The sequence below is a fragment of the Helianthus annuus genome, chromosome 14 (assembly GCF_002127325.2).
Source record: "Helianthus annuus cultivar XRQ/B chromosome 14, HanXRQr2.0-SUNRISE, whole genome shotgun sequence".
Taxonomy (NCBI): domain Eukaryota; kingdom Viridiplantae; phylum Streptophyta; class Magnoliopsida; order Asterales; family Asteraceae; genus Helianthus; species Helianthus annuus.
The window spans coordinates 8,435,153-8,507,241 of NC_035446.2; the positions used below are offsets into that span (position 1 = coordinate 8,435,153).

Here is a 72,089-nt window from a genome sequence, read left to right on the forward strand (position 1 = left end):
TCATGGTTTGGATTATGGGTTAAAGAAAGATTGCCATTAGATCTTGACACGAAGGAACTTCACGTAAATTGGTTTGATGAGCTATGGTTGAAAGCAAAGGTAGTTTTTTTTTTTTTTTTTTTTTTTTTTTTTTTTTTTGCAGATTAAGAAAAATATGAGATACTTGCTAATTATTTATTTTGTTTAACTTATAGTTTTGTACACTCTAGTTACTATGGAATATTACTGATGAAAAATATGAGTCGGAAGAAGTTAGAAAAGTTATGAGGGAGAAAGCTATCAGCATTCGAACAAATTTCAAAAGTAGGATTTTTAATGCATATCAAAATGAAGGTAAGGATCCTACTGTCACACATACATATCTAGATTCTAAGCAATGGAAAATTTTCTTAAAAGGAGTACCGAGAAAGCTTAGAAAAGAAGTAAACGAGCAAAAAAATGTGCAGCCAAAACACATGCTCGACCCACCTAGGACGAACTGGATGGGCGGGTTTTGAAGATAAAGTTGACCGAATATGGTCTTCACTTGAAGCAACCAACAAATCCCTTCAAGGCGTAAAAAAATCCTTTCACTAAAAAATTTTTATCGGGTCGAGCAAAAAAAACACATTAACAAACTCGTATGAACATCCACCGAATGCAATTGAAGAATCCAAAAAAGGTAATGCCTATATATATATACACACACACATTTATAATTTATAAATTGATATAGTTTGTGTGTGTTTATATATACATAGAAATTGATTTAGTTTCAATATTGAGTTTATAGGTGTAACAAAGCTTCAGAAGAAGAAGAAGAAGAGAAGAAAACTGATAGAAAACAGGGAAAGAATAACTCGGGTGTTGATGTGAACCATGATAAAGTCCCATCACCACGGGTGGACACGAGTCTTGGTGGACCGTTTATCGACTATCCACCTATCCAGGTAATATATAATTATAGTTTGTTCAATAAAATGTTATATATTTATATATATTAAAAAATAGTTATGGTTTTGCAGAACCCGACCAAATGTGAGTTGTTATATCCCTATCACGCTCGCGAGGAAGTGACGGTGGCTAAAGGTATGGCATGGCCAACCCTCCAAATATGATTATGAATGGGACTTGTATCAAAATTCAGGTTCATTCTGTTGTTGATGAACATTTGGGATTATGTGTCCCGGATGAAACACGCACTGAAGTTTTCATATCCGTGGGAGATATGCTTCATAGTTACGTTTAGTGGCCTAGACAACATGTAAAGGTATATTTTTGTTTTATAATTTACATTATATTTTAGCGTATAAATATTTACTTTTAATATTTATGGTTAAATTGCTGCTTCTGAACGGAAATGCACCAAGCAAATCATGTACCTCGAGAATGTCATTGAGTCATGGATCACCTTGTCATAAAAGTTCCTCGTCGCAAACACAAGACAATGACACCACGAAGACTTCAGATTATTGTCCACATGTAGTTTATATTAATTTAGATTTATTTGTGCATTTTATAACACCTTTTTTGTTATTTTAGCTTAAAGTAGACCCATTTCTACAAATCCAACTTCCGGATATGTGACGCAACCTCAAGGCAGTTATATGAGTTTGGTAACTAATTAAAGATTTATTTCTATAAGAATCCAATATATATATATATATATATATGTGTGTGCGTGTGTATATATATTTGAGTACTAATGTTTTTTATAATTGTTTTAGTTAATGAATGTGAACAACCTACAAACTGCTTCACAAAATTCATTTGAGTTGTATGATTTCAATCTTGAGCTAAATCCTAATCCCCTCCCCGAGCCGGAGCCGGCGCCCGAATTCGAGCCCGAGCCCAAGCCCAAGCCCGAGCCTGCATTTAGTGATCCTGATGTATGCCTGGCCTTGGAAAGGATAAAGCTTAAGCCTCCATGAATTCCAGAATTAGTTGATCAATTACAAATTGGCATTGGTAAGAACCAATACATTCGGGTCAATTCACCTGACGGGATGTATCCCCGGCCGGTTTATGAGAACATCTTGTATTCCGATTTGTTAAACATGCTCTTGGAGGGTTGGCTTGATGTCACAAAATTACATTGGTTTGCCATGTAAGTTGTTATTATTGTTATTATATGGTACCATAAAATGTTTAGATAGAATTGAATTTACTAACTTTGTCACATTTTTTTAGGCATTTCTTTGAGTCGCCCAATTCTAGGTGTGCTTTTTTCAATCCACAAAAATCACTGTATCATGGTGTAAAACACTTCTTGAAGACATTAAAAAACACGTAAAAGAAATACATGAGCTTCATTCTAAAAAAAGTGTTCTATCTTGCACCATACTTAGCCCGGTAATATAAATTCCTCACCATACATACACATACGCATACAATACGTACTTAATATGTTCTATAATTTTTATTTTTGTAGTAAACATTGGTCGCTTATAATTATTTACCCGGACATCAAATTCGGCTATATTGTTGATTCTATAAATGAAGGAAAGACCCATAAAAAATACAAGCTCGTCAAGATCATTGAAGAAGTTTTTGGGATTAATTTTAAGTGGCACATGGTACAGGTATGTGAATACTTTATTTGTTTAAAATAGTCTAGTCAAAGTAATTCATTGCGAATATGATGCAATGCAAACAACAGAAAGGCGGTTTGGAATGTGGGTATATATATGGTAATGAAACATATGAAAGAGTTTATCGACTCTATACAACATGATTTGGTTAACCGAGTAAGTTTTCGTAAATATTCATAAACTTTGTTTATTGCATTAAATTATATATGTTTGAAATCTAACTTTTGTATTTATTTGTTTTTAGCTTTGGAATGAAGAAGGGTATTTTGAAAAATCTCAAATTGAGAATTTAGTGGTAGATTTAATGTCGGGATTTATAAAAAGACGTTTTGATCTTGTAAGCATTAGTTTGTGTTTCATACTTTTGTAATTCCGTATACTTGAACGGGTTGTTGGGTTGTTTAATAATAGTTAACTTTTGTCGTGAGCATAGCATGTGCATTTGTGTGTAATTGGAATTATGTTGGGAAATATTACTAAAAATTCTGAAATTTTGTAATAATATTAAAAATTTATATTTTTTTCTTGTCTTATTTTATGGTGCTATGGAGATTTGTTTTCTGGTGCTATGTAGATTTGTTATTATTTGACACGTGTTAGTTCTGTGTTAATTTCTTGGTGGTGTGTTTAAAGATTTAATGGTATAGTGACTTGTTTTTTTTGGTGGTGTGTCTGAAGATTTAATGGTGGTGGGACTTGTGTTTTATCATTGATTTTTTGGTGGTGTATTTGAAGATTTAATGGTGCTCTTATTGAACAGCACCAACAAATCCTTGGTGGTATATTTGTTGGTGCTCTATGGTACAACATAAAATACAGCACCAAAAAAGTTATTTTGTACTAGTGTTAAAACAAGCCCCGTAGTAGTAAAAGCCTAGTGACGTGTCAAAAATACCTAAAATCTCTTCTAAAAACATTTATTGTGAATCTGGTTCGATTTAAATTTTGTTAAACCCTACAGATAACCAACATTCGTTATATATGTGGCTCATCTGTTTATAAATCACCAAAATCTAACAAATGATTGTCTAAGATTTGTTTAGTTTTTTTAATAAACATTTTTTACACCTAATACAATCTAACCTTGCATTTGTAACGATTTAAACACACACAACTTTGGTGCGGGCAAACACTATACCTCTAGACCACTAGATCATGGGTGTAACTTTTGTTTAATGATTCGAAAGTCATAGGTGTTACGAAGCCTTTGTTCCAATTCTTGCATTTTAAAAACGATTTCTGAACATTAGGTTCCGAAAACAAATTCGACGTGTTCCATACTTTAAACCTGCTCGTGTTGGAGTTGTACTAACAATGTGGTTTTTCACGAATTACTAGGAGCCTTCTAGTCTCAGTGAAAAATAACACATTCATACTTAAGAATAGTCAAGTGTAGGGATGGCAATAAAATCCAGACCTGATCGGTAAACCTGAAACATTTGGGATGAGTATGAGATCAGGTAATCGGGTATGGGACCAGATATGAGTATGGTATTTGGGACATGTATTGGATTTGGTAGTGTACCCATTAACCTGACACGTATACTCGATGATATGTTTACATATGTGCATGTATATTTATAAGTATACGCGTAGATGTATAAGCATGGTTGTTAAAATCTTGACTAGTCTCCGATTAGTTGCCGATTAATCACCAATCGAAGGTTCACCAATTTTTTTTTCATTTTTCGTGTCACAATAAAACTTTATTTTTCGGCGTATAAGATTTGTTTGGCGTTTATTTATATTCAATTAATATCTGGCGTTTTAAAGCCAATACAGGGTTAAATCATCGTTCAACCGAAGAGGAGCTATAATAGTTCGTGTTTTCTTTTGGTTTGAACCGCCGTTCAAAGTCCATGTTAAATTTTTGAATCGTTTTTCAACAGAAAAAGATATATTCTACCAGTTTTGATTTGAATTATTGTTCAAACTAAAGTAGATGAAAAGAGAGCAGCTTGTTGGTGCTTTTGCTCTTGCGTTGCAAAGGAGAAAAAGAGAAGAGGAATCAACATGTTTTCTTTGTTGAAGGAAAAGAGATAAAGGGTGGTCAAAGGGATAACACGTTCAAAAAGCAGTTTGTGAAGATTAGAAAAAAAAATACAATAGACCAGTGTCATTAATCAGGTTCTATTTTTTTCAGTTTGTTTCGGTTATGGTTTGTTTATTCGATTAAGTTTCGTTTTAGGTGTGTTATTGTGTTTATCATGGCAGAAGACGGGAAGGTGCAGATTGAAAAGTTTAAAGGTGTGAAGTTTAGTTGGTAGAAGATGCAAGTTAAAGCACTTGTTTGTCAGAAAGACTTAGATGTAGTGCTCGAGGATGAAAAGCCAGGAAAAACGTCACATGCAGATTGGGATAGGTTGGATAAGAAAGCCAAAGCAGTGATAACACTTTCTCTATGGGAGATTGTTGCATTTAATATCCAAAAGGATACCTCGGCTAGAGGAATGCTGACAACATTATCGAACATGTATGAGAAGCCTTCTGCAACAAATAAGGTTTATCTTATTGTAGGTCCGTTACGATACAAACTGAGCGAGAGATAAACATAACACAAAGATTCAACGTTTAACGGTTGTGAATTGAATATGAACGAGTTTTGATACAAGATAATATCATAAGAAGTACAATAAAACTCTTTGATATACACTCTGTTTTCTCTCTAGTCTATTCAGACTCACGACATTTGCCTTCTATTCTACTGCTTATATATGCTACAGGTCGACGAACATCCTGCAGCGACGAAGTATAGCGACGAACAATCTAAGTCGACGAAGACCAGGAGGCTCGTCACTAACACTTTGACGAAAAATCATTGTGACGAAGAGTCCAATCTCCGTCATGTGTATTATGCATGGGTTCTTCGTGGTAACAGTATGATTGGTCCAAGACATATAGATATCCACTAAACACTTTCAGCCCAACAAATAACAGTTCACATACATTATAAGCAAATTCATGTTCATCCATGTGCATGGTTGTTTCTTTAACACTTCATAATTGCATGCATGGCTAAAGACATGACATAATCATGACATCATCATGGTGATGTCATGGTGATGTGTTGGCGGGAAACGGTTCGCGGCTATTCGTTCTTCGCGTGTCGATCTCTGGGGCGCACAACTGAGGAATGTCGCGACGTCGGTCTTGAGCCGAACCTAACCGAGTCGAAACGAACCGAGTCGAACCGAACCGAGTCGCGTCCACATAAAGTGTACCAACAAACTCCCCCTTGGAGGCTGCTCGTGATGGTTCGTTCTTCACATTGTCGGATCTTTAAAAGGTCTTCACATGTCACAATCAGGGAGTGTATCAACAAACTCCCCCTTGAATGATGCTCGCGAATCTTTTGATCTTCAATACTTCAGATCCTTTCGGTGTTGATGAGTAGTCGGCTACAACTTAATCATCTTGATCCTTTGAGTTCATCCATGTCGTGTCTTCACTTTACGGCTTGCCGGCTTGCCATCTGACACGTTCTCTTCGCTTTTAGCTAGTTCGAATGCAACATCTGCACACGCAACAGATCTACACACGTAATGAGAACAACCGCTTGGAATATAGTCAATTTTAAACAAACGACAAACATGAGACCAGCTCTCAATAAAACATCTACCGACAATAGTTTGAAAGTATAAAAATGTTCAGTTTTAACCCTTTAACTTTCAAAACTTGTCAACTTCGACCTATATGAAGGTGCTACTGTTTTCCGGCTTACAATCAGGATTTTGGGTAGGATAGACTCGAGTCCCAACATCAGTCAATCAAAAATAAGATAGAAGCAAAATATTTTTAGTTTTTATAAAATTTAGATTAAAACACACCTAAAATCTTTTTGGAATTTTGAATATTTCAAAAGTAAAGACGGAAAGCAATAAATAAATATATACAGCGATGCAGAAACTAAGAAATGTAAATAAATATTTACAAACAATCTTTTTGCGAGTTTCGAGGGTAAGAGAATCATATTAGTGTATGGTCACGCCAAAACACTCTTGTTGTTCATTTTGTTAACAATTAGATAAACATCCTGTAACGATTATCGGTATTGTTATCCACATAAGCTCAACTTATCAGATGTAATCATGGCGAGGGATACATTAAGGTATGATTTATACTTATCGACCGGTGTTCATCCACACACACGACACATTCCCGTATCAAGGTATGCACGAGGATTCATCTTACCGGTGAGTATACCATTTATCATCCGTTTGACCGTATAAAAGATGTGAGAAACTCACTTATTTTTCATTGAAAACAAGCCCTATGTGATAAAATCACTTATTGATGAGGAACTTGATTTTCAGATGCATGAGGGCACAAGAGAAAGTCCGTGAACAGGTTAGTACCAATGTACAGACAAAGAGACGAACTTGACTCCCGCATGAAAGCTGTGATATATTATCATTTATTTTGTTTGGACATGTGATTGTTGATCACTTATGAAGGTCGTATGCAATATGTGCATGTATGTATAGTATCATGGAAGATCTAGACTTCGTCTCCGTTTGTTTTTCGGTAAAAGAAACAACCATGATACCTAGATGATAAACAACATAAAGACCACATATCTTAGAACCTCGGCAATCTCTCAAATGAAATTTCGGTACTACGACCATATGCCAATGTGCGGCTCCCACCTGGTCTTCAATCGATTTAAGATTTATATCACCCTGCACACTTTAAAATGGTTGTGAGCCTACTGATACATCTTATATAGAGCTGCTTAACATATTTTTCATTTTAAGTCTAGTTTAAAGAGGTTTAGACAGACCACCGATGTACTATCATTTTCTCTTTTTCTCGCCAGGAAACTCATTTTTTTTCCAACATTTTTGCGTTTTTGACATTTTTCGATGTTTTTGAATTTTCAAACTTTTTCAAATTTGGATTTACTCCCCCTAAGATCAACAAACTATTTTAAATTTTAAAAACACAAAGGTATTTACAAAAAGGATTTCCCGATGTTGGTTAACTCATGTTTTACCTCAATGCCATTTACCAAAATTAAGTTAATCAGAAATAGTTTATCAAATTTTGGAAAAATGAGTTGGCACGCTGGTAATCGGTGTGGACCATGACAACATTGACGAGTTTTATAGTGAAACAATCACGTGTGAGGTGATATTCGAGTTCAACGTGTCAGGTCAAAGAGTGTTGTACGAGAGGATAATAATTCATAAAGCAGCTTAAATATCGACAAGTATAGGAGAGATTAGAAATTCAAAACCGTATCCTACAACAGCTTCATGCATTGCTAGGAATCTGAGTTCTTTCTTAAACTGGATATCCACCAGGTGTGGATTTCAAAGTCGATTTTGTAGCTACTGATAAATCTCTTCACAGCAACAAGATCATAGACCTCTGGTCCAGCTAGTCTTCAGCATTGTACCAGCGAATGTCTTTGTCTTTCTCTTAGAGAAGTAGGGTGCGGTTGTTCAACCCATGCCAAGGCATCCGCACACCCGGTTGGTTTGTTCAACAAAACATATTTTCTTCAATCACACCGTGGAGAAATGTACACTGCACGTTCATCTAGTAGAGTTTTGAACTTCAGACGTGCTACAGGTGCATACATTTTGATTGAATCTATCCCGGGGACCCGACTAAAGCCTTTAACAATAAACTTTGGAATGATTTTCATTTTGTCGAAGCTTTCAATTTCTTTCATCAGACATTTTTGTCTTCTTCTCTTTTTCTTCTCTCCATCAAAGGCAACAACTCCTAGATGTAATGATGTTTCGGGGCCTTATGTCGCCGAACTTGTGCATGGACGCCCCACTATCAACAATCCTAAGACTATCAATAGTTCCTCCTGGAACATCCTGCACACTCGGTTAGAGATTAGTTGGAGAGGGGGACCCAAGCCTTCATAGACTTGGGTCGTCCGTCATCATCGAGGACTGTGACATCCATTTCCCGATGATTCTGAATTGATGGAGCTCCCCCGAAACAGTTACCGGTTTTGGTTTACAAATTTGTTTCTGTTTCTCATTTTTAACATCCGATTTAACAGATTTTGTTTGAAAAACCTTTGGTTTTAAAACCTTTTCAACTTCTTTTCTTTGTTTCTTTTTCTGTTTAGCTTATCGTTATTTAACAAGAGGAGGGTCTTATTTTGGTGGAAGAGATCTTTTATGGTAACTGTTACCACGTGGGGCATCAACTTTTGCCTTTCCCTTAGTGAGATATGGACAGTTCTTGACAATGTGTCCATACTCACAACATTCAAAGCATGATCTCCACTCAACAAACCTCGGAGTATCATAACTGTAAGAGCTTGATGATGAACTTCGTGATCTTGAGGTACTTGGTCCTACATTATAACCATTTGTGTATTGTGTGTAGTTATTTTGATTGTTCCTTTTCAAAATTTTAACTTGTTTAACAAAATCCGTGTTGGATTTGTTTTCGAAAGTTTCAATTTTATCAGTCCCTCGGGATTTCACGAAGTTCACTGTCTGAAACTTCTTCTTGTTTTGGCTTTGTTTGCCTTTTCCTTGAGTAGCGTGATTTTGCTTTCGCTGATTGTTTTGTGGTTGCAATTTTTGATTCCCGTATTTCTTTCTAACTTCAGATTTTTGGATAGGAGTGCACTGAGTTATTACAATTCTTGGGCTCGACTTTCCCAAAAACTTACCTGTAGAATCCTCGAAAACTTTATCAATCAATGATTGATTGACATTTTTGATTGGGAAATCTTTATCTGAATATATTTTATGAGAACCAATTAACGTGTAAAGCAATTTCATGCTTTCACAAGTTTCACCACAAGCTTCGGTATGCTTGATAGGAGCAGTCACACACCGTTTTGCTGTAGGATCACAAAGGATGTGTTTCTCTAGAGGTATGTTTGCTACTTCTGTCACCGTATTTGACCGCCTATCTTCGTCCTCATTTGACTCATCATCCGAACTATCACAATCCTCAACAGCTGGAGGACTTTTTTCTGAAACAAATGACGACTTTTCTGTCCTTTCAGATCCCTCCAAGGAATTGTCCGGTTTGAACCCTAATCCTGTAGTGATCTCCTCATAATCAAGAGGTACACTTGGTTCAAACCGAGGCATTTCCTCCTCATCGGGCATTTTGGTATAATTGTGTCTCAACGGTGGTGGACACGAATTATAACCAACGCCTTTCACATTCCCTTTTAGCTTTTGAACGTCTATGATGTGATCAAGCACATATCGGGAGTTTGAGTAACTCTCCAATTTGAGCTTGATCGCATCATGCTCATACTTTGCCAGGGTTAGCTCCTTCTTTGTTTCCTCAATGATATTAATGTAGTTATTAATAACAGTTTGTTTGTTAAAAACAATTTTTGTTAATTCGGAAACGTTGTTCTTTAAAGTTTCAATTACTGATTTGGAATCTTTTTCATTACGAGCTAAGGCCATGTTTGCCTCTTTGCATTTTGACAGTTCAATAACTAAACTCTAATTGTGACTATGAATCATTTCAGATTCATGTTTCAATTTAGCACAACTATCACACCTATCAGATTTTGGTTCATCGACACATACCTGACTGGATTCACCCTCAGATATTGATCCATCTGCTTCAGAATCAACAACCTCCCATGATGGATATTTGGTTCTATCCTTGCTTGATGGATATTCGGCTCCATCCTCGCTTGAACTTGTAATATTTTCATCTAAACTACCGCTGTATCCCGAACTGTCATCATTTCCCGAAGACTCACCATCGCTGACATTCTTGATAAAATTCGGCATAAAACATAGTTCTTGTTTGATCGGCGTTTCCCAATTGTGGTTTAGGAAAATAGGCACTTGGATCGAATTGGGGTTGAGGAGTAGCAAACCATGGTTTAGGAAAATAGGCACTTGGATCGAATTGGGGTTGAGGAGGAGGGGTAACAACTTGTATTTGAGGCAGCCAAGCGCTAGGATCAAAAACCTCACCATGCGGATTTTGAACCCTTGAGGAGGGTTGTTCTCGTACAAAACCGAAGGGATTTACATTTGTCACTTGAGGAAAAATGTTTGAATTCGACATTGGATTGTTGGTTACGAATAATCACTTGAAAAATCAAAATAAAAAATTTGCATGATTTGAAAACCTTCTGTGACAATTTTAAATGTGAAACCCATGAAGAATTGGTCTCCACGAAGAACTATAGTCAGACGAAGAACTAGATATTTCCTTTGTGAAAAATGAATTTTGTAAGAAACACAAAAAGGCAAACAACTTTGTTTGTTTTTGACTCAACAAATTTCTAGTTTGACCAATGTAGTTCTTCGTAGAATGAAATGTATTCTCAAATTGAATAAGACAAATATGCCTAACAAGAGAAAATCAATTTCTTCACCAACTTGAAAATTGAAATTTGAAACCACAATGACGAAGAACTAGGTAGTTTTTCGTGAAGAACTAAAATGACGAAGGACTAGTTCTTCGTCCAAAACAATCTTGGCGAAGAACGGTGGTTCGTCTAAGGGGTTCTTCGTTGACAAAGGTGACACAGCTGGTTTTTAAGATATATTCCAAAAAGAAAATCTTATCCCTTGTCCCTGACGCAAGTTGGTGGCACCTTTTTCAAATTAACAACTTGCTGTGACAGAACCAATCCATCATCATTTTACCAATTTGTCAAACAAATATATTTTAATGGCAGACCAATAAATCAAACAAATAATGCAAACACAAATAATGCAAACCAACTGTGTTAAGATATTTTGAAAAGCAAATCAAATCTTCTCTGCCAAAGACTATTTTCAAACCACCCCTTACCGTAACAGACTGTTCAACAACTCACCATCATGACTTTTGTACACAATTTTCAAACAAATAATATCTTAATTAAAACACTTCAATAATTCACACAAATAAGATCAAACACAGAAATTTTATGAAGATCAACAAGAACATATAAGAACACTGATGAACTAGATAAGTTTTCCGGTGCCGAAAAATTGTCGAACACAATTTTGCACGAAGAAACTCAAAACAACTTGTACCTATGATAATCTCCAAGCTTTTAAACAAGTTTTTAAGCAAAACAACGCCAAATAACATCAGATTTTTGAGCTTTAAAAACAAAATTTTTCAAGAAACACAACTGGGTTTTAGATTTTTAACCAAGGAAAATTTAAAAACCCACTCAAAAATCATACCGGTAACTTGGTTTTCAACAAGAAATCGAGCCTTACGCTCTGATAACACTTGTAGGTCCGTTTTTTCGGATCGTCGGACAACTATGAGATCTTGTTTAGAATACCGTAACGAGTGCGGAATCCACGTTATGATACAAATCGAGCGAGAGATAAACACAACACAAATATTCAACGTTTAACAGTTGTATATTGAATATCAACGAGTTTCGATACAAGATAATATCATAAGAATTACAATAAAACTCTCTGATATAAACTCTGTTTTCTCTCTAGTCTATTCAGACTCACGACATTTGCCTTCTGTTCTGCTGCTTATATATGCTACAGGTCGACGAACATCCTGCAGCGACGAAGTATAGCGACGAACAATCTAAGTCGACGAAGACCAGGAGGTTCGTCACTAACACTTTGACAAACAATCATTGTGACAAAGAGTCCAATCTTCGTCATGTGTATTATGCATGGGTTCTTCGTGGTAACAGTATGATTGGTCCAAGACAAATAGATATCCACTAAACACTTTCAGCCCAATAAATAACAGTTCACGTTCATTATATGCAAATTCATGTTCATCCATGTGCATGGCTGTTTCTTTAACACTTCATAATTGCATGCATGGCTAAAGACATGACATCATCATGACATCATCATGGTGATGTCATGGTGATGTGTCGGTGGGAACGGTTCGCGGCTATTCGTGCTTCGCGTGTCGATTTCTGGGGCGCACGACGGAGGAATGTCGCGACGTCGGTCTTGAGCCGAACCTAACCAAGTCGAAACGAACCGAGTCGAACCGAACCGAACCGAGTCTCGTCCACATAAAGTGTACCAACACTTATTCGAGAGCTTGTGAATACTAGGATGAGGGAAGGTGATTCAGTAACAACGCACATTAACCTAAACTCGGTCTTGTCTCGTTTGGTGTCTATGAATATCAAATTTAATGATGATGTCCAAGGCCTACTTGTTATTGTCCTCATAACCCAATAGTTCTTCTGGGACCGTACCCGCTGATACGAGATCTTCAGATACGAGTAAGTTGTAGGTCCCTGAAAGGATCCAAGAACAAGGTGATTTCAAGTTATCAAACGTATAAAAACAGGTGTGGAATCCCTGATTTATACACAACCAAGCAAGAGCACAAATAATCAAGATGTTGGTGCATACATCTGTCGACTTCGTCTTGTATCGAGTCTTAGACTATGTTGTATAGATCAGGGCACGTTATTCGAGAAAATAGGAAGGTTTAGAGTGTTAGAAGCTGATTTCGCTCCTAGCTACACATGTAGGTGATTCCGCCCGGAATCACTATATTCTAATTCCGCTCCATCAGTTATTGTATCATTTCAGGCGGAATCAGACCACTATATATAGGTCATTATGAGCGAAATCAGAAAACGAAGTCTTGTATTCCATACGGAAGTGCTGCCGGTGTGAAGACTGATTGTATTTGTGTTCAAATCAATATAATCAGTAGTTAAAGTGAAGAATTAGCTGTTTCTACCTTTGTTTCTTGTTTTCAGCACCTGAAACAAAGTAAAACTCCTCTGAACGACTCGTTCGGGTCGAAACCCGATCCTACAAGTGGTATCAGAGCTCAGGAGGAGGAGTTCTGCAGAAATTAGCTGGATTTCATCGAGATTTCTTGTTTCTACATCTTCTTTCTTCATCAGAACGAGATTTAACAGTCAAAACCTGTTCAAATTTTCACAGACTGTTTAAAAGGACATATAGACAAACCCTTGAAAGTTACACACCTAAAATCGGACTAAAAATGACTGAAATGGACTCCCGAACTGATTCCGCTCGAACGGATAATTTCTAATTCCGCTCCAGGGCTACACCTAATGTCTGATTCCGCTCCAAACCTTGCTGTTGATTCCGCTCCAGGCTGCTAAACTTGAGATTCCGCTCCAAAACTTGCTTTTGATTCCGCTCCAGGTTGCCAAACTAGAGATTCCGCTCCAAAGTACATTGTGATTTCGCTCCAAACTTCATTTAGTAAATCCGCTCCAGAGATTGTTTTGTTATTTCGCTCGAGATTGCATCTGGGTTAATTCCGCTCGAAAGCTACTGTTTTGAAATACGTGCTTTTAAAAATGGATAACGATTTCTACAACGCGTTCGCTACATCTTCAATGACTCCGGCTTCGATTGCTCAGAATATGAACCTAGAAAACGAAACGGGAACTACTCAAAAACCCCCTAAGCTAATGAGCATTGAGGAGTATTGATGTAGTGCGTGGTACGATAAATGAAGATCAAACACGTTGATTCGACGAATACCCATGTAGTTCTTCCCCAACCCCCAAATTGCAACCCAAAGGGCACAGAATTTGAAGTGAAAAATTGAGTAGTTTCAAAATTCAAGTCTGATCATTCATATTACTAGAGGAACATATAAATAGAAACCGAAATTCGAAATGGACCTAAAAAAGATAACGGGCCAAACACACGGCCAAAAACAAAAAGCCCAAAATAGTTCAAAAAACATAAAAATGCAAATAAGTAATAGAAATAAGCGTTTTTTGGCCCGGACGATGACCCAAACCGCCGAGTAATAGGTGCGTTTGATAAACCAAATGGCATCACCAACCACTCATACAATCCTTCACGAGTCTTGAAGGCAGTCTTCCACTCGTCACCCGGTCTAAGACGAATCTGGTAATAACCACTCTTCAAATCTAACTTCGTAAAAATAGTAGCACCACTAAGTTGATCAAGCAAATCATCAAGTCGAGGAATAGGAAACCTGTACCTCACAGTAATCTTGTTGATTGCTCGACTATCAACACACATACGCCAAGTGCCATCTTTTTTTGGAGTCAATAAAGCCGGAACAGCACAAGGGCTCATACTTTCACGAACGTGACCCTTAGCATTCAACTCCTCAACCTGTCTTCGCAACTCTTCTAGCTCAGCAGGGCTCATCCTGCAATGTGGTCTATTGGGTAACTGTGACCCAAGCTCCAAATCAATATGATATTGGATGTCACGCAAAGGTGGTAATCCATCAGGCAACTCAACAGGAGACACATCAGAAAATTCCTCAAGCAAAGGAACCATAGCATCAGGAATTTCGACTTCCTCGGGCACTGCCTTCCCTATCAAAACAAAAACACTGTCTGTGTCCTCCAATTCATCTTGAAACTAGCTGATGGTCAACAAATTACCCGACTGGTGTAGTGCGTGGTACGATAAATGAAGATCAACCACGTTCATTCGACGAATACCCGTGTAGTTCTTCCCCAACCCCCAAATTGCAACCCAAAGGGCACAGAATTTGAAGTGAAAAATTGAGTAGTTTAAAAATTCAAGTCTGATCATTCATATTACTAGAGGAACATATAAATAGAAACCGAAATTCGAAATGGGCCTAAAAAAGATAACGGGCCAAACACACGGCCTAAAACAAAAAGCCCAAAATAGTTCAAAAAACATAAAAATGCAAATAAGTAATAGAAATAAGCGTTTTTTGGCCCGGACGATGACCCAAACCGCCGTAGGCTGTTTGCATCAAGATGGAGCTCGTTCTCACGTTCGATTCGCCTGGTCGCATGTCCAAAACGGACCCCCGTAGCCCAAGTTAGAGCCATTTTAGTGAAGCCCCTTTTGTTACGCGGTCTTGGACCTCCAAATACAAAATAGCCCGTTCCTCCACACTTGGGCCCGCATCATTCCCCCCTGGATAGACAAAATTCGCCCTCGAATTACCAACAGGTTCATCATCAGAAGAATCTCCATAATAAGGAAACAGATGCTTCACGTTAAACACATCAGAACAACGAATGTGACTAGGCAGCTTTAGACGATATGCATTCGGATTGATCTTTTCCACGATTTCAACTGGGCCAATCTTCTTTGCGGATAACTTGTTGTGTTCCCCAATTGTAAAACGATCTTTAGTCAAAACAGCCCAAACAAAATCACCTTCCTCGAACTCAACATGCCTACGCTTCTGATCAGCAGCTTGCTTATACTTCAGATTAGCTCGGGTCAAATGATCATACACAACATTATGAACTTCATGTAAACCCTCCATAAAATCCTGAACATTCTTTGGAACAGATCCAGAAACAGGAAGAGACATCAAACAAGTGGTCCCCGAGGCTGGGATGAATAAACTACCTGAAATGGGCTATATCCAGTACTCCTATTAACAGCATGATTATGAGCAAACTTAGCTTGGCACAATTTTTGATCCCATGCCTTCACATGATCACCAACCAAACACCTTAGCAAATTCCCAAGTGACCGATTAACAACTTCAGTTTGCCCATCAGTTTGTGGGTGATAAGCACTACTGAAGTTGAGTTGAGTATTCACCATCTTCCACAAGCTACGCTAAAAATGACTCAGAAATCGGGTATCCCGATCAGACACAATTGAAGAAGGTAGCCCATGCAAACGGTACACATCACGAAAAAATAGTTGGGCTACATTAACAGCATCAGTCGTCTTCTTGCAGGGAATAAAATGTACCATCTTAGAAAACCGATCCACCACAACAAAGATGGAATCATTACCTCTCTGAGTACGAGGTAACCCCAACACGAAATCCATACTAATATCAACCCATGGCTGTGAGGGAATTGGCAAAGGCATATAGAGACCCGCATTGGTAGCCTTGCCCTTGGAAACCTGACAAATACGGCACCTCTTCACATAATGATCCACCTCTTTCCTCATAGTAGGCCAATAAAAAGAAACTTGAACCAATTGTAAAGTACGATCACGAACAACATGCCCTTCACCATGTAACTCCTTAATAATCTTTAAGCGAAGACTAGAATCGGGAATACATAGCTGATTCCCCTTGAACAGAAAACCATCATGCAAAAGAAAGTCTGACTTTTATCCAGTTTCCACATCCTGCAAAATAGCTGAGAAATAAGGGTCAATGGCTAACTGCTCACGAATGACCTCCAAACCCGGCACATCAACCCTCATAGATATAAGCAGAGTACTCCTCCTGCTCAAGGCATCAGCAACCCTATTTGAAACACCAGTCTTGTGTTTGACCACAAAAGTAAACTTCTCAAGAAAGGCCAACCATCGCCCATGCTTGTGAGATACCTTGTCTTGAGTACGAATATGCCTTAGGGAATCATGATCAGTGAATAAAACAAACTCTTTTTGAAACAAGTAATGACACCAATGCTTTACAGCTTGGACCACTGCATAAAACTCTAGGTCATAAGTACTGTACCTCAACTTAGTCCCAGTTAACTTCTCACTAAAATAAGCAACAGGTCGACCACCCTGACTAAGAACCCCACCAATCCCAACCTTTGAGACATCGGTATGAAGTTCAAAAACTTGAGAAAAATCAGGCAATACCAGAATTGGTGCTGTAGTGAGCTTCTCTTTCACAACTTGAAAAGCCAACTCTGCCTCATCTGTCCATACAAACGTCTTCCCCTTCATACAATCTGTCACTGGGGCCATAATAGAACTGAAGTGTGGAATAAACCGTCTGTAAAAAGAAGCAAGCCCATGGAAACTACGAACTTCAGTAATGGTAGTAGGAGTTGGCCAATTTTGAATAGCCGCCACTTTGGATTCATCAACCTGTATCCCATCACCAGAAATAACATACCCCAAGAATAACACTTTAGGGGTCATGAACACACACTTCTTGGTGGCTGCATAAAAACAGTCCCTGCGAAGTAAGGCCAAAACCTGCCTCACATGCACAACATGGTCGCTGAAAGAAGCACTATAAATGAGAATGTCATCAAAATACACAACCACGAACTTCCCAATAGAAGGTCTAAGCAACTGATTCATCACACGCATAAAAGTACTAGGTGCGTTTGATAAACCAAATGGCATCACCAACCACTCATACAATCCTTCACGAGTCTTGAAGGCAGTCTTCCACTCGTCACCCGGTCTAAGACGAATCTGGTAATAACCACTCTTCAAATCTAACTTTGTAAAAATAGTAGCACCACTAAGTTGATCAAGCAAATCATCAAGTCGAGGAATAGGAAACCTATACCTCACAATAATCTTGTTGATTGCTCGACTATCAACACACATACGCCAAGTGCCATCTTTTTTTGGAGTCAATAAAGCCGGAACAGCACAAGGGCTCATACTTTCATGAACGTGACCCTTAGAAATCAACTCCTCAACCTGTCTTTGCAACTCTTTATGCTCAGCAGGGCTCATCCTGTAATGTGGTCTATTGGGTAACTGTGACCCAGGCTCCAAATCAATATGATGTTGGATGTCACGCAAGGGTGGTAATCCATCAGGCAACTCAACAGGAAACACATCAGAAAATTCCTCAAGCTAAGGAACCATAGCATCAGGAATTTTGACTTCCTCGGGCACTGCCTTCCCTATCAAAACAAAAACACTATCTGTGTCCTCCAATTTATCTTGAAACTGGCTGATGGTCAACAAATTACCCGACTGATGTAGTGCGTGGTACGATATATGAAGATCAAACACGTTGATTCGACGAATACCCGTGTAGTTCTTCCCCAACCCCCAAATTGCAACCCAAAGGGCACAGAATTTGAAGTGAAAAATTGAGTAGTTTCAAAATTCAAGTCTGATCATTCATATTGCTAGAGGAACATATAAATAGAAACCGAAATTCGAAATGGGCCTAAAAAAGATAACGGGCCAAACATACGGCCTAAAAAAAGCCCAAAATAGTTCAAAAAACATAAAAATGCAAATAAGTAATAGAAATAAGCGTTTTTTGGCCCGGACGATGACCCAAACCGCCGTAGGCTGTTTGCAGCAAGATGGAGCTCGTTCTCACGTTCGATTCGCCAGGTCGCACGTCCAAAACGGACCCCCGTAGCCCAAGTTAGAGCCATTTTAGTGAAGCCCCTTTTGTTGCGCAGTCTTGGGCCTCCAAATACAAAATAGCCCGTTCCTCCACACTTGGGCCCGCATCAAGTATTACGGGTGGAAAGACAGATTCGAAAACTGGGTTCAGGCAAACCATCTTAGATCATGGGAATGTATTCTGAAAAAATATGTCTTACCACGTACTGATATGCAAGTTATCAAACAAATCTCAGAATTTAATGATAAAGAACGGGAAATGTATCGAGCCGGAAAGATGATGATAAGTTTGCTTCAACAAGCCATCAACGAAGACATCTTTGTATTACTACAAAACGACAAAACTTCAAAGTCAATATGGGATGCTCTACGTGTTAAGTTTGAGGGCAGTGAGAACATGATTAAGAGCAAGAAGGCATTGCTCAAGAAAGAGTTTGATCTGTTCAGTAGTTTACCGGGAGAAGATACGAAGAAGCTGATTGAACGATACTGCCACTTAGTGCGAACAATGTCTATGCTTAGTATAGAAAAGGATCAAGAAGAGTGGGTCGACAAGTTAGCCGATGCCTTACCGCAAAAGGAGTGGGGTACATATTTGATGATCTTGAAGAATACGGGTGTTTATGATGGATTAACGATTTCTCAGTTTGTTGAAAAGATTGAAAGTCAGGATCTGGAACAGCAAAAGATCGCGAGGATGAACAGTCCAAGTGGTCAACAGGATGTAAAGATGTACTACAAAGGCAGTGTTCCGGAAGCTGAGAGAAGTCCGAAAATCCAGACTGCGTTTAGTGCTGGGGATTCAACAGAAAAAGCTGATCAGAGTTCAAACAAAAGTAGTGGATTATCTTCATTTCCGAGTGTTCATCCGAAAGAGTCAACTACAAGTTTTCACTCTCAAAGCACAAAGACAGGAAATGGTTATGTGATTCAGTGTAACATCACTTTGAATCTTCCAGACGGCCAAAGTTTTTCTGAAGAAGTTGCAAAAGATCATATGGCTCTACTTGGTTCTGTATTGTTATCTTATGAAGGATTGGTTGCTGGTCGGATCGGGAATCCTATGCTCACAAAGGAGGATTACGATCAGATAGACGCCAAAGAAATGGAGTTAATGGATATCAAATGGTGTCTAGCAAGTGTTCTTAGGCGTGCTGAAAAGTTCAAGATGATTACTGGGAGAAATGACTTTCTTGATGCACATGTTTCTACTTTAGGTTTTGATAAATCTAAAGTTACTGGTTTTAAATGCAGGGAGAAAGGCCATTTCAAACGGGAATGCAAGAACCGAGACTCTAGTAATGCTCAGAATCCGTTCGGAAAAGAGGACTACTACCGGAAAGCCATTTATCAACAGGTTGGTCAACAACAACAAGAACCGCAGGTGGCTCATGGTAAAAGAATCGAGGATTCAAAGAGAGCATGTTTGGTGGATTTTAACTGGAATGACTACATATCACCTGAAAGCAAAGTCTGCTTAGTCAATCAGGATGATGAAAGACTACCTGAAGGCTTTAGCTGGGATATGTTTGTTGATGAAAAAGGAGAATTCAAAGCGTTTATTGCTAAGATTGTTAAAGAACCAGATATGTTTGCCACATGGATGAAGTCTATTGGTGAGACTGTGAAGAATGTGGAGAAAGAGTCTGTTGCATCTGATGATAGCTCAGAAAGTGCTGATGAAATCTCACAGAGTTCAGATAAGAGTGTACAAAGTGATGATAGTTCAGAAAAAGAAATTGTTTTTGATCAAACTCCATCTGATTCTGGTTCATCGGATGATAATTCTGAAAAATCTGTATAGTTTGATCAGTCTCCAACTGATGACAGCAGTGACGATGAAGAAGAAATACATATTAATGTTACTAAATCTCATCTTTCTCCTGAAAGTTTTCATTTCTATTTTGCAGATCGCTTGGAGAAACTAAAGGAGAAACGAGCTGCCAAAGAACAACAAGAAATGAAGACTGAAAGTGTTGTTCAAAATGAGAAAGTTGAAAGTGTTGCTGATGAGATTATTGAGACTGAGCAAGTGTGTAAAGCAGAGAAAGTAGTTGAAATTGAAAAGATTGTAGAGGTTATCAAGCCTTGTACTAATTGTCTTGAACCTTGCAAAGAATGTGCAACCAAAGATGAGAAGTTGGCAGAGTATGAAAAGATGAAGGAGCAGTCATTGTTCAATCTCAATTATGTAAAAGAATCTTATGATGTCTTGAACAGAACGGTAACTGGTCTTCAAAAGACAAACTCTGAGTGAGAGGATGCTTTGACGATGATGAATGCTGTGATGATGTCGAAGTAGAAAGCTATCAACTTCTACATCGAAGAAAGTGCTAAATGGAAGCAAGAGTTGGAAACAGAAAAGATTGAGAATGAGAGAATCAGACGTTTATTACAAAGTTATTCTAGTTCTAATTATCTTATTGATAGAATTTATCCAACTGTTGCAGGTTTCGAAGATTTCCAAGAGGACAAGCCAAAGAAGAAAGATAGTGGTAAGAAACCGACTGTTAGTTATAACAAGTGTCCGCCTCCAATCTGGGAAGGGTATTCTCCTAGAAAACCAAACAAGGAGCAACTTGAAAAAGCAGTCAATATAAAGCTAAAAACCGACACAACTGATGAATTACCAGAAAACATTGACGTTACTTACACATCGTCTGACACTGATCATGAGTCTGAGTTAATCAAAAAGGTGGTCGATCCGGTGTTGGATACTGATGAGGAGTCCGAGTCAAATTCTGAGTCTGGAGGGTCAAATTCGTCAGTCAACAGTCCAAAGTTGTCGGTTAAACGGTCTTATAGTAAAGAATTTTTGTTATCAAAGAAAAATTTGAATGATGAAACATTTGAAGTTGCATACACTTTAAATGATTCTGACAAATTATACTCTGACAAAGAGTTTCCAGTAGGAAGTGTTCGTTTTGATATGATCAAAAAGGTTTTCAAAATGACAGAAATTAATATTTCTGAAATAAAAGATTTAAATCTTACTGGAAAACCTAAAAAATACACTTCAAGAGTTCAACAACGATTAAACAAGAAAAAGGGTTACAATTCTGGTTCTGGTTTTCAAAAGAAACCAAACCATAATCGTAGCTACAAAAAGAAAGGCTTAGGTTTTATTCCACCAGAAAATGATAAAAATGAGAAAAATTCTAAAACAAAAACAGAATTTGTTTCAGGTGGAAGTGCTGAGGAAGAACAGAAGAAACCTTTCTGGAAACAATCAAACCAGGAGTTTCTTGCTGAGAAGAAAAGGAATGGAACTGGAGTGTTTCATCCAAGAGAGACTCGAACCTGTTACAAATGCAATGAAGTTGGTCACATTGCATGGAATTGTCCGAAAAATGCCAAGACAAAACAGGGAGTTTCTGAGAAATTGAAAGAAAAAGTTGTTGATGTTGAACCACCAACCGAAAAATTTAAAATTTTTGAAAACTCAACTTATGAGGTTGGTGAGTGTTCTAAAAAGAATGATTATAAAAAGAAAGCAAAGGACAACCAAGTATGGGTTGTTAAGAAGGTTGATGAGAAAGTCGGCGATGAAACTGGTTCCACAAAGCCAAAAGAGCCACAGGTTGAGAAAAAGAAAGGAAAATCTGTGTATTCAGTGAATGATGATGAATTTCCATCACTGGAATTTGAGAAAGTTAAACAAAAAATTGGTAAAGTTGAGATCTCGGATCAGTTCTACTCTGAGAAGAATGAGTTTGATGTCGAGAAAGTTTTCAATGGTAGTGGTAAGAAAATTTTCGGGAAAATGCTTAATGGGAAAGCAAAAGGGGTTAAAGATTTTTATGCAACTAAAAAGGCAATATACAACCCTACTGAGCAAGAATTGAAAACACTTAAGTCTGAAAAGACTTGGGTGGAAATTCTTTTCCATTGAAGTCTTAGGACTACGCCGGAGATCCCAAGTTTGTAATCATGGATCAGGAATCGGCATCATTCTAGTTTTTGAGTAGATTGTTTGAAAGATTTTTGAATGAGTTGAAATGTTACAGGTTGAAGGACTACGCCGGAGCTTCCAGGTTGGTAAGTGAGAAGCAGGAATCAGCATCTTGGTTGGTAAAATGATCTAGTGTAGACGTTTTGTTCCTACACTGGACAAAGGTGATTGTTTATACAATTGGTACAGAGGATGCATACTTGCATATGGTAAATCAGGGACATTAATTTGTACTTGATCTACTACAAGTGATTGATGAACAATATGATGAACCATACCCCTAACTTACAAGTGAATCTACAAGTGGTTATACCAAACTTATTTTCCGGAAAAATCATTTTGATTAAAACAAACTTAAGTGTTTTGAAATCCTAATTAGAAAATAGTTTGTTGAAAGGGGGAGTTCTGATTGTTTATGCCAAGTGAATGACGAATTGATGCGATTCGATGTCAGTTATCAAGTTTCTGTATAGTTTGTTTTAAATTTTGTGCTTACAATTGGGTTAAGAGCTTAGATAGTTTTCAAATTTTCTTTTAAATGTGTTTGCATTTTAGGGGGAGTAGAAAATTCAGAAAATCCAAAAATATTAGAAAATTAGAAAAAGCCAAAAACATTATAAAATGTAAAAAGAGTTTTGTTGTATAAAAGAGGAAATGATAGTATATGAGTGGACTGTCACAACATGCTAAAGAATTGGAATGTACAAATGTGATAAACAATCTTACTGGGGATATGTCAGTAGGTTTTTGCACATTTAGTAGATTGTGATGAGATATAAACCTAAAAATTCAAACTTGCTTATTTTGTGGGTAACAACTTCTTGGATATATGGGTAACCCCCGAAATCTTGTTTGAAAGGTCCCTCTTTCTGAGATACTAGGTCTTTATACTCAGTGATATCTGGGGTATTATCCCGGGACTTCTGCTGAATGGAAATTCTGACTGAGTCCCCGCATAATACTTTCCGCAAATGCTTGAAAAAGCGCAGCCCTCAGCAAATTGATGAAACAATAAAATTAATAGTCATTGCTGTTGTAACAAAAGATCCTCTAAAGGGGACACACCAAAAGTCGAAGCCGTCATTTCTCTGCGTATACGGAAGTATCGACCTGAGCTCTTACGGCCCTCGCACCTAACCCCTTACAGATATCATTTGTGGTATACTCACCTGTAAGACTGAATATTGGGATCTGGATACGGGAGTATATTCAAGTAGTGGGACACGCAAATAAGTTCAAGTTCTTAACACATTAATATCGTATCTCGGGTCAGTTGAACTTTGTGTGAAAATTTAAGTGGACAAATATACTGACAATCTAGGTGAATTGTTTAGAACTTAAAATGAAATCAAGCTTAACGGTGTTGGTGATTTGTCTCAAAAACTGATATGATCCTCTTACACAAACTCGCAAAAATATTGTCTGTAAATATTACTTTACTGCATTTCTTTACATTTCAAAATCCAAAAAGATTTTAGTGTGTTTTAGCATAAATTTTTGAAAATTCAGAAAGATTTTTGACAACTGGTATTGAAAAGCTGATTTTCAAAATTCCGAGTGCTAAACATGATGAGCAGAATTTGAGGGGGAGTTTTGTTCTTAATTGATTGTGTTTTAATCAAATCTTCAAGTAGTTCATCAGAAATTTTGTTTGATCTGAGGGAGAGTCGGTATTTGTTGGTGCACGTCTCTATATTTGAAATGTTTAAATGTGTGAATTTACTTTGAGGTAGAGATTATGCAGGTTAAGTATGAGCTTGATTTAAAGACCCTGAGCTGGAAGAGAGTCGGGTGACGATCTTGGAATCAAAGCTGTGTAAACGTTAGCCAGGTTGATCGATCCTGAAAAGCTTATGTGTTAAAGAGCCAGGTTTCCGACACCTGAGGACTCTATGGATAGAGCTTGAGTCAGGATTTGATTCTATGGACAAAGTGTGAAAGCCAGGCAACGATCCTAAAGCAGATGATGCTGAAGAACTAAAGGAATGCCAGCACATTGGTAAGGGGAGTCTGTTGATGCTGTTAGTGAAAGAGTGAAGCCCAGAGGCTGATCAAGACTGAAGATGCGAAGATATGTGTCACACCCCCAAAATCCACCATGCGGAGTACCACCGCTTGGAGGCGTGACGTGACCAGGATCGAGCCACCAATCATACTGAACAACGTATTTAAGTAAATAAAGCCAACCACAATACGATTGGTGACCAAAAGCTAGTTAACCAAGTTTTAAATTAAACAGCGGAAGCATAAACGTGAAGTCCAAAACATAAGTCCATAGTTTATAAGTTAAATTCAAAACGCAAGTTTAATAAGTTCATAAGGGTTTAAATATTAAGCATGGAACATAACGGTCCGTACACCACGACGACTCCTTCCTCGTGCAAGCTCCAAGCATTTAGCGACCTGTAAGGCATGTAACAACGAGTCAACAACAAAGTTGAGTGAGTTCACGGTTGGTTGATTAGTTTTAAGTTGTTTCTGAAAACGTGGTTTGTCTTTCGTTGGCGTAATTGCCGTGGGGGTTACCCCGTAGTTGAAAGAAAATTTAACCAGTTCATTCTTTATTACCCATACCCTGTCCATGATTTAGTGGGGGCTTCCCCATGTGAACTACTAGACCGTATGATATCGACTACTACGCAAGTAAGTTGTGCCCTACATCAGTGTCTATCATCACTGATGGTTTGCCATAGTTCATTAGTACACGCCCGTCCGACTGGCACGGTGTGAGGTTTGTTAAACCTAATAGCGCTATTAACTAATGACCCGCTCGCCATTGGCCTCGGCGATTAAGTCGATATAAAAATGAGGGACTTATGATAGAGTTTTGTCTAGTAAGTTTTAAGGTTGTTGTCCTACCTAAGAAGGACGAACGTACGTAGTTCTACCCAAGGAGAATACGCAGGAATAATATTGGCATCCTACCCAAGGAGGATGGTCGTACATATCCTACCCAAGGAGGATATGTAGATTCAGTTTTAAATTCTTTAACCCATTCCCAAACCACCGGGAATCCCATGCCTTAGAAAGTGTGTGAACTCACCTCGGGTTGCTCGGTTAGATTCTCACATATAGCTAATAGTCAAAGTCGGTCAATCACGTCCTAGTAGGATTACCACTTAGTTTATTAGTGACTTCAAATAGGCACAAAATTCCTACACGCATCTAACACATAACATGCATCACTTTAACAACTTATGCCCATATAAACTCCCCACCTATTCCCGTTCACAAATAAACATACGACATTGCACATAACACTCTTATTCACACATAACATGTTAGATCATTCACAGATAACATATTTGACAGTTAGACACGCAAATCACTACTTATGTCGTTTCAACTTAATTATCCGAAACTGGGCTGTTTTCGAGCATTTTAATAAAATAGTTATCTTATTTCAAAAATTCCCAACTTTTTACAGAAGATGCTAAACAGCCCAAATATTATTGTGTAAAAATATCGGGATCTAATTCATCACCAATATTTTAATAAAAATCATTTTCCGGACTGTAATCAGATTCATTATTTTCTGACTGTAGTCCATGGAATAATTCGTTAAAAATTCATTGTAAGTCGGATTGACGAAATTCCAGTGGGACAATTACTACGACATCAGTGTCCATCTACTGTACAGATTTCATGGGCTGATTCGACACAGAACTCAAGTTACGACAAAAAACAGAACATATATTTTTAGCAGAAAAATGCAGCTCTAGCTGCTGTTACGGAATGACACTTTAAAAATAGTAAACGAAGTCCAAAAATTACGATTCCAGTGCGATTAGAACCGTATTTCATAGTACATAAATCTAGACTTCAGAAAATACATTTTTTGTTAAGTTATGGTTCTGTTACAGCCAGTTAAAGGTGGCTGGAACTGCAGATCAGCAAGCTGTTTTCAGTCTTTTAACATTATGAAGTGTGTTCGATTGATTCCGTTAACATGTTTAGCGATCACATATTACAACAGATTATCACTTATATATGTCAGATTTATCATGCATTAACATATTTCATCATCATTTTTAACACTACTTTACCATATGTTAGATGATGTTCAAGACTTGTTTAAGTTCTTTAGAGTTTTTATGTGTTTGATCTTTAAGCATCATTAACCACTTAAATAACAAGTAAAATACAAGGATCTAAGTGCTTACCACTAGCACAAGGCTAGGGGAGTTCGATGTAGAAAAGGGTGGATAAAAGAAAACGAGAGCGGTCCTTCAACTTCCGAACGCACCGAGCTTCGTTGTTCACCTTCTTGCACCTTTGTATGGATGGAAAATGGCTAGAAAGTGACTTGATGGTGGGTGTATGGTGGATGGTTGTGGCTGCCGAAATGAAGAAGAGAGGAGGAGAGAATTGTTGTTGGTTGTTGTGTGTTTTGAAGTGAGAAGGTGGAGGTCTAGAGGTTATTTATAAAGACCAAGTCCACCACTTAACCAACATGTAATGTGTCTAATATCTTGCCTACATATCAAATAAAATATGAAAAGAAATCAAGGGGTGTGTACCCCCTTGTCTAGAACCGGTTGGGGGGGGGGGGTGCTTCTAGTTGGGTTGTAAAGGTTAGTTACCAATCTAATTAGGAACCAAGTGTGTAGTTAGTGTAATTAAGTGTGTTATATAATATAAGGGGTGTTAGGTTATTCGGGGACCCTAATTGGCTCAGAAAAGTATAAACAATGTTATTGGCAATATTTTTATGTTCCGGGTAAAGTCCGGTTGTTCGGTTTGATACTGTTCCGTTAAAGTGCTTAATTAATCCGTAAAGTGTCATACATATATATTTTTGTAACGTTTTTTATTTTCAATACTCAGGAAAGCATAACGGACTATTTAATGATTTTTCTGCATACTACTAGTATGTTAACAAGCACATGTAAGCATAACACAGATATCAGAAAGCAGTTAAGTAATTCCACTTTAATTATCAATAATAAATTGTACGGAATACATGGAATTTTGAGGGTTGTCACAATATGTCACAGTCAGACTCGACACTGAAGACTCGTCAACATCTGAGGGGGAGTATGTTGGTGCATACATCTGTCGACTTCATCTTGTATCGAGTCTTAGACTATATTGTATAGATCAGGGCACGTTATTCGAGAAAATAGGAAGGTTTAGAGTGTTAGAAGCTGATTTCGCTCCTAGCTACACATGTAGGTGATTCCGCCCGGAATCACTATATTCTAATTCCGCTGCAACAGTTATTGTATCATTTCGGGCGGAATCAGACCACTATATATATAGGTCATTATGAGCAAAATCAGAAAACGAAGTCTTGTATTCCATACCGAAGTGCTGCCGGTGTGAAGACTGATTGTGTTTGTGTTCAAATCAATATAATCAGTAGTTAAAGTGAAGAATTAGCTGTTTCTACCTTTGTTTCTTGTTTTCCGCACCTGAAACAAAGTAAAACTCCTCTGAACGACTCGTTCGGGTCAAAACCCGATCCTACACAAGAACAACCAAATCATTAAAAAGTTTCTCAATTGATTTTGATAGAGTATCAGTACATAAAATCCAAAATAAGCTCCAAAACTCTCTCAAAATGCACTCTTTCAGATGGAATCCTAACCTTCTTGATATGTTCAAAATACAACATATAAATTACATCAAATGAGACTTAAAATCAACCCTTTTTTAGTACTAATGTTGGAAAAAGCTTGTGTTTTTGTTCCTTTTGAGTAAACAGGGTTAAAAGAGCTTAAAAGAACAAAAGTAGCAAAAAGACAGCAAAAACCAACATAAAATGCTATAAAGAAGGATTGACCAACATGACGAACCCCCATCCACATCCAAACCCAAGAAATAACAAAGGCAGAAGCTTTAGCATGGGGCCATGCTCATTTAGCACTGGTCGTGCACGGTGGGAATTCACTGCAGCAGAAAGAGACAACAAAAGTCAAATTTCAAGCTCAACACGGGGCTGTGCTAAAGCAACACGGGGTGTGGTCAACTCTTGGATTTCTAGTATCTAAAGAAGTACAGCAAGTACATTGGCCACGGGGTCGTATCGTTGATACACGGGCCGTGTTAGTACAAGTCTGACACTGCAGTTAATGTAGAAGAGAAAGAGACTGATGGACACGAGGTCGTGCCAGGCGGGCACGGGTCATGGTGGATGCTCTATTTTTAGCTATAAATAGGGATACTTGGTTTCACTTCAACTCATCCCTTGGCAAACCACTCTCTCTCACTTGCCACCACTCCACCACCACTACAACGCCATCATCCACCACCATCATCCATTTTTCCATCTTTAGAGTGTGTGTGTAGTCTCGGGATCCAAGATTGATCGTAAGAATCTTTGTCAAACAAAGGCCATGCTTGGCTAAATTCTTACATCACTTAGTGAAGACACATCTGTTATGTATTTCTTTTATGATTTCCAATCTTTGGCTACTTTTTAATTGTATCAATGACTTTAATAATTAGTTTTTTATATTGAAGGCGAATTTATTCACCCATTCTTCATATGTTCGTTTACTCAACATATTCATGTATTTACGGTCTATATAAAGCATGTTAATTGTCTGTAAGGGGGTTAGAATGGTGGCCTGGGTAATTCTTTGTCTCGTTCAGTGTATAGATCCTGCGAGAACCTGGTGCAAGTTTAGTACTACTCCATGGATTGGCCGGGAATGACTGGCCCGACTAAGAGTAAGAAAACTCTTGCACCCCTCATTCATAAACTACTATTAAAACTTTAAAACCAACCCTACGAGGATTGTATCCCTGCTGACTCAGACCAACGGGTTGAGGGTGATCGCCGCCTCATAAGGTGGGTCCACCACATTTTGCATTAATAACTTACTTAATTATCTTTCAATATTTCGACCTAGTGGGATTGTATCCTTACTGACTCAAACCACTAGGTTAAGGGTAACATCGCCTCCAAAACAGGGGCCTACTATTATAACTAAGATAATCTCTTAAAATGCCCAAAGTGCAGAAATCATCAAAAGGGTACATGAAAGATATGTCGGATCCAAGTGATTCTTTCTTGTCTATCATTTTTATTTTATTTTTATTTTCTGTTTTTATCTTTTTTTATTAGTTTAAAAATATTTTCTAAAAGTTTGGTTCGATTAGACGTTGACGATAAGCCGGTACTAAAATGTCTTGTGTCCTTGGACGACCTTGGTATCTTGCCATCACTATACTACGTCCGCGATCGGTGCACTTGCCTAGCATGTGTGTAAAGTGATAGTAGAATATCTTGTTTTATAAATTCAAAACTTTAAATCAGCGAGTAAAAAAGCTAAAAATATAACTAAAAATACACTCACACCGACACACGTCACTTCTGTATTTATAGGCGATACAACAGGGGAACACACAAAACTAAAACACATTACACGAAACTGCACCAAACATATAACCACAAGATGAAGCACATGCTTCGTGTCAAACGAAATAAAAAGACTCCATCCGAATCACAAGTGTTTCATGCCATCATTTGTTTCACATGAAATATATGATATGAAACACATATATTTCGTGTGCACTTATATAATTCATACAAAAAGCCATGCTTTGTGTGTACATATTGAAATCTATAAAGCATGACATCATCATCCTGATGCCATGATGATGTCATCATGACATCGTGATGACGTCATTCTCGTGTCGTAACGTATCGTCGTCACTTGCATCTCGTATGCCGAGTCGAACCGAAGGAGGAACGTCGTCGACTCCGGTCATGACATGAACGGTCTCGAATGTCACTAGCAGCATTCACACTAAATGCATCAACATAAGTTCACGTTTGCGAAGATGCAGGGTCTTATTCTAGGCAAAGACGTTAGCCGAAGAAATTCATGTGGGTTATCGGGTAAATTAATGCATGTTGGCAGAGGAAGGAAGAATAACAAAAGTAGTGGCAGTTAGAACAGAAAAAGGATTTAGTCTAGGGCTCAAAATTATGTAACCTGTTGGAAGTATAAAAGAAGTTGGACATTTCAGGAATCAATGTCCAAATGAAAGGAAAGGAAAGGAAAGAAGTTAAAGCTACAACAGACCACTTAGATAATGAAGCTTTGATTTGTAGTGTGGGGAGTGGTGTGGATTCATTGGTTATGGATTCGGGTGCTTCATTTCACGCTACTCACAGTAGCGAAGCACTACGGAGTCTTAACGTTGGGGATTTTGGTAAGGCACAACTAGCAAATGATGAAGTCTTATATGTCACATGCATGGGTGATATTGACCTAGTTACTTTAGTTGGATCTACTTAGACATTGAGAGAAGTGAGAGTTATTCAAGGCTTGAAGCAAATGCTTATTTTAGTCAGGCAGCTGGATGACAGGATCACGAGATTAAGTTCGGTAATGGACAGTGGAAGGTAATTGAGGGAAATCTAATGGTTGCACATGGCAAGTAGAGGGGTTTATTGTACATGGTCAGTGTACTGCCTGAGGGAGAGGTTATCCCAGTTATAAGAAGATCAAAAGTCCGGTTCACATATTCTAGTGGGAAGAAGAAGGTTTGTTTTGTAGGAGATAAACCTAAAGTCACATGTCAGATTCAGGTTGAACGTGTTAGGAAAGGTTCTGAGAGACCAGCAGGGGTTTTCGAGGCAGTGGCAGTACGGGTTGTGCTTTAGTCAAAACTCCTAGACGACGGTTGGTTAAAAGAACTCGTATTCCAGCGGTGAAAGTCCATCAGTGAATTGAATTACCTGCTTATCATGGAGAGTGTCAGCTCTCCGGTTTTCTCAGGGTCCGACAGTTCATTTAAGTGAGAGCCGGAAGGGACAGGGAACGAGTCACGGGTAATGACTTATGAGTTGAAGCTCAGTGCGAGCATCAACGAGCCTTCATGTGAATTGATGAGAAGGCTGGTGGCAACTAGAGGTGGAGCTTAGGGTTTCCTTTGACAGATTACAGAAGTACAGTGGAGCGCAGTTGATCGTATCTTTGAAGCCTCCAAGTAGGAGATTATTGGTTTGTAGACTTCTCGACACTAGTAGGTGTGGCACAATAGTAAGGGTAGTCGGCCCAAGTCGTGGCCCATGGGCTTATTCTTTAATTATGGGCTTTAACCGTAATTGTGTAGTCTATATATAAAAATAATATCATGTATTTGTAATGTTGAACACCTGAATAAATCCCTAAATCCCTGTGTTCATTTATTACTTTTGCGAGTCATGTTATTCGTGTGTGTGCTCGGTCCTAACAAACATCATATAATCTTTTAACATAGCTACGTTTAATTCCTACTAATTACAACATTACAAGTTGTGACCCTAAACATATTTATACTAAAAACACATAGACCCTTTACGTTTGGCTTAAATCCATTAATACCATCTAGTTGAGCTTTATTAAAACTCAATCAATAATATAAGAACGTGGTTGAAACAATATCATGGACACCCTTGGAACGCCCTATCACACTTGGTTTTTGATATTTCCTGTTTCAATCATCATCAATGAATGCTTGTGTAAGCAGAGAAACTTATTGGTACTATTTTAGGCATTAGTAATCTTTTATTGAAGGCTCCAAAAGAGAATACATATAGTTCTTATCATATTCATCTCAAACACAGAAAACCTTTCATTTGTTGTCTCTTTCAGTTAAGATTCTGGTTGAAATATGTAGATTTTATCATATTCATCTCAGACGTTTACATGGACACATCCTAGGCATGTTCATTCAAGTATAATAATGAAGTATTTCAAAGAAAAAGCCACAACAATCAAATTGTCACATAATTCCGAAGAATCGAAACTAAAAAAAAACATATACAAACACTCAACTTCATGTGAGGGACTGATCGTCTTCGTTCTTTTATCAAACAAAATGATATTAGAATGTTATGGTAGATGGAAATGGCTTCCCTTTCTCCAATAAACCAGTTTCTTCATAATTCTTGATGTTGTCAACTATTGTCTCTTCCAATGGCCTGTAATTCCATCCAAGTTTCAACAACTTCTCTGAGTTGAGTGGAGGATAAGCACTCTGCCCTGTAAAGCTGCATGGCATGTTAAAAGGATTTAGAGTTTAAGGCTCGCAACATAAATCTATAAGTTATTAGCTGAAATATAGGTGGCAAAATGGCGAGGGCGAGAAAATAAGGTAACGGGTCCAGACTGGTAACTTGTGTGCGATTCGGGTACAACCAAAAAAATTATCTCCATTATTTTAGAAACAGTGTGTTTAAATATTTTGTTATGCCTATAATTAAATGTTTTAACGGTTTTATGTATTACAAAATATTTGTGACGACTTTTGACCTCGGTTTATTTGACCTTGGTTTACAGTTTAGCAAAATTTTTAATTTTACCCATGGAGATAAAAGATAACCGGAATCAGCCACTCTTAACTAAACAGGTCGAAATTACTACCTAGTTGAACTTACATTTTGGGATAATTGTAGCCTGGGGACAAGCTCTCCATTTTTGCAACAAATTCCTTTGTCGTAAGTGAGTATGCAGAACAAATATATCTTCCATTGGATTCAGGATTTTCATACAAAAGTAAAATCGCATCGCACAAGTCACGAACATCTACATAAGGACGTTTAATGTCCTCCATCGAGTCCCCTCCCGATCTACCTTCTTCTGAAAAACAAAATGAAAATGATAGGCATACATTAAAATTTAAAAAAGAAAAAAATACATATTGCTAAAATTTGTGTATATGTTGAAGTCAGCTTAGTCCACTTAAACAAAATAAATTTTTTGAGAATGTACAAAATTCAATATTTGGTAATCAGTAATTGTATATCAGTAACTGAAATTGACTTAAGAATTGAAATATTAGGACACGGGTATATAGGAATGAGCTCTACATAATCCTACAGGTTTGGTATTAGGGTATACATGCCCGTTACCTGCGACCACAATGGCTTAGTAATGTATATAGGACACGGTTTTATAATCGAGAATGTGACGGGTTATCAAGACCCGACACATTGTCATCACTAATTATTACTGACCTTTCATGTAGCTCAAAAGTAGTAAGCTAGTAGCATTAATGATGGACTGCAACATTGGGCCGATGACTATGGATGGACAAATTGTTACCACTTTCACATCATGTCGTTTTGCAAAATTTAAAGCTTCCATTTCTGCTATTGTCTTGGATACAGCATACCAATTCTAAAATCCACATTACAAGAATGTTTTCATATATTCTATAATGATGATAAAGAGAAATGTATTTTGATGTATACGGTTTTGAGATACCTGGGTTGAATTGGCGTATTCTATATCTGTCCAGAAGCTTTCATCCAGTTCCATGTCTGAGGGCAGCTCTGGATTCACCATAACTGCAGCACCGGAAGAGACAACCACAACCTTTTCGACTTTGGCCTTCAAAGACGCGTTTAATACGTTTTGTGTTCCTAACATAGCAGGATCCAGCAGTTCCACCTGTTCAGTTTAAGCTCATAAGCAAATTATATATACTGTATTATGTGTCTAGAGGTAGCTGTTTCGACCCATTTATTAACAAAGGAAATGATTGGGTTTCTACTTTTATCTTTCACAGGCGGGTTAATGAATGTAATTTTTATAGTAACTAGTATAAAGACCCGCGCGCATTGCGTCGCGGGGCTTTTTGAGTTGTACACATAATATTAATGCTAAAGAATCATAGCAAAAAGCAAACACATATTTATAAGTTTCAGTTCGTGCAAACTGTAATCAAGTGCAGGTCAATGAAATGGGCTAGATCAAAAAATATTAATGTTACAAATGTTAGTTAATCTTGACGGTTCAAAGCGGGTTTTAATTCGGGTTTTCAGGTATCGAAAATGGAGCTACGGGATAGGAAACGGATCAATAGAAAAGTTGGTATTTAGTCACATGTTTTATGTGTTTGAATGAGTCTAGGTAGTGGAGTCCAAAGTTTTAGGATTAGTTAGTTTGTAGTGGGTCAAAACATGGGTGTATTTCCTTCATTTACGTTGCATGAGTTTGTATATATATGAAACTTTCAGAATGAATAAAGTGTGGATATTGAAGCAGTAAACAAAAGTCTTGTTACGTACAAATAATAGAAGGGCCATTTATGTCATTGTTAGAAATAAAAGGACTTAATATGTCATAGTGGTTGTTAAGGGTTAGTTAGAATTAGTTACAGTATTGTTAGTTAAATAGACAGTTGTAACAGTTAGTTGATCATCTTGGTAATGAATTGAAGTTTCCCTCTTTTACGATTTTCTCTCAATTCCTTATCGTAACAGTGGTATCAGAGCTACCGATCCTCATCGGAGCTCCGTTCACATTAGTCCGGCTGTAAGCGATCATTCAAGATTCGAATTTGATCATCGATTCGGTCAAATTCCTTCTTTTCTTCGTGCATTTCTTTTCTAATTCATTGAAATTGATTGTTCCAATTTCAATTCTGTAACAAAATTCAGTCGGATTGATTGATTCCGTTGACCTGATTCGGTAAATTTTCCCCAAATTGTTGTGCAATGGCAACCAGACAACAAGAAATGGAACGAATTGAAAAATTAGGGCAAGAAAACAAGAGTATGATCGAAGCTCAACAGATGGTGTTGGATCAAAACTCAGAAGCAATCCAATTGCTCCAACTAAGCATGACAAAATTGGTTTCACAAATGTCAGAAATCAATGAGAAATTAAGCGATGGAAGGTATGGTCAGCATCACGCTGATCAGCGGTTGGTTCGTACGGGGAGATTAGACTTCCCAAAGTTTAATTAATGGGACGGAAGTTGAAGGATGGATCATCAAATGTAATCATTTCTTTGCTGTGGATAGAACACCAGATGATTCAAAAGTGTATTACGCGGTAATCAATTTAGAAGGACCCGCATTGGAATGGCATCAAGGGTATGTGAATAGCCAAGACAGAGACATCACAGACATTCCTTGGGAAGAATATTCAAGATCCGCAATCAGCAGATTCTCAGAAAGATTATGTGAGGATGCAATGGAAGAATTGAAGAATCTCAATCAAACAGGTCAATTAAACGATTACACTAAAGAGTTTGATACATTGTTAAATAGGGTTAAACTGTCTGATGATTATGCTGCTAGTCTGTATGTTGGGGGTTTAAAACCTGAGATTAGGTGTTTGGTTAAGATTTTTAAGCCTAAAACTATGAGGGATGCTATAGCTATGGCTAAGCAACAAACTGCAGTATACTCCACTTTGTTTGGGGATAAAGAAGTTAGAAAGAATGTTAGTTCTTATGCTACATCTACTTCTAGTGCTAAGTTGAACAACACATCAGCCCCTAAGAATGTAGTTAACCCCACTGCATCAATGGCCTTATTACCTACACCTGCACCCAATAAGATGTTAAAAAATGTTAAGAAAGTCCCTGCTAAGATAGCTGAGGAAAAAAGGGCAAAGGGGGAATGTTTTTGGTGCAATGAAAAGTATTCACCAACCCACAATTGTAAATTCAAACATCTTTACAATATTGAACTTTTGGGGGAAGAGGATGGTGATGATAGTGAGTTTAAAGGAATGGAACAGGATGTTGCAGAAGTGCAAACTGAAGGAGAAGCTCAGCTATCTGTCTATGCTATGACAGGGGTGACTTCTTTTTCGACCATGAGAGTAGTGGGTACTATAGGTACAAGACAAATACATATACTCATTGACTCCGGTTCAACCCATAATTTTGTTAATTCCAAATTAGCAGCCAGATTGAACTGTCACACTAAAGAAGTTCCCTTAATGAAAGTAGTGGTAGCAAATGGTAAAGAATTGAATTGTCATCAGCTGTGTCAAGACTTTCAGTGGTTAATGCAGGGTGTTTGGTTTAAAACTGATGTGTTATTGTTGCCTTTAGACAATTATGATATGGTTCTAGGGATACAATGGTTACAGTCTTTGAATGACATCATGTGGAACTTTAAGAAACTCACAATGCAATTTAAGGTGGATTCTAAGGTGATTGAACTGAAGGGGATAGATAAGAGTGGCATATCTCTCTGTACTATAGAGAAACTGTCACAATTATTGGGACAAGATGGTTCGATGGCTAGTATGCAACTGTTTAGTATTCAAGAAGGGGTTCATGGCACTTTTCAACATCAAGCCAAGGTGATGGTTGAAAATAGTAATTCTGATATCAGCAACTTGTTGGAAAAGTTTCAGGATGTCTTTGACATTCCTACTAGTTTACCACCAAGTAGGCCATGTGATCATAAGATTCACCTCAAAGATGAATCTATCACTATCAACCAAAGGGCTTATAGATATCCGGTTGGCCAAAAGGATATTATTGAAAAGATGGTCAAAGAAATGCTTGACATGGGCATCATTAGACCAAGTATCAGCTCATTTGCATCTCCTGTTGTTTTAGTCAAAAAGAAAGATGGAAGCTGGAGGTTGTGTGTTGATTACAGAAAGCTGAATGATCAAACAATTAAGAACAGATTTCCCATCCCCTTAATTGAAGAATTGTTAGAAGAATTGGGAGGAGCAGCTGTGTTTTCAAAACTGGACTTGAGATCTGGTTATCATCAAGTTAGGATGAGTAGTGCAGACATTCATAAAACTGCATTCCGAACTCATCAGGGACTGTTTGAATTCCTGGTCCTTCCCTTTGGGCTGACTAATGCCCCAGCCACGTTTCAAAGTTTGATGAATTCTGTGTTTCAAAGTCTGCTCAGAAAATCTGTGTTAATATTTTTTGATGATGTGCTAGTTTATAGCAAAAGCATGGAGCAGCATGTTGAAGATTTAAAGGCAGTATTGCAGCTATTCAGGGATAATCAATTATTTGCAAAGAAGTCAAAGTGTAGTTTTGCAGGCTCTCAAGTTGAATACTTGGGTCATATAATATCAAAAGAGGGAGTTTCTACTGATCCAACCAAAATTGAAGCAGTAAAACAATGGCCAGTCCCTACTACAGTCAAACAATTGAAAGGTTTTCTGGGCTTAACAGGTTATTATAGAAGATTTGTTTCTTCATATGGTACCATTGCCAAACCATTGACCAATCTTCTTCAAAAAGATGCTTTTCATTGGTCACAAGAGGCTCAACTTGCTTTTGAAGCATTAAAGACAGCAATGACCCAAGCTCCTGTTTTGATGCTACCTGACTGGTCTAAGGAGTTTGTGGTGGAAACTGATGCAAGTTCTAAGGGCCTAGGAGCTGTATTAATGCAAGACAAGCACCCAATTGCCTTTGTCAGCAAAGCTTTATCACCAAGACAATGTGTTTTGTCTGTTTATGAAAAAGAGCTACTGGCCATTTTGCTAGCAGTTAAGCATTGGCACCAGTATCTCATTTTGAAACACTTTACTATCAGAACCGATCAAAAGAGTCTGAAATATTTGTTGGAACAGAAAGTTACTACTCCTCTTCAACATACATGGCTTAGTAAATTGATGGGATATGATTATGATATTGTATACAAGAAAGGAGCAGAAAATTCAGTAGCTGATGCTTTATCTAGAGTCCACAGTTCAACTTTAATGGCTCTGGCAGTTTCTTCTTTTGAACCAGTCTTGCTGCAACAAATCAAAGATCATTGGGCAAAAGATGAGCAAGCTCAAATCTTTATTCAGAAACTTACAGCAGGTGAAGAGGTCAAACACATGGCCTGGGATGGTAACTTTCTAACGAGGAAGTCTAAATTGTGGATTGGGAAGGATGCAGCATTAAGGAATGCTATACTGCTGTCTTGCCATTCATCCACTGTTGGTGGCCATTCTGGTATTACACCTACCCTTCAAAGATTTAAAAGCTTATTTTTTTGGAAAGGGGCATCTAAAGACATCAAGTCTTTGGTCAAAAAGTGTGATGTATGTCTTAGAGCTAAATATGAAACAATGGCTTCACCTGGATTGTTAAATCCTCTACCTATTCCGCAATCTATTTTCACTGACATTTCCATGGACTTTATTAGTGGTCTTCCTAAGTCTGGCAGTAAAGACACTATCCTAGTGGTTGTTGATAGGTTGACAAAATATGGGCACTTTATGGCTATTAAACACCCTTTTTCAGCAGCTCAAATTGCCCAAATTATGTTGGATTCAGTCTTCAAGTTACATGGGTGTCCCTTGAACATAGTATCTGATAGAGACCCAATTTTTATGAGTCTCTTTTGGAAGGAATTCTTGCAGTTACAAGGAATTGATCAGGCATTATCCACTGCATACCACCCTCAATCAGATGGCCAGACTGAGGTTTTGAATAGGTGCCTGGAAACTTATCTTCGCTGCATGACAATGGCCAATCCAAACAGTTGGAGCCAATGGTTATCATTAGCTGAGTGGTGGTACAATTCCACTTGGCATTCGGCCATTGGAATGTCCCCATTCAAGGCCCTTTATGGTGTTGAACCACCCACTCATTTGCCTTATGTCAAGGGGTCAACTCCTATTGATTCCTTAGATATTTGGTTAACTCAAAGGGACTCTATGTTAACCACATTGAAACAGTCGTTGGCTAGAGCTCGAAACAGAATGAAACAGTTTGCAGACAGGCACAGATCAGAAAGAGATTTTAATGTGGGTGATTGGGTTTATCTCAAACTTCAACCTTATGTACAAACTTCATTAAGGCTGCATAAATATTCCAAAATTTCTCCTAAATACTATGGGCCTTTTCAAATAATTCGGAGGGTGGGAATGGCTGCTTATACTTTGCAACTACCAGATGGCTCTCAAATACACCCAACTTTTCATGTGTCCCTATTGAAGAAAGCATTTGGCCCTCCTGAACAGCAAATTTTGATTCCTAATGCCACTGTTCAAAATCTTCAGCCTTTGGTCATTTTGGATAGGAAAATGGCTAGAAGTGGGAATCGAGCAATAGTCAAATTTTTAGTTCAATGGAAGGATTTACCGGTTCATGATGCCACCTGGGTCGAGTCTGAAGAATTCATAGCAAGATTTCCAGCATTCAACATTGATTCTTGAGGTCAAGAATCTTTTAATGGGGGAAGCTTTGTTACGTACAAATAATAGAAGGGCCATTTATGTCATTGTTAGAAATAAAAGGACTTAATATGTCATAGTGGTTGTTAAGGGTTAGTTAGAATTAGTTACAGTATTGTTAGTTAAATAGACAGTTGTAACAGTTAGTTGATCATCTTGGTAATGAATTGAAGTTTCCCTCTTTTACGATTCTCTCTCAATTCCTTATCGTAACAAGTCTCTTCGTGAGTTTATCTTTGAGTGTCTTGTGAGTGTTATAAGCTTTGAAATCCCAACAATTGGTATCAGAGCCTAGGGCTCATACCGTGAGTTTGAGAGTCGTCTTTCCAAGAAGGGAGCAGTCCCTCTAAACTACGGGGGTCAGAAGATAGAGAGATCGAGAGCAGCGTGTTTTGTGGCAGTGATTACCGTCGACAGAAAGAAGGAGAGGAGAGGTTCTTAGTGAACCGAGTATGGTTCTGAGTGAGCCGCGTGGAGACAATGAAGAAGACGATATTAGTGATCGAAGAAGGGTTCTTTGTGAGCCGTATGAAGAAGAGTTCTGCGTGAACCAATCGGTTCTTAGTGAGCCGGTAGAAGACGAGAAAAACAAAGAAGATGATCTGTGTGATCAAGATTGTTCTATGTGAACCGAGATTAGCGAGATCTGTGTGATCGGAGAGGAAACGAAATCGAGCCAGAAAGGGTTCTGGGTGAACTGGCAGGAGTGGTGATCTGTGTGACCAGGAAGAAATCTTTGTGAGTAGTGCAACGGTTCTGAGTGAATCGACTGAGAGGTGTTCTACGTGAACAATTTCTGTGTGAAAAAAGGGAGAAGAATTTGAGTGATTCATGGTGGTGATTCTTTGTGAGTCTAATCAAGAACGAAATCTGTGTGATTTTATGGTTCAGCCGAAAAATGTGTGGAGACATGTGGCGAACAGAAAGACATGTGTGGTTCAGTGATTGGAGTCGAGAAAGACATGTGTGGTTCAGTGATTGGAGTCGAGAAAGACATGTGTGGTTCAGCGATTCAAGTAGGGAAAAATGTGTGTGGTGCGACTATGTGGAAGAAACCCGATTATAACCTACTGTGTGTGGGTGTTGTATGTTTTTTTCGAAAAAAAAGCAAGAAAAAGAGGCGCTGACATAGAAGATATGGAATGTGAGGATGTTTGGTTTTTTTGTGGCTGAAAAGTCAAAGGAACTTTTTGGCTGTGAAGAACTATACAAGAAAAAAAAAACAAGGGAAACATTGTTTGTGCTATTTTGTCTCTTTGTTTTTGGCAGGTGTGAGTAAACACATAATATGTCGGAATCGAAAACCGGGAGAAGGTAATGCAATATTGAGTAGCATGGTTACCAAGAGGCAAGCAAGAAGCAATATTATGTGTGAATCTAAATGCAAGACAGAAAGTGCGGTTCATAGCAAGAAGCAAGATGAAAGATTCCGGATAGCATGTGACGGAAACAAGAGCAAGAGTCGAATCAGATCTTTGTGAACCGATCTAGCAAGAGGGCGGGAAAGAAAGGAGAAACGGGTCAAGATTAAGGGGGTGAATGTTAGTTAATCTTGACGGTTCAAAGCGGGTTTTAATTCGGGTTTTCAGGTATAGAAAATGGAGCTACGGGATAGGAAACGGATCAATAGAAAAGTTGGTATTTAGTCACATGTTTTATGTGTTTGAATGAGTCTAGGTAGTGGAGCCCAAATTTTTAGGATTAGTTATTTTATAGTGGGTCAAAACATGGGTGTATTTCCTTCATTTACGTTGCATGAGTTTGTATATATATGAAACTTTCAGAATGAAGAAAGTGTGGACTTTGAAGCAGTAAACAAAAGTCTCTTCGTGAGTTTATCTTTGAGTGTCTTGTGAGTGTTATAAACTTGAAATCCCAACAACAAAATCATAACAAAAACCAAGCATAAATTTATAAATTGTAGGGTTCTTGCAAATAGGGATAAGCTCGATACCGACCGGCTACCGAAAATCCCCAAAAGTGGGTACCGGTACCGAATATACCCGGTACGGTACGGTTCGGTACCGGTATTTGAGGGTAAAAACCGGTAAATACCGGTACCGTACCGTATCGGTACCGAAAATCTTAAAAGTCGGTACCGAATCGGTATCGAAAGTGTACCCCGTTCGGTAAATTCGAAACCGGTACCGGTTCGGTACGTAGTGGAAAATCATCTTACAAAGCACAATGCACACAATACAACTCCTATTGCACAACATTGTTGCAAAATTACTCTTGCAAAGCACAATACACACAATACAACTTCTATTACACAACATTATTATTGCAAAATAATATTACATAAATAGTTTAGAAGCACCAAAGTCAACGGATTGAATATTGTCTTCCAAAGTGAACCTTTTACATATAAAACCAATAGTGTCTAAATTATTTTATTCGACGTTGTAGTTTTTTTATATTAAATGATAATATTATATGGTACTCATATTTTAAGTATCAAGTATATAAGAAACGCTTGACATTTTGGGACAAAAGGTTTTTCTGGTTAACGTTTACTTAGGTGGTGGGGGTGCTCCACTTTCCATCACTCACAATACCCAATCATATTTCGTCACATAATCGAACTTGGTTACATCACTAATGATCAATTTTAGTGGGGGTACTCATCACTAGTCATATCTCAGTGTATGCAACCCAACCCAAGAACTCAGCTTTGGACACCATACTTTCAACACGCGTTATGGCTACAACGCGTTTTATTGTTCATGCGTGGTGAAGTTGGGTGCGGCAGTGTTCCACGGGTTCCACGCGTGGTCAACGTATCACCACGTAGCGCCCAGACTGGCCTAATAGTCTAATACAAGCGGGCAAGAAAAAGGGTTAGCATAAATTTTGATCTGTCTATAGTTACGGCATGGTAAATATATGAACAGAAACATCGAGCATGCCGCACGTTGTGCAACTTTCAGACGCAAATCCCTTCCCGGATTTTACTTTGAATGTTTTGCAACTTTAAACGTTGATTTTAACTTAACCAACGTAGATAACATTTGTTCATGCACTTATTTACCTGGGGATTAGGTGTATGTGAACCAGGAACAGTAGAGGCAACATGAAGAGGAACGGGAGAGGCAACATGAAGAACCCCGGAGCAACCCGCAAAGGCGGCACAAAGGCTTTCAAAGTCCAACAAATCTGCCTTGAAAAGATGCAACCTCTCTTCAGCATTCTCCAACTTCTTCAAATGACCATTCTTTGTCTCATCACCTTCACATCAATCGGATTAAACTGAGTCAAAGACAATATCACGACTAACAGATTGTTAACTGACATTTAACAAGAGTATTTAAAGAAGAACCAGATCAAATTTCTAGAAGTCAACGTTTAACCAAATCAAAGATATGAAAAAAAAAATCAAGGAAAGAAGATAGAACAGAAGATAAGATTACATGGGTCTCTAACAGTTCCATGGACCATATATCCTTTTGAAAGAAAAAGACTCACAACCCATGAACCAATATAACCTCCTGCTCCTGTTACACACACCCTCTTCATCTCTCCTGTGTCGTATTTTTCAATCTTTTAACCAAATATACTCAATAAACCTGGATCTTATTTATATATATATATATAGGATTAGGTTTAAGATTGAAAACATCTTTATACTATCAACTATTGTGAAAGTCAACGAGAAAAAAACAAATTAGCTAGTAAGGCAAGTGTCCAAAATAACTTAATTTATTTAGTATTCTTTTTGAGTTAAATAAGGTTTCCCATCTGTGTGGTTAGGCTAATTTTCAATTTTAGTCCCCATGCCTTATTTTTGTTAACGAGGGAATGTAGTTTCTTTTTGTCTTCATTTTAGTCCTTCTGACTTAGGGATGAGATTGGTACACTATATATATCTGTACCCATACCAGTACCGAAAATACCAGTATCAAATTTAAACAAAATTGGATACCAAATATTGTACGGAATATATTGTACGATACGGGTATTTCGGTACGATACCCGCTTTGGTACCATTTTATTTTTATTTTAGTTTTTGACCACTCGTACGGGTACCATATGTGGAAAATCGACATGAATACCAATATATTAAAAGTACCAAATAGGTAAAATCAATACGTCACCACTAGAAAACTACATTTTTTCCTACAAAAGTTTCCTACAAATTTCCCACAACTCAATTTTTTTTTTTACAATTTTCCTACAATTTTTTGACAAAAAAGAAAAACAAAAAAAAATCCAAAACGTTTCCACAAAGTTATTTTATTTGTTACTTATCAATTTTAGAAAAATAGATAATTTTAAAAATAAAATAATAAGTTTGTCGGCAATTTGTAGCAAATTGACAGAAGTTACTACACATTTCCTACAAAACAGTTGTTTATAGAAAAAAAAAAAACATAGTTTGAAAATATAAAATATTAAGCTTGTCGAAAATTTGTAGCAAATGAACATCAGTTGCTACTGATTTCCTACAAAAAGGTTATTTTAATTTATCAATTTAGAAACAACATATAATTTTAAATTATAAAATGTCAAATTTGTCGGAAATTTGTGGCAATTTTCCCTACGATTTTGTACTATACTATATATCATATCTTATACCATACTATACCATATATTATATTATATTATATTATACGATACTATACTATGTTGTACCATACGATACAATCTTATACAGTACCATACCATACGATACAATCGTACAGTACACGTAGGGTTGTTCATGAGCCGAGCCGAGCCGAGCCAGGCCAAGCTCGGGCTCGACTCGATTATAAACCGAGCTCGCTCGGCTCGGCTCGGATTTAAAACCGAGCTGAAAATCTAAGCTCGGGCTCGGCTTGGTTTTAAACCGAGCTAGCTCGGCTCGGCTTGGTTTGGCTCGATTTTATAAAAAAAAAAAAAAAAAACTAATATATACCTCTTAAAATTTAATAGCCTAAAATATTACTGTATTCAATAATTTAAAAGAATATATTCAAAATAAGTTCAACCTAATACAATTCAAACCAAAATCAAATTTAACAACGCAAAATAAGTTTTAATTTCAATAAAATACAATATTAGTTCATTAGTATGGTAATCAATCTTCAAATATGCCATAAATATCAAATTACAAACCTATATACATGTAAATAATAATCAGTTTTTTTGTAATATATTATAATATATATAAAATTAAAACTTATTATAAGTAAAATAATTCGAGCTAAACCGAGCCGAGCTACAAAGCGAGCCGAACCGAGCCAGCTCGGCTCGTTACGAGCCGAGCCGAGCTAGGCTCACTTTCTAACCGAGCCGAGCCGGCTCGGCTCACTTTTAAACCGAGCCGAATCGAGCGAGCTTTTTCCGAGCTAAATTCGAGCGAGCTTCGAGCAAGCTCCGAGCCGCGAGCTTTTTGAACAGCCCTAAGTACACGACACGATGCAATATGACACGACACTATACTATACGATATAGTATACTATATTACCTTGTGCGATACGATACGGTCCTATACTCTACAACACTACACTATACTATACTATACAATGTTATCATATACTATACAATACTACACTATAATATATTACACCATATAGTATACGATACTATACTAATCTATATTGTAAGATACGATATGATAATATATTATGCTACATTATACTATACTATATTGTATTGTATTGTATTCCCTCCGTCCCATTAAAAGTGTCCTATATATAATTTTCAAAGTCTTTATTTATAAACTTTGACCTTAAATAATTTTGTTTGTTTTAGATAATACTTGATGAAAGTTATATGATTTGAGTGTGTTTTACAAGTGTTTTTATCGGGTTAATTTTCATCAAGTTTTATATAACACAAAAAATATATAATTAAAATCAAAGTTTATAAATAAAGACTTTGAAAATTCAAAATAAGACACTTTTAATGGGACGGAGGTAGTAATATACTATACTATAATATACTATATTGTACGATACGATATAACGATAGTGTACTATGCAAAACTACACTACAGTATACTGTACTGTACTGCACTATATTGTACAAACATATCATGATTTTAAACCGAGTGCGGGTCCTATAACGATTCTGAACGTTACCACCCCGAATCCCTTGTGTAACGAATCGAACCAATACGGACGATTTCTTACCGCATAGCACGGGAAAGATGCATTTAATTTTATATAAGGAATAATTGCATATTTCCCTTAAAACCATCCTTAATTGCATATTTACCCAAGCCTAAATAAAAATTGCATATTTCCCCTTCTCTATTAAAATGACAAAACTACCCTTATCAAAATTAAAAGATCAAGTTAGAGAAAAATCAGATCATTCTAAAAAGATAACTCGACGTGTGGGTTTCTTCTTCATTTACGGCGACACAACAGAGAATCTTCAGGTCAGCGACACAACAGGGCGATTCCGGCCGGCGATTCTTCTGCCGGCGACACAGCAGGGCGATTTCAGCCGCGATTCTTCGTCCGACGATTCTTCTGCCGGGAAGTACAGTTGACCTTGATCAACCCACATGGTGTGTGTGTGACATTGTAAAATGGGTACTTGAATGGGGGCAAAGCTGGGCAAGTGAAACTCTCTGGATAGTTATTCATAGATAAGTCTATGGTAGAGTGAAGGACAGGCAGACAAAAGAGAAGAACATATCCGAAAAAGAAGACAAGAATCATTTCAAATTCCAGCAGAAGAGAGTAGGGAGCTACCGGACTTATCACCTTCATCCTTGAGACTCCATTATTGTATTATATACATGACTATTCATAGTTTCTACCTCTGTATGTTTTTTTACATAAATCTTGCCCCATTTTCTAGCGAAAAACAATAGAAATTTTTGTCATTTTCTCCATATTGATCAAGACATTCAAGACTTTGATGTATTGATTCTTGTCCTCCATTCATCCTTAACCCCTACCCAATGCAATAGGACACGCTAGGAAAGTTCCATGCTGTTCCCATATATTTCCCTTGTCTAACACATTTCAACTTATCATAATCAAAAGTTTAAAAAATAGACACAGGTAGACTTTACACGACATTTTATTAAAATTGCAATTATTATAACATCACTCCAGAAGAAATTGCAGGTATTAACAGGCATTGTTACATGGAATTTTTGTGGTTGTTCTTTTGAGATGATTTTTTGATACCGTAATGGATTAAAGTTTTGGCATTTTGTTTTCTATTTAGATGATTGTCAATTGTATTTTTTATGATTGTTACTCTAGTTCGTGAGGAAAAATAATGAAAAAAATAACTTCAAGAAAAAATGCAAGTAGTTAAAAAAGACAAAAACTAGTAAAAAAAGGGTAAATATGCAATTTTCTAAAGTTTAGTAAAATGAAGGGTAAAATAGTCTTTCTATAATTTAATTTTAGTGAATTAAAGCAAAATGGGTAAATTTGCAATTTTACTAGTTAATAGAGGGGAAATATGCAATTTAATTTTTGGCTCGGGTATATATGCAATTTCAAAGTTTTTTAAGGGAAAATATGCAAAAAACCCTTTATTATAATTGTTCTGATAAATAGCCTATGTAAAGAAAATATCAAACCTGCCAGAGACGTATCACGATTTTCTAAGACTATGTGCAGTCATAAAGCCCATTTGGGAGCGTTATACAACACGTGGCGAAATACGTAAGAGAAAGGCTTTATGGGGCGTTATATCAAAATAGGGTGTAGTGGTAAGGGGGTTATATAACCCCTCCAATTTACATATGTATGTATATATATATGTGTGTGAGTGGGGGGAAACATGCTGGAGAATATCACGCCGCGAAGGAGATCACGCTGGAGAAGAAAAACCACCCCATAGCGCCCGCCGTAGTGGTGTTGGCGGCGCTATGGGGGCGCTATGTTTGATTTGGGCGGTATATCACGCTCCACTACGCATGGGCTAAGAACATGAGTAGTGGCGAGACAAGAGCATACAAGAGAATGGATGTTGGTAGTTCTAGCCATGTGGGTGAGGGTGATGAGATGGCTGATGTAGCTGGGTTGTTAGATGATACGATTGCGCTTCATGTGTCACGAGATATTGTTGATGATGATGTTTTCAGTGAGGATTTTGGTGGTGGTCACAGTAGTGACCATGGTGACGATGGCGATAATGATGGTGGCAGCGAAGAAGGTGATGACGATGGTGTTGGCGTTGGTGACGATGGTGTTGGCGATGGGAGGCAATTTATACAATGCAACGAAACCAGGTATATTTCTAATTTAACATTTTAATATACATTGTTTATTATTAGTGTTATAAACTAGTGTTTAACCCTGCGTTGTCCAGGGTTTTTTTTGTAAACATCAAACACACTTGTGTGTTTTTATTGGGAATTAGAAACGAAATGCAAATGAAACCTGCTTTTCAAATGAATGCACATTCAAAATGCAAAATCGATATAAGAGAATTAAGTCTCATCTAACAAACTTAGGGGGTGTTTGTTTACATCTGAATGAATTCATTCAGACCTTACCTCTGATTCGGTCAGAGGCTGACCTGTTTGGTTCACAAAATGTTCACCTCTGAATAGAACCATTCAGATCTGAATGGTTCAGCTATTATACATGTCTGAATGAAACTTGAGACAAGGATACCCTTGTGCCCTAAACAACACAGCTTCATCTTCTTCTACCACAGCCCATCTTCTTCTCCTCTCTGCTCCTCCCCTCTCCTCCACACGCCACCCTCCTCCACATCTGAACCACCACATCGCCGCCGCCCGCCTCCACAATCGAAACTCCAGATCGCCACCGCCCTCCTCTTCTCCTCCTCAGCCGAACCAGCACAGAGACACCATATTTCTCCTCCACAGACGCCATCATCTCCTCCGCTCCTCCACAACTCCGCCGCCATCCACGTCGCAACAGTCCTCCATCTCCTCTGTACGCCCACCACTCCGCCACCATCCATAGCAGCGCCTTTCACAGTCCTCCATCGCCGATCCTCCACAACATCCATCTCTTTTCTACAGCCTCTGTTCTCCTCCACATGTAACTAATCATGAACCTTTTGCCTTTTTCTTTAAGTTCTGTTTTCCAATTTTACATTTTTTTAACCTAATGCAATTTGCTTTATATATGTGTATATGTGAATTGATGTGAACTCATCTATTATATGAAGTTATGAACAGATTGTTATTTGTATGAAGTTATGAAAGTATAATAATGTTATTATTTGAAATTCGATTGTATGAATAGAGGGGTAAAAATGTCATTTTACACGGTCATTCAGAGGTGCAACCAAACAACATTTTACTCATTCAGCACTTACTAGTTCAGAACCTCTTACCCATTCAGACCTCTTATTCATTCAGCACTTATTGGTTCAGATGTTGACAAACAGTCCCTTATTACCCTTTAATAATTCTACTAAATAACTCTTAGATGGAGAATTTGTTTCAAATATGCATAGCACTTGCAGCAAAGAGTTCAAATTTTATTTGAATATGCATTAAACTTATTCTTTTGTCTTGTTTTCCACATTCTACCTGCTAATCTCAATTTTGAAACCATTAAACTCTTGAATTCATCTGGATAATTCCATTACAACCATCCTGAAAATAGAATTCTTATGAACTTGGGAGGGATAACATTGTGTGATTATTCGGGTTCGTTTACAGGTCATCCGGTTCAGCATATGGGTCAGCGGGTCAGAATCCGGTCAAACGGGTCATATGGGTTGTTGAAGACCTGGTAGTAGATGACCGATTAAACTAGAAATGAACAATGGTTTGCTGATAATAAGGAGAACATGGGAATTGATTAATTCTTCTTACTTGTTTATCAATTCATGTAACCAACATTTAAAAAAAGTATTTAATTCCCATGTTCTTCTTATTATCAGCAAACCATCGTTCATTTCCAGTTTAATCAGTCATCTACTCCAGGTCCTCAACAACCCATATGACCCGTTTGACCGGCTTCTGACCCACTGACCCATATGCTGAACCGGATGACCCGTAAACGAACCCGAATAATCCAACAAACATGACATAAAAACCTTATGAACTGTCGCCGCCTAGGTTGCCAGATTTCATATGCGGTTACTGTAGATAAGAATCGATGTTCTTTGTTATTATAGAGTAATATGCTTATATGGTTTTTTCAATATTGTAGGTTTACAGACAAAACGGTAAAAAACGTGTGAAGGATATATTTGACCAATGTTATGATGGAGATTGGGTCACATTTAAAAAGATCCCATAAAACGTTAGGATGCGTTTGTTTGATCGCTTTCGGGTATTTATCAGATAATTATATGTCTATGTTTTGATTAATTGTTTTAGTTATGGCATTTTTACCTTGACTTTACAGACCAAGTATAAATGGAATCCACAAGCTGAGCAGGCCATATATGACACATTTATCGACCTGATCAAAGACTGCTTTAGAGATAACATGAAAACTTTGAGAGAATTATCTAACCAGATGGCTAAGGAGGCAAATTATGAACTACCAGATGAAGGATACGATATTGGTATCCAACTTGAATTTCCACCTAAAGGGATTCCCCTTGAGAAATGGCACAGAATGTGTGCGGTATGGAATTTAATAATTTTTTTTTAAATTTGATTGTCTATCTATCTATCTATCTATTATATATATATATATATATATACATGAATTAGCATATAAAATGTGTCAAAGTGACACGTCTTATTGGTACGTTTTACATTTTATATTATGAACGCGTGAAACTTCACATGGCCTTAACATTTTCCCCTTATTTATGGATGAAAACATTAGCGGTTTGGGTAGCGAGTCAAAATGAGTGATATGGTGCTCGATTTGATGCAAATTATTTTTTTCCAGACTCACCCTAGTTTTTATCATTACAGCATTGGAACACCGAAAAATGGCAAAAAAAATCAATAGCCGGGAGAGCAAACCGCAAAAATGACTGGTGCCGTCATACAGGCGGGTCAATACGATTTGATCAACATCGTATCAACTTGGTAAGCTAAATATTATTAACCATCTCTATATTTAACACTTATTTTTTACAATACTCCTTTTTTGTGTAGGACAAAGAAGAGGGTAAAACAGTTGGATACAAGAAAGTATTGTTACAGACCCACGCCACTGAGAGGTGCAAAAACATGTTACAAGATGGGGAGATAAGTGAAAATGATTTTGAGTCGTTGGAGTTTGTTACCGACCGTGCAAAGCGTTCATATACAAGCTCTCTTCTATCATTTATTTATAACTAGCGGAATTCCTTCGCGGCGGGTATTCGATTGATATCGGTTTGATTCTTTATAGTACTGCACTTGCTATAACTGTCTGAAGAGAAAACCAAAATTCTCAAAAAGACACTGATACATATTTTACATCAATCGAAACCTATAAATGAATACTGAAAGTTGTACATTCGTTAAGTCAACTTTGACCTAGGAGCTCTCTTTTAGAAGGCAAAACATAGCTATGTTGTCTCATGTTAAATTGCGAAAAAGTTTTAAGTTTTCAAAAGTTTATATGGAAGAATGTTAGCTATAATGGTGGATTGGCGATCTTCTAATATATTATTTATTATTATATCCAGTGCTTTCTTAAACCATACCAAAGAGTTAATATCTAATATTAGTCTCAATCATTTTCATTTGAATAAAATTAAAAATAAGACTGTAAAAAATCAAAGCTGAGTAAGGGAATAGTTCCATATCCTTTGTGACAATATAACATATATATGAATTATGGTGTCACTTTTACCGGTTGATAACTTTCACTTGATAAAATTATAGGTCGAGTACTCGCAACAACTTAAAGATTTGTATGGGGACGTGGATTGTGATGATTTAGTCTTGTGGAAAAGTTTGCATCCTAAGTGTAAGTCGCAAGATGTTCGGGATAGGATCTTCTAATCCTGATTTTCTGGTGACCGGAAAAAAATCATCTACAATTTGCGGTTCTAACGATGATGCCCGACACTCGCAAGAGGTATCATTATTTATTCCTGTTATTTAGATAGCATAAACATTTTTAAGATAGTCCCATTAGTGAAGGTAATAGTTTAGGCTTTAAATGGGAAGAATGAGTTTGCTGATATGGGTTTCATATGGTGGTATTAAAGGTAGCTTGTTTGTGATTGATTGAGTACATTGCTGGTTGAATAGGTTTGTTATGGGCGGGTTTGGGTCACGGGTCAGAATGGGTTCAGCCGTGCGGGTCAAAATGGATCGAGTCAGAATAGGTTATTTTTAAACAGGGTTAATTTGATTCGGGTTAGAACAGGTTCACGTCAATTTTGATTTGGGTCAGACGGGTTCATTTTCAAGGTTTATTTGGTTTGTGTAAGGAGTTTTTACAAAATAAGCACGAGTCGAGATGATTTTTACCACTCATGTATAAATATTTTAATAAAAGTAAAATTGCAAGAAACATAAGGAATTGCGTACTTATAATACTTTTTAATAATCTATTAAAATAATTAAGTACAAATAAATAACAACATTTTAATATGATATTTCATTTTTTAATATGTATGTGTGTTTGTATTTTGTTATAAGGGATTTTTACGTTGTTAGTTAGATTTCTGTAGGGTTGTGTTGATCGACCTGTTCGGGTTGATATGTGATGATTACGGTTTTTATACTTTTCAGCTTCAAAAAGTTCAGGCGGAATTAGAAAGAGAACGTGAGGCCCGACAAAACGTAGAAGCTTGTTTCGAACTATTTCAACAAGAGCGTGGAAAAGAGCGGGCCGACCAAGACGAAAAAATATGGAAGAAATGGTGAAAAACATCGGAAAGAAGTAAACAAAGCTCTCGTTTTGTTAAGTATTGGAATGTTGGATTAGTTTTGAATCAAAAAAACTTGCTCTTAATTAGGATTTTTTGTGTGTTTTGGAATGTTTTGGAACTTTTGGAATGTTTTAGAATCTTGCTTGTTGCAAATGTTTTGGAATGTTTTATATTTTGCTTCATTTTTTATACAAAAAATGGTTTTTTAAAATTCTCTGATATTTTTATTTTGTTACAAATTTCTCGGAAAAAATTGTAGGAATTTTGTCGCAAATCTTAATTTCTAAGTTGTAGGAAATTTGTAGCTACATCAAAAAATATATTTTTTATTTGTAGGAAATTTGTCGCAAACTGTTTAGAGAAAGTTTAATAACTTTGTAGGAAATTTGTTGGAAACCGTTAGTTTTGTAGATAATTCGTAGCGAATTGTTTAGAGAAAATTTATAAATTTGTAGGAAACTTGTGGAAAGTTTTATAATTTGTAGGAATTTTTGTCGCAAGAAAGTTTTATAATTTGTAGGAATTTTGTCGCAGAAAAGTTTTATAATTTGTAGGAATTTTGTCACAAGAACGTTTTATAATTTGTAGGAATTTTGTCGGGAAAATAAAAAATTATGATTTTTTTAATAATATTATTAATTTTAATAATAAAATAGCATAAGATAATATAAAAAAGGCAAACACGTGGAAGAATTGTCGAAATCTTGCAAGAAGAGCGATTTGTCAGTATTTTGTAGCAAATTTTGCGACGAGAGATTTTGTAGGAATTTTGTAGCAGATTTTGTCGTATTTTTGTAGCTAATCCGGTTTCCCACAAGTTTATTTCCTATAAATTTTTTTTGTAGGAAATTTGTGGGTAAAGCCAATTTCAGACAAATTTGCTACAAATTTGGTTGTCACATACTTGATAATTTTCTAGTACTGCGAGCACCATAAAGAACATATAATATGAAATAAAACATAATAATAAAAAACTTTTAAAATTCTATATAAAATTCGGTACTAGTACCTTTTTTACCCGTACCGTACCCATACCAATACCGAATACCAAAATCAATAAAACCGGGTATCAATACATGTACCCAGTACCAAAAATCGGTACGAGTACGAGTACTGTACTTGTATGGGTACTAGAATTTGGGAAAAAATACCCTGGGTCTTATATATATATATATATATATATATATATATATATATATAGAATTGCGCTAAAATAAGAACCACCTCGAGTTGTAAGAACCGCAAGAACCACACCATCCGGGTCACCGTTTACCATGATTTTTTTTTTACAACTAGATGTGTGTACTATAAACACATCCGTAAAAAAAAATTTTAAACGTCGCGGCCGAGGGGGTAGTTTTTTACACCACAAGTTTGGTGTAAAAAAAAGAAAAAAAATAAAAACACCAAACTTGTGGTGTAAAAAACTACCTCCTCGGCCGCGGCGTTTAAAATTTTTTTATGGATGTGTTTATAATACACACATCTAGGTGTAAAAAAAAATCATGGTAAACGGCGACTCGGATGGTGTGGTTCTCGCGGTTCTTACAACTCGGGGTGGTTCTCATTCTAGCAGCCCCCTATATAGATATATATATGTATATATATATATATATAGGGAGAAGATCATGAGAAAACTGTATATAAATGAGAAAACTGGAAAACTAACTAAAAAAACCTAAAAAAAGCTAAAAGACATACCAAATTTTTTTTACAATTTTTGAAAAAAAAATCAATATTTTTTATATAAAAAATTCAAAAAAAAACTTGTACATGCTTAAAATTAGTTTTTTGAGTCTAGTTTAGCTTTTAGGGTTAGTTTTTTTTGTAGGATTAGGATTAGGTTTTTGGGTGTGGGGGGAGGGGGGGTTTAATTAGGTTTTTGGGAGGTGGGGGTGGGGGGTTTAGGTTTTTTTAGTGTTTATGTTTAGGGTTTAGCTTTAGGTTTTCCGGGGGGAGGGGGTGTTTAGGGTTTTTTTTTTTTTTTTTGAGGGGGGGGGGGTTAGGCTTTTGGTGGGAGGGTGAATTTAGGTTTTTGGGGGGTGGGGGGGTTTAGGTTTTTGGGGGGTGTCAGTGGGGGTGGGTTAAGGGATTTAGGCTTTCCGTATTAGTGCATGTGCAGTACAAATTTTTTTTTTTTTTGAAATTTTTTTTTCATATATAAAAAATAGCGATTTTTAATAAAAAACTGTAAAAAAAATCGGTATGTTTTTTAGGCTTTTTAAGTTAGTTTTTTGGTTTTCTCATTTAAACTAGTTTTCTCATGATCCATATATATATATATATATATATATATATATATATATATATATATATATATATATATATATATATATATATATATATATATATATATATATATATATATATATATATATATATATATATATATATATATATATATATATATATATTGGACAAGAATCCATTAGGAACCACCCTTCATTGCGAGAACCGCGAGAACCAATGTGAACACAACCAAAAATACCTAAAAAATCTAAAAAACACCCAAATTTTTTTTTTACTATTTTTTTTTGGAAAAATCGCTATATTTCGTCAATAATAAAAAAAATTAAAAAAAATTGAGTAACAGTTATCCATGCACATGTGCGTTTGTATCATTTCTTTGACAAATTTCTGTAATTCATTACAAATATCAGACAATTGCACTTTCATTTACACTACCATTCATAATACACTACTTTTTGCATTAACAATAATAGAAATGCACATGTGCATCTATATATATATGAACATGTTATAACGTGTTTTAGTACATCACTTTGAATACACATTCTCTTTCATCTATCATACCATCCATACTACACTAACATTACCTCCTACCATCCGTAATACAATACCATTCGCTTTTTACCATCCATAATACAATATTATTACCAATATTTCACTTCATTATATGTACATCAACACACTTTATACCATCCAAACAACATATTACATCATAAAGTGACAAATATAATCAAACCATCAACCACTAGATATAACTAACCAAAACACATGTATATGGGCCTACTTCGTCATTTAAAATCACAAACTTTTTCTACCAAAACCCCTTATTTCATGTCGATACATATAGATGTACATGTGAATTTCTAATATTGATAATGTAAAAAGCAGTGTGTTACATATGGTAGTGTAAATGAAAGTGCATTTTTCTACTACTGGTAATATATTATGGAATTTGTCCAAGAAATGATACATATGCATATGTGCATCCATAACTGTGACTCGAAAAAAAAACTTTTTTTGTAACAAAATATAGCGATTTTTATTAGAAAAATATAAAAAAAATTGTGCGTTTTTTGTATTTTTTTAGGTATTTTTTTTGTGTTCACATTGGTTCTCGCAGTTCTCACAATAAGGGTGGTTCTCAAATGAACCTTACCCGTATATATATATATACATATATATATATAGGGTAGGGTTCCAGTGTGAACAATCTCCCAAGAGTGAACTGCGTGAACAGATATGGACCCTTGATTTCCTTTTTAGTTGTTAAGGGTAGGATTGTAATTATATAGAAAATTAGATTTAAATCGTTATTTTAATAATTGAATTAAGTTACATCTTTCCTAATTTAAATTTATTATCCACATTATGTTTATTTACTAAAAAGATAATTATCAAAACAAACAACAAATCACCAGATTTCAATTTTAATTTTTAAGATCCACGTAACCTTCATATTTCAATGGTATACATATGTGTACTTGGATATAAATAGAACAGTACACATGTATACTCAGCATCGTACATATGTGTACAGTCATTCACAGGTGTACATCAACATTCAATACAAAAAAAATCTGAGATATCACAAAAACAGACGATATACACATGTGAACATCGCATTAAAAAGAGGGCAAAATCAGAATACACATGTGTACATTGCATTTAAACAAATAATTATTATAATAATTGAATTAAGTTACATCTTTCCTAATCCTTGATTTGATTTGTGAGAGATTTATGCAATCAATTTAAGAGGATAACTGATTACTTGATTTGTGAGAGATTTAGCAATCAATTTAAGATTGAAATTACACATATACCCTTTTTGTATTTAATTAAATGAAAAAAATTAACCAAATAATTACCATCATGCCACTCACTTTAATCTCAAGATCATAAAAATCAAGGGCCCAGATCAGTTCACGCAGTTCACTCTTGGGATTTTGTTCACGTTTGAACCTAATCCTATATATATCATATAATAAAGCAAAATAACTTTGCCACATCACCTACTGATGTGGCAATGCTACTTATGCAGAGAATTGTGCATTTGAGTGGCAAATCCTTTTTCTCATTCCTCAGCCATTTTGTTAAAGCGCTATTATGTTTTTCAATATGGAAACTCCAATCAATTCTCAATCAGTTGAAATCTTCTCAAATACGTCGTCTCTTCAATCAATCCTTAAAACCCTAATTTCAATTTCATATATCTTGCCCGTTTCATCGCTCCATCTCTCTGTTGATGTATATTATGTTTTATATTCATTTTATGTTTTACTTCCTTCCGATTTCGAGCACAAACGAAACCGAAAATCAGCATCAATGGCGTTGAACACCGGATTGAGATCATCATCTTCCAAATTTATTGCTTCATTCGATTCTTCTCTCACTAAATATGGTAACAATCCGTGACCTAATCTCTTTCGTAACATTTTAGTGATTAATTTCAAACAATAGCTGATGATTCTGTGAAATTTGATTGATATGTTTGTAGTTTTTTGATCGTTCATGAGGTAATTCGAATCATCGAGTGTGATGTAGGTTATATGATTAGTATTGGCAACGGTGGCTATGGAGCTTTGAAGGTATGTAGTTGGAAGAAAGAGACTCGAGTCAGCGACCCCGATTTAAAATCCCCAAATCACCTTCATTAAACCCTAATTTCGCAAATCATCTACCCGACTCACGTCTCCCTTCAATTGACAAATTAATCATCGTAAGATCTTTAATTTTACCATATGCTTTTGATATTTTAGACATTTTATTGCTCTTTAATGGATGTATTTGGTGGTCTTTTGGTATATTAAAGTAATATAGATTATGTATGATTATGAAGGCTTCAAACTTTGCATTGACATTTGAAAAGTCCTTATTTTATTGGTTTACCATCATTCCCTAATTTACTAATGCTATATTGTTACAGAAAGCTGCTATTGCAATTGTCATGGATGTATATGCCACCTTGGGGAAGAAAACAGTTACAGAGCATATGGGTTTTTCATGGTCTACACTGACATTTTGAACGAGAACCTTCATGAACATCAAGTTTGGTTTGGTTTTTATTACAATTCAATCAGAAATTTTGCAGAACATCAGGTTTGAATTTAAAATTCTAGCAGTTCTTGCTGTGATGAAGGTGGATCCAAGTGGATGAACGAGTTTGAGTTTGAGAAGATGCATGATGTAGAGGTATGAGCCTTCTACTTGATGTAGAGGTAGTTCTTAATGTTATTGTTCCAACATGTGTTTTCTTACAAATACTGGATGTTCAGTCTTGCTGATTGTTGTCACACCCCCAAAATCCACCTGCGGAGTACCACTGCTTGGGGGCGTGACTGACCAGGATCCAGCCACCAATTATACTGAGCAATTGAATTAATAACATAAATATTATTCACCAACCACAGGGTTAGCAAATATCAAAATCAAGTTCAAAAGTTTTAAGTTCAAAATAGCAACATAAGTAGCGGAAGCATAGACAAAATAGTTTAAAACAAAGTTCATAGTTCAAGTTGTTTAGAACCCAACACATGGGTTAGACGACCACTACACATCCACAAGCTGCAAGCTCCTGAGTCACTGGGTACCTGCAAAGCATGCAGTAGGATATCAACAAAAATGTTGGCGAGTTCACGAGTTGTCCACTTTTTTTATTTACCAAAAACTTGTTTCACCAGTTAATTTATCCGTTTATACAAGCCATGGGGAGCTACCCCATAAGTAAGCGACCAAACTGTTTTTCCAATACCGAATACTTACTTAACCGTACGTTTCCGCAGTGCCCCGTTTGTCAATGTTCTATCATCATTGACGGTTTCCAGAGTCTATTAGTTCACGCCCGTTCCCAGTAACAAGGGTCGGTGTGAGGTTGGTCGAACCTAAATAGCGCTATCAACTAATAACCCGTTCGCCTGGCCCTGGCGACTAATCGGTATTAAGTAGTAGGGACTTGAGTGATAGAGTTTCGTTTAGTGTTGCTCGTTGCATTCCGTATAAACAGTAATTAACTAAGAGTCCCACACAAGGGGAGAAAATAGGTTTGTATCCCTTACAAGGGATAGCGTTATTTTTAGTTCCGTTTTCCCAAACCACCGGGAACGCATGCTTTAATAGTTGTGAACTCACCTTGGGTTGCTCGGCAGTTTAGTTTTCTTGGTTAAGTACGCTGGTCACCACGTCCTAACATGGTTACCAGTATAGGTCAGGCTCGGATACAGTTAAGTCACGTAGATTCTACACATAACTAACACATAGCATACATATCATACCAGCACCCTACACGTTATTGGGCCGGTTCTAACAGTTAAACAGTTATAGATAACACATAGTTCAGTCAACAGGCAGCCCAAACAAATCACATTGTGGCCCAATAACTAAGGTAAGCAGCCCAGTCGAGACCAGGTGGTCTTGACTCGAGAACACGCGGTCTCGAGTCGCAACCAGGAGGTCTCGAGTCATGGACTCCTGGTCTCGAGTAATGCAGGCATGAGTCGCAACCTCAGAGTTCTCGAGCCCAATCTCGAATCAAGATCATGGGATCTCGAGTCGAGACCAAGCTGATCTCGAGTCCCTAAAGTCTGTCCCGAGTTGGAATTCAATGGTCTCGAGTAGCAGTCACCGCGGTCTCGAGTTGTAACTTAGTGGTCTCGAGTCGAAACCAGAGGTCTCGACTCATTTGTCTGCTGATTCGGGCACACCTGCAATCCCTTGTACTAACCAATAGAATTCCATTTATGATTTTGTGTACTATCTAATGAAAACACACAAACATGTTTCTTTGTCTAATTCTCAACCAAAACGGATCAAACACAATAATTTGAAATATTCATATCATATTCAACACACATTCATAATGTTCTTCATTAGGGTTTTCTTATCAAATCAACGTGCTCATCCTACACCTAATCATGTGAGCCATCATCAACAAAGTGTTTGTTTTTTAATGTTTAACCTAAACCGGATGGTCATGAGCACCCTAACTATCATTCTTTGATCAAAATACCTTGTCAAGCTTGTCAAGACATTATCATACAACATTTCACAAAAAGAGCATTGTTCATCTTAGACATTTAAAACCAAGCATGTACATTATTCATCAAGCACACATTTTTGTCATATATTATCATCATCATACATCAAACTATCCACACAAATGAGCACTTTTTGCATAAATATTATCTTGTTCAAAAGAAACAACTAACCGATTGTTGTGCAACTCAAAGGTGTGCAAGAAGGTGATAAAGTGGGGTCTCCGAGTGATGATTATAAGCCGATCCGAAGGCCCTTTTGTTGCCGGTTGGTTCCGAGTAGAAGGGAGGAGGATGATGGTGGAACTTTAGGGTTTTCTAGTGAGAGAAAGATGAGAGAAGAGGGAGAAGGAGAGTGTGGAAGTGAGTGTGAGGGAATGTTGGTTGCCTAAAAATGGCAAGGTTGGCTAGGAGCATGAGTTTTATACTTGTTTCAAGTTGGTGCACCCTAATGGGTACCGAGTGGGCTTAGGAAGGTTGCGGCCCAACCGGCCCAGTTGTGCATGCTCCCAACCGGCCCAACTGTTTACTGTTTACTCGAGACCGAGTGGTCTCGAGTCGGGTTCATGGTCTCAGCTCACTCCATACATATACACACACACACACATATATATATATATACATTCTACGTACACGTTACCAACACATAGCACATCAAGATAATACACAACTTTCATCTAATAATATATACTCACACATTGCCACTACAAGATTTATGCTCTGGAAAACCCAAAGTGTCACATTATCCCCAAGTTTTAAGAACTTTCGTCCCGAAAGTTAAGGCAGCCACTGTCAAGCTAGTACGAGTGAGAGTGTTTCAACGGGGTGTCACATCATCCCCCCGTTAGTTTGGAATTTCGTCCCGAAATTCGGTTGCAGCTTCAGTGCTGGGAGTTTCGTTTGGGAACAACTGGGGGTACTTGCGCTTCATCTGTTCTTCCCGTTCCCAGCTAAACTCTGGGCCATGTCGCGAGTTCCAACGAACTCGCACGAGAGGTATCTGGCTACGTTTGAGGGTTTTGATCTCTCGATTTGTGATCTCAATCGGTTCCTCAGTAAAGTGTAACCGTTCATCAATAGTGAGTTCCTTGAAAGGGATGATGAGTGTTTCATCTGACAGACACTTCTTCAGATTAGACACGTGAAAGACGTTGTGCACCGCACTCAGCTCTTCAGGCAGATTCAATCTATACGCAACCTTACCGATTTTCTCGGTAATTTCGAATGGTCCAACATATCGCGGATTAAGCTTGCCCCGTTTACCAAAACGAACCACACCCTTCCAGGGTGAGACTTTAAGTAGAACCCGGTCCCCGACCTGGAATTCTAGCGGTTTCCTACGCTTATCAGCGTAACTTTTCTGACGGTCGCGAGCTGCCGCCATGCGTTGTCTGATTTGGGCAATCTTCTCTGTTGTGTCTACCACCAATTCTGGGCCTGTGACCTGGCTGTCACCAACTTCCGCCCAACAAAGAGATGATCGGCATTTACGACCGTACAATGCCTCAAAGGGTGCTGCCTGAATGCTGGTGTGGTAGCTGTTATTGTAGGAGAATTCCACTAGCGGTAGATTCTTCTCCCACTTCTTGCCAAAATCGATCACACATGCCCTAAGCATGTCTTCCAGGGTTTGGATGGTGCGTTCCGACTGCCCATCCGTTTGTGGGTGATAAGCGGTGCTCATTGCCAAACGTGAGCCAAAGGATTTGTGCATAGCTTGCCACAACTCAGAAGTAAAACGAGCGTCTCGGTCGGAAATAATGGAGGTTGGCACCCCGTGCCTCGAAACCACTTCCTTTAGGTACACGTCTGCCAAGGTAGAAAACTTGTCTGTTTCTTTAATAGCCAAAAAGTGTGTAGACTTGGTCAATCGATCTACTATCACCCAAATAGTGTCATTCCCGCGTTGGGATCTAGGTAGGCCAGTGATGAAATCCATGGAAATTTGCTCCCATTTCCATTTCGGGATTTCTGGTTGTTGGAGTAGGCCCGCTGGTTTCTGATACTCAGTCTTGACCCTTGCGCAAGACAAACATTTGCTGACATATGCTACTATGTGGGCTTTCATGCCAGGCCACCAATATGTAGTCTTTAAGTCGTGGTACATCTTATCCGAACCAGGATGTACCGAGTAACGGTACTTATGGGCTTCGTCCATAACAAGTTCACGTAGATCTCCATAAAGTGGGACCCAAATGCGCCCTGTCACATAGTAATCGCCGTCTTCTTTTTGTTCTAGCCGCTGCCTTGATCCTCGCAGGGACTCAGCCCTGATGTTCTCTGGTTTCAGTGCTTCAACCTGAGCATTTCGAATCTGAGTAGGGAGGTTAGACTGGATAGTAAGTTGTAGCGCTCGCACGCGCTTGGGTGTAGTGTCTTTTCGGCTGAGGGCGTCTGCCACGACATTGGCCTTGCCCGGATGGTACTTGATTGCGCATTCGTAATCATTCAAGAGTTCGACCCATCGACGTTGTCGCATGTTTAATTCCTTTTGCTTGAAGATATGCTCAAGACTCCTGTGGTCGGTGTAAATGGTGCACTTGGTACCGTACAGGTAATGTCTCCATCTCTTAAGAGCAAAAACCACTACTCCCAGTTCCAAGTCGTGCGTAGTGTAGTTCCTTTCGTGAGTCTTAAGTTGTCGAGAAGCGTAGGCAATAACTTTCTCGCGTTGCATTAACACGCAACCGAGCCCATGAATAGACGCATCGCAGTAAACCACAAAGTCGTCGGTACCTTCAGGTAACGAGAGAATAGGAGCACTACAGAGGTTATCCTTCAGCTTCTGAAATGCGGACTCCTGAGCTTCATTCCATTTGTAAGCAATACCCTTCTGGGTGAGGGTCGTGAGGGGCTGAGCAATCTTCGAAAATCCCTTGATAAATCCACGATAGTATCCTGCCAATCCCAAGAATTGGCGAACTTCGGTCAGAGTTTTAGGTGTAGGCCAGTTCTTTACAGAGTCGATCTTAGCTGGGTCAACGTGAATTCCGTCCTTATTGACCACGTGCCTAAGGAAATGGACTTCCCGAAGCCAGAAGTCACATTTCGAGAACTTGGCGTACAGTTGTTCATTGCGAAGGAGTTCGAGAATAAGACGCATGTGTTGTTCATGCTCCTCTTGACTTTTCGAGTAGATCAGGATGTCGTCAATAAGCACAATTACGAATTTGTCGAGGTAAGGCTTACACACTCGGTTCATGAGATCCATGAAAACCGCAGGCGCGTTAGTCATTCCAAAGGGCATGACAAGGAACTCGTAATGTCCATAACGAGTTCTGAATGCCATTTTGGAAATTTCTTCGTCACGGACTCTTAGCTGATGATATCCTGATCGCAGGTCAATCTTGGAGTAGTAGCTCGATCCTTGCAACTGATCGAATAGATCGTCGATACGTGGGAGAGGGTATCGATTTTTGATGGTAACCTTGTTCAGCTCACGATAGTTGATGCACATTCGGAATGTGCCATCCTTCTTCTTAACAAAGAGCACTGGTGCTCCCCAGGGTGACGAACTAGGACGGATAAATCCTTTATCCAATAGTTCCTGTAGTTGCGTAGAGAGTTCCTTCAGTTCTGCTGGGGCTAGCCGATAAGGCGCACGAGCAATAGGTGCTGCTCCGGGAGCTAGCTCGATTTGGAATTCGACCTGATGGTGGGGAGGGAGTCCAGGTAGTTCTTCAGGGAACACCTCGGGGTAGTCGCGTACCACTGGAAAATCTTCAATCCTCCTTTCCTTTTCCTGTGTGTTGGTGACAAGTGCTAAGATAGCGATGTGCCCTTTTCGTAAACACTTCTGGGCTTTTAAGAATGAGATGATGCATGTGACTTCTCCACCTTTGTCACCTTGAACGATGAGGGGTTTTCCAGAACGGCGGGGGATGCGAACCATTTTCTTTTGACAAAGGATTTCAGCGCGATGCTTGGATAACCAATCCATACCGATGACGACGTCGAAGCTTTCAAGAACGATAGGGAAAACATCGATGCTATAGGTCTGCCCAGACAATACTAGTTTGCAGTTGCCGATAACATGTGAGGCCTCGATATTTCTACCATTAGCTAACTCGACGATATGCTTAGAACTTAATAACGTAGGCGGGTGCTTAAGCTTCTTACTAATACGTAGGGACACATAACTAGCATCGGCTCCAGAATCAAATAATATAGAAACATAACGATCATCGAGTAGGAACTTACCCGCCACGACGTTGGGGTCATTCCTTGCTTCTCCAGCTCCAATCACAAAAGCCCTTCCTCTTGCACCATTCCCAGCATTGTTGTTGTTTCGATCATTGTTTCCAGCTCCCTGGTTGTTGTTGCGGTTCTGGTTCAGTTCAGGGCAATCCCTTCGCATGTGCCCCGGCGCTCCACACTTATAGCATACACAGTTATTTCCTTGCTGTTGTTGTTGGGGTTGTTGCTGATTCTGCCTAGCTGGAAACTGACTCCTACAGTCTTTGGCTTCATGCCCCAACTTGTTACATCGCTGACACTGACCTTTCCCACAAGGCCCGTTGTGGTGTCGATTGCACTTGTTGCACTTGGGGTGGTTCCCTCGATAGCCACCCTGTTGTTGAGGGCCCTTGTTGTTCTCAGTTTTCCTCTGCTGAGATGGGAGCTGAGTGGGGTTAGCATCCTTGCTTTGGTTTCCTTCCCACTTACGCTTGTTATCACTAGAAGCTCCAGCAGTAACACTGATCCTCTTGGGCAGCTTGCCCTGTTCCACAGCCTGATCAGTGAGTTTGTGAGCAAGACGGACGACTGGCTGAATGGTATTGAGGTTGGCTGCGGTCACATGGCTCCGGATTTCTGGAGCCAAACCCTTGATGTACAATTCGATTCTTCGATACATAGGTCGAGACATGTTTGGGCAAAGAGCAGCATAGTCGTTGGACTGTTTGGTGTATGCCTCGATCTCTGATCCAACCATCTTGAGCTCAAAGTACTCGTTTTCAAGCTTGTGGATGTCATCCCTGTGACAATACTCTTCCTTAATCATGTCCTTGAAATCTTCCCACGCAGTAGCATTAGCAGTTTCCAAACCAAACATCTGAATTTGCGCCTTCCACCAGGAAAGTGCGTTTCCTTCGAGCGTACCAGTAGCAAACTTCACCCAATTCACAGAGGGACACTCACAGACAGCAAAGACGGCTTCGACTTTCTCAATCCAGTGTAGGAGACCTATGGCACCCTCAGTGCCATTGAAAGGGAGGGGCTTGCAATCCATGAAGGTTTTGAAAGTACAAACATGTGGTTGCACAGGCGCATGCTGACCTGTTGTGAGAAGCGAAGCGAATAGGTTTAGGGGTGAAAAGACGATGTGGTGGTAGGATCTAAACATCCTAAAATAACGAGTTTACCTCCAGGGTGAGCTGCAAAAGCTGCAGCCACCGTGTTAAGCAGGTTAGTGAATTGAGCCTGAGTCATGTTAATGTTTCCCCTTCTGCGTCCACTCATTGTCTTCATAATCAGAAAACATAGTATGAGTATGATGTCGTAACGTAGCGAGAATGAGATAGAGGAGGGAGGTGTATCTATCTAAGTAGGCACACTAGTACGTATAGCAGAACAGAAAGTATAAAGTAAGCAAGCAAGTAAACACTAGTCCGAGCTATGAGGTCTAATGCGTTGAGCCTTGCACTTGGAGTGTAGTGTCGTCACGAGTCACGGGTTATAGTCTGGTTTTTCTCAGAAAGACTTCCTTTTAAAAACCAAGTTCACTATAACCAATGGCTCTGATACCAATCTGTCACACCCCCAAAATCCACCTGCGGAGTACCACCGCTTGGGGGCGTGACTGACCAGGATCCAGCCACCAATTATACTGAGCAATTGAATTAATAACATAAATATTATTCACCAACCACAGGGTTAGCAAATATCAAAATCAAGTTCAAAAGTTTTAAGTTCAAAATAGCAACATAAGTAGCGGAAGCATAGACAAAATAGTTTAAAACAAAGTTCATAGTTCAAGCTGTTTAGAACCCAACACTTGGGTTAGACGACCACTACACATCCATAAGCTGCAAGCTCCTGAGTCACTGGGTACCTGCAAAGCATGCAGTAGGATATCAACAAAAATGTTGGCGAGTTCACGAGTTGTCCAGTTTTTTTATTTACCAAAAACTTGTTTCACCAGTTAATTTATCCGTTTATACAAGCCATGAGGAGCTACCCCATAAGTAAGCGACCAAACTGTTTTTCCAATACCGAATACTTACTTAACCGTACGTTTCCGCAGTGCCCCATTTGTCAATGTTCTATCATCATTGACGGTTGCCAAAGTCTATTAGTTTACGCCCGTTCCCAGTAACAAGGGTCGGTGTGAGGTTGGTCGAACCTAAATAGCGCTATCAACTAATAACCCGTTCGCCTGGCCCCGGCGACTAATCGGTATTAAGTAGTAGGGACTTGAGTGATAGAGTTTCGTTTAGTGTTGCTCGTTGCATTCCGTATAAACAGTAAATGAACTAAGAGTCCCACACAAGGGGAGAAAATAGGTTTGTATCCCTTACAAGGGATAGCGTTGTTTTTAGTTCCGTTTTCCCAAACCACCAGGAACGCATGCTTTAATAGTTGTGAACTCACCTTGGCTTGCTCGGCAGTTTAGTTTTCTTGGTTAAGTACGCTGGTCACCACGTCCTAACATGGTTACCAGTATAGGTCAGGCTCGGATACAGTTAAGTCACGTAGATTCTACACATAACTAACACATAGCATACATATCATACCAGCACCCTACACGTTATTGGGCCTGTTCTAACAGTTAAACAGTTATAGATAACACATAGTTCAGTCAAAGGCAGCCCAAACAAATCACATTGTGGCCCAATAACTAAGGTAAGCAGCCCAGTCGAGACCAAGTGGTCTTGACTCGAGAACACGCGGTCTCGAGTCACAACCAGGAGGTCTCGAGTCATGGACTCCTGGTCTCAAGTAATGCAGGCATGAGTCGCAACCTCAGAGGTCTCGAGCCCAATCTCGAGTCAAGATCATGGGATCTCGAGTCGAGACCAAGCTGCTCGAGTCCCTGAAGTCTGTCCCGAGTTGGAATTCAATGGTCTCGAGTCGCAGTCACCGCGGTCTCGAGTTGTAACTTAATGGTCTCGAGTCGAAACCAGAGGTCTCGACTCATTTGTCTGCTGATTCGGGCACACCTGCAATCCCTTGTACTAACCAATAGAATTCCATTTATGATTTTGTGTACTATCTAATGAAAACACACAAACCTGTTTCTTTGTCTAATTCTCAACCAAACCGGATCAAACACAATAATTTGAAATATTCATATCATATTCAACACACATTCATAATGTTCTTCATTAGGGTTTTCTTATCAAATCAACATGCTCATCCTACACCTAATTATGTGAGCCATCATCAACAAAGTGTTTATTTTATAATGTTTAACCTAAACCGGATGGTCATGAGCACCCTAACTATCATTCTTTGATCAAAATACCTTGTCAAGCTTGTCAAGACATTATCATACAACATTTCACAAAAAGAGCATTGTTCATCTTAGACATTTAAAACCAAGCATGTACATTATTCATCAAGCACACATTTTTGTCATATATTATCATCATCATACATCAAACTATCCACACAAATGAGCACTTTTTGCATAGAATATTATCTTGTTCAAAAGAAACAACTAACCGATTGTTGTGCAACTCAAAGGTGTGCAAGAAGGTGATAAAGTGGAGTCTCCGAGTGATGATTACAAGCCGATCCGAAGGCCCTTTTGTTGCCGGTTGGTTCCGAGTAGAAGGGAGGAGGATGATAGTGGAACTTTAGGGTTTTCTAGTGAGAGAAAGATGAGAGAAGAGGGAGAAGGAGAGTGTGGAAGTAAGTGTGAGGGAATTTTGGTTGCCCAAAAATGGCAAGGTTGGCTAGGAGCATGTGTTTTATACTTGTTTCAAGTTGGTGCACCCTAATGGGTACCAAGTGGGCTAAGGAAGGTTGCGGCCCAACTGGCCCAGTTGTGCATGCTCCCAACCGGCCCAACTGTTTACTGTTTACTCGAGACCGAGTGGTCTCGAGTCGGGTTCATGGTCTCGGCTCACTCCATACATATATACACACACACACACACACACATATATATATATACATTCTACGTACACGTTACCAACACATAGCACATCAAGATAATACACAACTTTCATTTAATAATATATACGCACACATTGCCACTACAAGATTTATGCTCGGGAAAACCCAGAGTGTCACAATTGTGTTACATTAAAATTTAAAATTTGTTTATTATCACAGAAAGCAGGTCTGCAATTGATATTTTGTTAAAGGCAGCAGGATACCTTGATTGTTATTATCAGGTATGCTTCATGTCATTTATGGCAATCTTCACTGTTAAGAAGTGATAATATCCATTATCACTATTATTAGAATTAATGTCATTTTGTTGCTAGCTAACACTTCTTTAAAAATTTTATGCAGTTTCCCATTGTTATCATGTGAATGTACATCTGTGGATGTGAGTGATGTGTTGGGAACAGTGAGTTCAATTATCTTAACTCTTTTCTCCTTTTTCTCTGCTGCTATTTTTACTGTGAACTACATGTCATATTGTATATCAAGACCATCAATTCGTTAAAGGAACTCATAGTGAAACAATACTTACCCATGGTTTAAGTCGCGTTGTTTTGGTCTGAGAGATATTTTCCTAAGCAACCCTCCTAAAATAGTTTTCATGATTTAATTATATGTAGAACAAAAATGTTCATATGCTGTCAAGAAGATCCACAGCAAGAAATGTCAAGATCCTATCCTTTACTGTGACTATCACAAAGACTGGGGCCACATGATAAACGATTGCATCAGTCTACTCACATAAATCGAAAAATCCTTAAAAATCGGAAAGCTCGCACATCTGGTGCGAAATGTGTGCAAAGAGATAAGGCAAATCACGCACAACGATGAAGGACCAAGCAACGAGAAGATCGGCCAGATCGATATTCGCATGATTCAAGGCGGACCCAAGAACAGCAAAAGAAATCAAAACAAGCGCCAACAAAATGACAATTGGCGTGAGCAACAAGTGGTTTTACCGGTGGTACGCAATGGACCATGTGATAAACATCCCGTCATCATCACCATCGTTATAGGCCACTACAGAACGGATTACATCTTCATTGATACTAAAAGCACAACAGACATCATCTATTAACAATGTTTCAAGCAGTTTGAACCCAAGGATAAAGCGTGCCTTGAGCCGGTTGACTACCCGCTCACAGGGTTTTGCAGTGAACCAGTTTTTCCTTTGGGATAAATCACTTTCGATGCCATGCTCACTAACGGAAAGCACTCAAAAATGGAAGAGTTAACTTTCATGGTAATGCCAATAAACTCCAGGCACAATGTACTTCTAAGGCGAGATTCACAGGGCGACTTCAACATGTTCACATCCACACCTCACTCCGCCATCGGTTTCCCAACCGAGACCGGGGTGGCTATCATTTATGCTAAGAAAGAAGTTATGATGGTAGAAGATACACACCTAATGAAAGCTACAAGATCCATGCCGCGCATAGAACCAAAGAAATGGTCCTCAAGCGGAAGTCCCCGAAACAAACAATCACCCTAGGCCCCGCAATCCACTAGGCCCCGCAATGTCTGAAAATTTCCGCGTTTTCTTAAAAAAAATGGTTGGAAATAGAATATGGCTAGGTGTTGGCTACAAAGTTCAAATTTCCTAAAGAGTGTAAAAAGTCATAAAACACATCAAAAACCCACATATAACATAATGAAGATTACTAAACCATCATATATGTAGGTTTTCTGTTGTGTTTTGGATAATAAATCTCTGATTATGGAATGACAAACACTATTGTGTTTTCCATTGATTAGCATGTTTTGTTTTATATTCATAGTTCTAGTTCTACGATGGTGTGTTTGAAGTTTTTATGGACTATTAGGGTTTGGATATGGTGTTATAGTAATCTTCACTCTATTATATGTGGGCTTTAGGTGTGTTTTATGGCTGAAACTATAGTTTTTTTAATGACTTTTTTCACTTTTTAGAAAATTTGGACTTTGTAGCCGAACCCCACCCTATTGGATATATATGTTATTTATACAATTAATCCTTGCAAAGGTGAATTGACAAAAATGTCCTCATGTGCAACGCACATGACTAGATTTAACTGGAAAAAAAAATTAATTAGGTTAGTTCTAAAAGATAAAACGTAAAAGATTTTAAATACAAAGTATAAAAGTCATCAATTTTAAAAATAAAGTACATCGAATAAAAAAGAGATAAAGATAAAAATTATTTTGCGCACCCATTCAGCTCGGGTGTTAATATTTGCTAATTAAAACTACACTTAGCCAAATTGGAACTCATATTGGCCTAAATTGCATTTTGGTAAAAGTTTGTCATAATAAAAAAAAATCACTAATTTCCAAGATTCATAGATTTTCCATTCTAAAACATGATTAAAACTGTTATCTTAAAAACTAAATTTTCAAATTTACATGGTTGTTAATTTTATTCAAATCCATCAACATGCATAAACATACTTTCTTAAATTCCAGTTAGAGTTAAATGTCCGGATAGTTCCTGTGGTTTGCCTTTTTTTACCTTTAATCCCTAATTTTCTAAAATTATAGCTATAGTCCCTAACTTTTTCAATTTCGTTCCCGCATAGTCCCTAGCTCAGATAAGGGTTAGTTTTCTCAGTTAAATTGATGTGAAATAACTATAATGCCCTTGCTATTAAAAATTAGAAAATAAAAGATTAAAAAATACATGTGCTAACCCACCCCACCCTTTCTCCCCTTTTCACTCTACTGCAACTATAGTTCCACCATCACCACCACCATAACACCTCCACAAAAGTCCAAACCATAACCACGATAACATCTCCACCCTGCCGTCGCCGGTAAAACGCACGAAGCATAACATCTCAAACCCTCCGCCACCCACCCCACCCCTATCCATTCCTCTGCCGATAAACCCATGATCACAAAATGGTTCGCTTGGTTCTCCGGTGGCTGCCGCTGCCAGAAAATCAAGATTTGTTCTAAGAGAGTCTTGAGGTATTTGTAATTCATATATGCTTCTCGCCATTCTGATGCAGGAGCATCCATTGAACCCCGGCCAAATCCAAGCGCGGAACCCGACCCGGAACCCATTATTTGGACCTACCAGAGGCGTGGAAGAGTTGCAAAGGAAAGGGATTAAAGTGGCCGATCATATTGGAGTTATTTTTAATTTAAATTATGGCTTATCTTGTTTTTTTTAAAGAGATTCTAGTTTGTTGCATTTTCCTATTTTGGGTGGATTGTTTCTTTTTATTCTGCTGAATAAGATGTCGAGAATCAGTTTTTGGTTTTGTACTAAAATTACTTTTCTCTGCCTTCTCTGGGAGAATTCTTTGGTTACTTGTATTCTGGCCATGTGGTGGTGATGGTGGAACTATAGTTGCAGTAGAGTGAAAAGGGGAGAAAGGGTGGGGTGGGTTAGCACATGTATTTTTTAATCATTTATTTTCTAATTTTTAACAGCAAAGACAATTTAACTGAGAAAATTAACCTTCATCCGTGCTAAGGGCTATCCGGGAATGAAATTGCAAACGTTGGGGACTATAGCTGTAATTTTAGAAAGTTATGGACTAAAAGGTAAAAAAAAAGACAAACCACAAGGACTATCCGGGCATTTAACTCTTCTAGTTATAACCGACGCAAACTTAGACCACCCGTAGTGAGGCGTTTTTTTTTTTTTTTAAATTGAAAAAAAAACGCCTTAAAACGCCCATCCCCCCATTACATGGGGCATTATTTAAAAAAAAAATGAAAAAATGGTGGCCGGCGTTTTAATCATAACGCTGTGTGATGATTTGCTTTAACCAATGAATTCCACTTTTGCATGTGTCAAAGTTTGACCCACCAATCAGGAAGTGTTTGTTTTTTTTTTTTTTTTTGTTTAATAATCGGTAGGGGCTTTATTAGGCATTATGCCCACTACACCACTTTTGCTATAATGCCCAAGTGTGAGTAGGATGTTACGTGTCGGATAATGCCCCATGGTGAAGGCATTATAAATTGTTACCACTACATATTGTGTTAAAAAAAACACATTTTTTCAAAATTCCTGAAAAAATGGAAATTAAAAAAAAACACACACACACAACACTTTATGTAAAGAAGTCGACAACTTCATTCTTTTACCATACATAATGGTATTAGAACCTTATTGTAGATGGAAATGGTTTCTCTTTCTCCAATAAACCAGTTTCTTCATAATTCTTGACGGTGTCAACTATGGTGTCTTCCAATGGCCTATAGTTCCATCCCAATTTCAACAACTTCTTCGAGTTCAGTGGATTAAAACCACTCTTCTCAGTAAACCTGTAATTAAAGTAAAAAACATTTAGGGTTTAGGGTTAAGTGATAACATATCCCCAACTGTGGGCACATAACATGAATCTAGAGATTCATAGTTGAAATAGTGGCAAAATGGCTGGAGTGGGCCCATAGGATGACAGGTCAAAACCAAGAGTTTTTTGTTGTTGGTTGGGTTGTGCAAAAATTTTTTTATCTCTAATGCTTAAGAAACAATATTATATATATTAAACAATTTTCTTATTCATTTAATTAAATGTTTTTTAGACGGTTTTATGTATTAGAAAATGCATTGTAGACAACTTTTGACCGGTTTAGTTTATAGCCAATTCTTTTTTTACTTTAACCATAGA

General features: G+C 37.9%; 2 protein-coding genes across 2 annotated transcripts in view; both read right to left on the minus strand.

Annotated features, from left to right (window-relative positions):
* Nucleotides 1-32,146: 32,146 nt before the first annotated feature.
* LOC110908052 (cinnamoyl-CoA reductase 2) lies at nt 32,147-42,931 on the minus strand. Its single transcript, XM_022152954.2, has 6 exons — nt 42,781-42,931; nt 42,402-42,598; nt 33,683-33,868; nt 33,433-33,595; nt 32,854-33,055; nt 32,147-32,466 (listed from the first exon to the last, which is right to left on the minus strand). Exons 1-6 carry the CDS (start codon nt 42,884-42,886, stop codon nt 32,301-32,303), a joined length of 1,020 nt encoding a protein of 339 aa, XP_022008646.1. The 5' UTR covers nt 42,887-42,931; the 3' UTR covers nt 32,147-32,300.
* A 28,465-nt stretch (nt 42,932-71,396) lies between these two features.
* Nucleotides 71,397-72,089, minus strand: part of LOC110908053 (cinnamoyl-CoA reductase 2) — a 3,653-nt gene continuing 2,960 nt past the window's right edge. Inside the window, exon 6 of the mRNA XM_022152955.2 lies at nt 71,397-71,742. Coding sequence (XP_022008647.1) covers nt 71,577-71,742 — 166 coding nt within the window. The 3' untranslated portion in view covers nt 71,397-71,576. The remainder of the gene's footprint in view (nt 71,743-72,089) is intronic.

Bases quoted from the DNA above. Each gene is read 5' to 3' on its own strand.
- LOC110908052 (XM_022152954.2), bottom strand. From the start codon at position 42,886: ATGAAGAGGGTGTGTGTAACAGGAGCAGGAGGTTATATTGGTTCATGG. The intron at 42,599-42,780 runs GTAATCTTATCT...ATTGATGTGAAG, and splicing joins TGGAACTGTTAGAGACCCAT to GTGATGAGACAAAGAATGGT. The intron at 33,869-42,401 runs GTAAATAAGTGC...TAAACTGAACAG, and splicing joins CACATACACCTAATCCCCAG to GTGGAACTGCTGGATCCTGC.